Genomic DNA, 60,948 nt, shown 5'->3' with positions numbered 1-60,948 from the left:
ATTACATCTTGTGGGCTTGGGAACGCTTTTTCCATCTGTTACTTTTATTTGGTTCATCTCGGGCAGGTGCTCAGCGCCTGTCTGTCCGTAACACCTTACGCCAGTGGCTTTGTCTTACGCTAAACAAAAACCTTTAATTTCGAAGGAACCCTCGGAGGACCTGAAGAAGCCACCACTGACAGCACCCTTTCCGCTACTTTTAACCAGGAGCCCGGAGCCCCCCACCCAAAACGCGCCCCAGGTGCGCCAGGGGCTCCCTTCGTGCCCCCCCCTCCTCCCGCCCTGCCGCCCCCTCCCCTCAGCGCCTCAGGCCGGCGGGAACGCGCCGCGCAGGCGCAGTGGCGCCGCCCCGCCCCTCCCCTCCCCGCGCCGCGGCTGACCTGTAGTAACCCCAGCGCCGCCCCGCCCCGCAGCCCGGCCCCGCGCGCCACCGGGCGGCAGCCAATGGGGAGGCTCCGTGCCGCATACGGAATGAGCGCGCCCGGCGGCCGGGGCGCGGGGGCGCGCTGCGGGGCGGCGGCGGCGGCGCGGTGAGTGCGGGGCGGGCGGCGGGGCCGGGCCGGGCTCTGCCAGCGTGGCCGCGGCTCGGCCGTGCCGAGGGAGCGGCCCCGGGCAGGGGCAGGGGGCGGCCGGGAGGGTAGAGGGGGATTTTGGGGCTGCGGGGGTTTGGGGCTGCGCTTGGCGGTGCCCGTAACTCGCTGCGAAGAGCCCCGGGAGGAGCTCGGCGTGTGCGCGGTGGGGGTGGGTGGGTGGGTGGGTGAGGAGGGGGGGAGGTGAAATGCGGGGTGTTTGCGGCGCGTAGCGATGGGACGGCAAAAAAAAAAAAAAAAAGAAAAAAGAAAAAAAAAAGTATTTTTATTGTATGGTTTTCCTGGCCTGCGAAATGGTCTCGCTGGCACCGAGCGTGGAGTCCGCGTGTTGACACGCGTTCACTCTGCAGCTCCGGGGGTGTCGGCGGGGCTGCGGGGCCGCGGCTCGTGGACGGAGAGCACAGCCGGGGGCAGGCGGCCCGCAGGCACTGCGGGGGTCCCCGAGCCACATCGCGGCCCCGTGGGGCCAGCAGTGGTGGCCGGGCACGGTGGGGGCGCAGGGAGCTTCGTCCTGCCCTCGGGGTGCAGCCCGGCTGGGGCCACGGGCAACCCTGCGGGAGCCTCGTCGGGTTTCCTGGGCTCTGAAGCCACGGGAGGTGCGGGCAGGGTGGCAGCCCTCGGGGCTGGGGGATCTGTGGTGGAAGGGCTCATCCCTGCTGGGTGTCCTGGTGGTGGCCGGGCTCTGTGCCTTGCTGTGCTTGGTGTCGGCTGGCTGGCGAGCTTGAGTGGGTCTGGGGGATCTGCTGGTATCTGAGGCACCACAACCAAACCCTGTGCGGGTCCAGTCTCCATTAGGCAGCTGCTCACTGATGGGCACTGTCCCTCCGAGAGCAGCAGACCTACCAAATAAATCTGCGTTAAAGCAGCCCGCACGGGCCGCAGCGAGCTGTCACCTGGCTCTGAAGGCTGCGCTGGCTCCAGGCATCCCCTTCTGCCCAAAGTTACCACAAACAGAATAAACCCTCAGCCTCACCAGAACAAAGCCGGGAGCAGGCACTGGCGGCCTGACATCGTGTGCCTTTTGGGGCAGGGGGAGGCCTGCCGGGGCTCTGCCCGAGCGCTGCCCCCGTGCTGAGCGTGTGCCGATGAGCCGAGCTGCCAGGACAGCGGCCTCAGCCCTGGTTCCTCTTCCCTGCGGTGGTGCTGGGCGCTTCCCGTCTCCTTCCTCCGTCTGGAGGGTCCGAATTGCACAAAACCGCTTGAGAGGAGCGTGGCGGGATGAGCACGCTGCTGTGGGTAACTCCTCGACTTGCGACACTTTTACAGCCATGATGCCCTGAGGAGTAACTTCTCAAATCGAGGGGTCTGGCTCAGCCTGAATCCTAAAACAAAACAAAACAAAAAAAAACCATAATGGTCCTCACTGGAAAGCCAGTCGTCTTCAAAGGAGCACCTTCCTGCCCGGTGGGAAGCTCTGTGCGTGCACACATGTAGGGCTGGGCTAGGGCTTTTATTCCTCCTTTCAGCAGACCAGCGAATAATTTGGGCCGTAATCATATTAAAGTCCAAATTTTTATCAAAGAGTCGTCAAGATATCTGAAACAAAGCAACACATGTGGCTTAGGACAAAACGTGAGGGCTGCGGAGAAATAAAGCATCCTTGTTCAGGGAGATCCAGAGAAGGAATGAATTTCCAGGAGGGACCGCGAAGAATTAAATCCTGAATTGTTTGGAAGAATGACTCAAGCCCCCCTTTCCCAGTCAGTGGAGAAATGGAGGTGTTTTCGGAGAGCAATTCAGAGAATTTACGTAAGATGCTGAATGGGGAGCTGCCTGAAAGCCAGCTAATGAGAAATGGGAGGCAGAAGGATTTGTGTGGAATTTAGGCCATCTGAATATGGCCCTAAGATGCGACTTAGTACCACTAAGTAAGGTGTATTAACACTAAGAAGACTTGGCTTCGATTTCCATCCATTTCGTGTGCGGCAGGTTACCGAGCAAATTCTCCCCGTGGCCCCGTGTTAATGTCCATGAGATGGGCAGCGAGCGGCCCCCCCTGCTCAGCAGCTCCTTGGCTATGTCCAGAGCGCTGCTGCCCCCGGGGCAAGATGTGTGTTGGTACATTGGGGTGGTGGAAGGGTGCGGGGCCCTCTGCGGTGTAAGGAGAGGCGGCAGGACCCGGCCCCGCTGAGCCTGGAGGTGAGGGGGGCCTGCTGGTACCCGCGGGGAGGTTTTGGGGAGAGCAGAACCAGGCTCTTCTCAGCATTAAGTGATGGGAGGCTTCTGCCCGCGGGGGCATCCTTGTGGAAGTTTCTGAGCCAGCTTATTTAGGGCTTCGTGCAGGCTGGCAGTGCAGGTTTGCTTATCGTACACGGAGGAACAGAGCAAGCACTCCAGGCTATCTTAAGAAGCTCTCAAACGGCAAAGTTGTATTTGTTTAATTTTGCAGTTGGAGTTGAAAGAGCTGCTCTTTGTCCTGAGGTCCTGATCTACATCGTGGTTTGCACTGCAGTAAGGCCTGGAGGGCTCTTGAGGGTTTCAGTACTCTGCTTTGGGGAACCCTGTGGGATCTAACAACTTCGAGGCTGTTGAAGGAAACCACCTGGACAGGCCATATCTGTCATACCTCCCGAGTGACTGTTATTAAGTCCAGAACGACAGGCGAAACAGAAATCGAGATCTCTGAAGAAAGCTCAAGTCTCGTTCTGCGTTAGCTTCTAAATCAGTTAGGGAAAAAATGATCAAAATTCAGAACTGTTTTGCAGCACTCTTCATTGGTCCTTGGGAAGGAAGGGATCACCCTCACACGTGTCCTCTTGTTCCCTAAGCGAAGCTGTAGCTCGCGGGAAGTCCAAGTACTGCCTGGGTGTCTGTAATCCCACAGGAGGCAGCAATTTGTCAGCACGTGTGTGTGGGGAAGTCATGTTTCAGTGTTTGGGAGTGTTGTTTATTACAAAGACATGCTGTTAATTACAGCATCGCATGCGGGACAGACTGACTTGGCAGTTTTATCAGTTTCCTAAAAAGCAGGAAAGATAGCAAGGTTTGTCAAAAGTTATCGAATTGCAGATTTTCACTGTTTATAGTCAAAAGCAGCAGTAACAAACTGCAAGCGTTTTCCCATTTCACTTGAAAACTGGAAATTGAGTTATTTTGTTTTTTCTGGGCACGGTGTAAGTACCATGCTTCCCCTGAATGTGTCTATCTAATAGGTGAAACCAGGGTAAGACCTGGAAGGGGAAAAGAGAGAATAAAGAGTAGAGGCGACTTGATGGAGATGAATATAATATAACAGTAGCAACAGCTCTTCTGCATCCTTAAAGGAAAAAGTTTTCTGCCTTCCTGCTCCCGAGAACAGGGAGTAGAACTTGCTGTGTTTTGTTCATGTTGGGTGTTGAGAGACCTGCGAGAAACGTTGGTGTCCAGAGGGAGGTTTTGCTTGGCTTCTTTGCTTCTTGAGCAGACTTAAGAGCAGTTAGCACAGCATCATGCGTCTGAGTGCATGGTGGCATAAGGCTTGTTGGAGCAAACATATGGTGTGATTTCTACGAACCCTGGTTTTAAGAATATATTCTGTGAAGCGGCGCCGCATGGTCTGCAGTTGTTTCACCAAGCTGTTCCTAAAATCAAAATTTATGGGCTCAGAGAACCTACAAAAAAGTTGGAAAGTGGAGCATGCATGGTGAGTTCTTAAAAGCTAGATGTGTGTAATTCATATTTGGTGAAGAAGAAGTCTGTAATCTGTGTTTTCAGTATATCGGTGCACGAGAGAGGCAGAAGGGAACAGGGAGAAGCTGGAGGCTGTGAGGGCTTTGCGGGAGGGTTTAGGTGGTTATACTCCCAGATGTACAATGCGTCTGCTGCTTTTGTCTCCAGATTGTGTCAGGATTTGTATGGTGAGTGCTAAGGAGGAGACGGTACGGCAGCAGGCGTAGGAAGGAGGCAGAAGTCCCCGCAGTGCCGGGGCAGGGAGCTTGGCTGCAAGTTACGTCTGTTCTGCAGCCCCAAGTTCACAAGCTGCTTGGGAAGCTCTGTCGCCAGGGCTTGTTGTTTATTTCTAGCTTCATCTTTGATTGTTCTGATGAAGTATTGCTCCACTGTGTTGTTTTAGGGATGCTGCAACTAGAGAAATAATTTTCCTAATGGGCAGCTTTGAGATATCTAAAAATGTTTTGCAGTGGTGATAACTGTAGGTTTGTTTTTTTTTTCCTTGTAGAGAATGATGCTTATGGAGATTTTTTTCTAGTTCTCTTACAATCTGCATAAATAGCTTAACCTGATAACGTCGAAGACTTTTGCAAACAGCACAAATCTGCTTCCCAACCAAGTGCAGCAGTGTTGTGACCCAGGCTTTGAGCCTCCTGGCCACAGAGGTGTTGCCTGACCAAGGCTGGTAGTGGGAGGTGGAAGGTGGCCGCAGGCCTTTTGCTCAGGAGCTAAGGCAGACAGTCAGAGAGGCACTTGTGGCAGATTCTGTTTTAAAAAATCTGTCACTTACCAATTAAAAAAAAATTTTTTTTTTCAAAAAGGAAAAAAATTCTGCCCACATCCTGCGTTGTGCAGTCACAGGTCCAGTTCCTGAAAGGAGAGATCTTTCCAGCTGGACGTCTTCTGTGCATGTGCCTGTGATAAGAGTTTGATGGTTGAATTTGTATATATTTTAATTACATAATTAGCTTCATCTTTCACGATTCTTTTGGGGATTTTTTTTTTTTTTTTTTTAGTGAAAGATGTAATTATGTCTGTGTTTGAAGTGTATTTTAGCTGCTTCATGAGCCCCCAATTTTATTTCTGTTCTTATATTCTAGAAATGTTTAATAGTTTGTTCTGGACTTCCAATTGTCAACTTCTGTTGATCTAGTTTGACCATCTGCATAACGCAGGCAAAATGATTTTGGCTGAGCATATTCACAAAGTTCCTACAAGTGCTGTTGGTACACTGGCACTTTTCTTCTTAACAAGGTCAATGTTCTTGTTTTAAAAATAGTGGTGAAGACTCCGCACAGCCAGGTACTAGAGTATTTTGGTCTTGTTTGTGTAACCAGAGTCTGAGGGTGTGTTTGTTTTTCCCTGAATAGAAAAACAGGATTCCTTTCTGCCAAAAACTGTTTACCTACATAGCATTTGTATACCAATTCTGAACTAATGACTTAAATTATCTCCTGTGAGCAGGTAATTACCTCCTGCTCCTCTTTATCCCCTCCAGTCCGCATCACTGGGTGCTAGATGTTACCCTTGTTTTCAGCACCTGGGTTTTTAAGTTTTGCTTTTAAGAGTGACACATGAGGAGCTGGAGCTGAGGATCACACTCTTCATGTTCCTTTGTCTGGAATAAGACTCCCGATAGTGTAATGAGTCCCTGTTGTGCATTTGTTTCATGTTGAGGAATTGTCAAGCACGTTCATCCCGGATCCTGCCTGGCTTTGCTTACAAAAAAGCAAGAGGGGATTATAAAAAGAGAGGAAATGATATTCACTCTGATGCAGCCAAGAAGGGTTGTCCTGATGTCCTCTTAGTTCTAGGGTTAGAAAATAGGATGGTATCTCAAACGAGATGCCATCGCTGAAATGCGTCTGCAGCCTCCTGGTGTCTCGTAAGTCATGGCTTGGTTGAGTTTTAGCCTCTTGGAAATCTGGAGTTAAATAAGCCAAGTAATTTTTGAAGATGAGGTTATTAGGGGAAAAGTGTTTTCTGTACATTGCAGCACGACTGGAGTATATGTTCAAATATGATCCTGAAGTATTTCTCTAAAAACACAGCTTGGGAGCCAATCTGTAAGTGTGTTCTGGAGATGGGATTTCACAGATAGAAACGTGAGCAGTCTAGTAAACAGAAGGCTGGTGTTGAGACTTTTTTGACTTTTGTAACTTGGGATAGAAGACTGCAAAAAGTGTGCTTCAACTTTTCACGTTCACAGAATTTAGGATGAGTGAATTTCATTTTTGCCCTTTCTGTTCATGCTCAGAGAAAGCTCCATGGCTTATGCTCTGCATTTATACGCTCTGTTATGGATGCTGCTTCTGGTACACCTTGCCTGGCCCTTGCGGAGAGGCTCCCTTCATGAGGCATCAAGTCCCCACAGAGTCTTGTGCCAGTGTTGTCCTGCGGCTGTCATTTTCCAAATGACAGCTCAAAAATGTGCCGTTTGCCTGTCTGCCTAGTGGCTCAGGGCTCTGTGTTGAGAGGGACTGCTACAAAATGTAGTCTGGAACCTGAAGGTGAGAAGGTGGTGGACCCCTCTGGGGACCTGGGCCTCCCAGCGAGGCCTGCCGGCCGGGGAGAGGGATTCCTCCTGCCTGGGAGATGCAGACACTGCAGTGGGGGGAAGGAAAGCAGCTGTTGGTGGGAACAAATCCATTACATATTTTGGTAGCAAGTCCTTGTAGATGAATGGACCCCATGGTGTTACAAACAAGAAAATCCAGCAAGCAATCGGAGCCTTCCTGAGGAGAGGAAGTATATGGAAAAGTCAACAGCTCAGCCTTTTGAATGAAGTGGTGAAACGTGCCCCTTTATCAGTTGGATGGCTTTAATCATGCTGAGGATATCCTTATTGCTTTCAAGCGTGCTGTGGAATTCCTCTTGAAAGTGTTGTTCCACTGGCTGATATTTTTATTGTGAGGAGCTCCTTTAAAGGCTTGGAGTAAATCCTTCACTTTTTCTTCAGAAACCTGTAATGTCAATTTGGTGTCTCTATATTGCTTTGTTGCTTGAATTAAGGGTATTCATCTACTGCTTGTTCTCTGAAGAGATTCTGCGTTAAGGTTATCCCTAACAGAAGCCCATCAAAGAAAAGAAGTGTTAGAGAGAGAGAAAAATCTAACATAAATACATGTTCTTACCAGATTTTGGAGCTGGCCACTGATATTTTTTAAAAGGAATATAGGATAATGGGTAATAATTTTTACTGTCACACTATAGTAAAATAATTAATCTAAAAGTAAGTGAAAATGTTTTTGTGCATGCTAAAAATGGCTAAAAATTTCTGGTGTTGTTAGGTTAGATTTTTGTTCTGATCTGACAAATATGACTAGAATGCAGCATGCAGCCAGATTTTATATACAGCAACAGAACTTCTGTTTCTATTTTAATGTTTTAAATAACTGAGCCTGTTTCATACCTTGAGGTTTCAGATTTCCCATAAATAAGAGGACTGATCTGAGGCTGTATTTTGTAGTAGCAAATGGCACATCACACCATTCTGGTTGTTCCTTCCATTCGGAAGAAATGCAGTCTGCCTCCCAGTGGAAGTACTTAGGGCGATTGTTTTAAGTGACTGCAAAATGATGGAAATTTGGAGAATGATAAATCAGCAGTGATAACTGACTGGCTACTTATCCCCAACCTTTGGCTACTGGAGAATAATTAAGCTTCCATTTTATTTTTAGACAGAATTTTTCCTTACTATATGTGTAGTGATATCGGTGTCCTTGTTTAACTGCTCTTCCATATATAATTCATAGTGTTTTAAAAATCTAATAGTGGACTTGGGAAATGGGAATTTGTGTCTCTTTTTGGCAGCTAATGTGCAGATATCAAAGTTACTTTGAGATCTTCAGCAGTAGTAAGGTTCATTGCCCATTAAATTTTTCTTTGACACAGAAGTGAAAGCATTAGCTTTGTGTGGCATTAAATACATCTCTTAAATGCTGTATTAACTGCTTATGAGAAGGGATAAAACCAATATACTGACAATATCTGATGAATTAAAAGTGTCTGAAATAAGACACTTTTTTCCTATGAAGCAATACTATGTAGTGGGAGGAAAACAAGTCAAGGATGTAGTTGCAGCACTGGTTGTGTCCCTGGGCTAGCCATTACTTGGTTGAATGGCTTTGAGTAACTGTGTTTATTCCTCTGCTTTTTTCTCTGTGCTAGGGGTAGCAGTGTTGGCAACTTTCTGGGAAGTACTTTTGTGTTTGCTGACAACAGTTGCTACCTGTTTTTAATTTCTCTTCTTAGTAGAAGATATATTTGTCAATCCATGAAATCCTTGGCTTTAAAATGTTCCGAATAGGACCATTCCTAAGATACACAACTGCAGTGTAGTTGTTTTTATCAGCTGATTTTAATATCTTCAAAGGTTATAAATGCCTCTTAGCTAACAGTAGCTTTAGGAGTGCCTGTTCAAGTATTGCTCCCAAATTACCTTTTTCTGCAGTATTAATTTTCTGGTGACTTAGGTTCCTGCAGTGTCTCACCCTAGGCTCCAGTAAGCGTCAAAGTTGACAGAAAGGAAAATCCACCCTTCTGCATTGATGGGAAGGTTTAAAATTGGATCAGCAAGCTAATCTGACTCCTTCCTGGCCACACAGGCGCTAGTGTGTCGGTACAATGGGGGCAGAGAGCTGGATTTTGCAAACAAACGATCTGTTTTCATTAGCGGCCCAGCGTTAAATCTGCTTGAGCCGCATCAAAACCCTACCCTCATGAGCAACCCCGGCTGCCCCGGCGGCCTGTTGGATGCTTTTCCTGGGAGCTGCTTCATCCCAGGCCATGGCTGGTGTGTCTGCGGCCACTGTTTGGGCCCAAATGAGTCCTGTGTCCTGCCTGTGCTGCCAGCACGCCTTCCTGGGGGTGTCTAGGTGGCTTGGGGAATCTGCTTGTGTTTGTAGGGTGTTTAATCTGGGGAAGAGGAGGCTCAGGGGAGACCTCATGGGGAGCTCTCTACAGTTACCTAAAAGGAAGGTGTGGGGAGCTGGGGGTCGGCCTCTTCTCACGGGTAGCTAGTGATAGGACTAGAGGCAATGGCCTCAAGTTGTGTCAATGAGGTTTATGTTGGAAATGAGGAGACGTTTCTGCTCAGAAAGAGCTGTCGGGCACAGGGACGGGTTGCCCAGGGGGGTGGTGGAGTCACCGTCCTTGGGGGTGCTCAAGGGAAGGTTGGACCTGGTGTTTAGGGACATGGGTTAGTGGGTGACATTGGTGGTAGGGTAATGGTTGGACCGGATGATCTTGGAGGGCTTTTCCAACCCTCATGGTTCAATGAAAGGCCTTGGGCTTGGCAAGCCCTGTGGGGCCAGGTGGGGCTGCTCAGGAAGGGGCAGGAGTGCGGGGTCCCAGCTCTTCCCTTCCACCCTGCTCTGGGGCTCTCAGGGATTTCCATCCTCTCTGTTTCCTCTTAAGAAATACGCAAAAACACTCTTGCTGGAGCTGCGAGGAACATCTGTTTCAGATATCACTGTCTGAAACTCATCTTGCGGAATGGATATTGGTGTATGTTACAATTTTTTCTCCTGCCAACATTCATTACCTCAGGATACATCTCGCTTCATATCAAAGGGAATTTCCTGGTGAAACAGAGGCTGCTAGCTACTTCTGCGTATTTCATTTTCTTCTGTACAGACGAGTACATTAATATTTATAAATGAGTAATGGTAATTTCTTTTAGAGATCTTTGTAAAAATAAAAAGTGCACTTGCTGAATGCTAGCAATGAAATGTTTAAAGTCCAGATGGAAACTAGCAGAGGTTAACTTCTAATGCAGCTTAAGTGCTGTATTATGTGCTTTGTTACATTGTCGTGAGCTAGTTTTTTAACCAGGGTGTCAGACAATACATGCAGATGCTCCGATATTTTGTCCAGTAAAGCCAAACCCTGTCGCAAACCCTTTTTTATCGTTTCTGTGAATGTTAACAAATCAGTTCCTGTCTGTGAGATTCACTGATGTGAGAAATTTTGCGTGTGCTCCTGTGACATGAAAACATAGACTGAAGTGTTCATGAGTGGGGATGTTGGAGCCCTGGGGTGTGAGTTTGGTCATGGGAGATGGCTTAAGTTTGGTCATGGGAACTTGCAGGAGTTGGGTGGGAGCACCTTGGGAGCTCACCTCAAGGACCAACATTTCTGGGAGCCGGTTTGCTGGACGGACAAGATTATCTGCTTAAGAAATGAATAGCTTTGTAAATAATAAGTAATGGGAAGTGTTTACATTTGCTGTGTATTTAAATGTGAATTGCTGGCACAGGTTTTTAAGTGTGACTTGTTTCCACAAGGGGTGTTAAATAATAAAGCCTTGATGTATAGTAGAGCAAAGTCAATGCGTGTGATGATTACCGTTTTATGTAACCTTCCAGGAATATTTATTACTAATGCTGAAATGTATTTTATGCAAGGATAGGTATATTTTTTTTCCACCCAGAATGGTGGAATCAGCATTACAGTGAGAGACACCAGAGAGCTGGAGTTTGTCAGGGAGACAAGTGGCACAGGCTGCCAAATCTGATGGGTGTTGTAGCAGATTTTAACTTGGATATAGCTGAGATTTACTTATTTATTTATTACAAAAGCCCAGTGAAAGAGCAGAGGATGTGTTTTGCAATTGCCATGTTTAATTGGGATTTTCCATTTTTAGATTTTGCAGTTGCCTGTGACAGCACCTGTTGAGTAAACTGAGACGGGAGCACCTTGTATCAGCTGTTGTACCAGTACCTGCCACAATGAGAAGTTGCATAAGGTTTTCTTTTCTTGTTACTTTGTGATTTTATTGTAGTGTAATTACTGTAAGCAGGTCAATTAGTAAACACATTCCTGTAAGGATTTTATCTTTCATTTAACAAAAGTTTGCTTCTAAAACTAAAGGGTGTAACAGTATTAGTGTAAGAAGTATATCAGGCCAAATCACTGATTATGCATTAAGCAGGATCAGTCGTGAGCACTGCTGGTTTACTGCCCCAGACCCTTCAATGAGTGTGCAGGTTGCCTTTTCTCCTCGCTGTTGGGGAAAAAAAACACAACAACAACAGGAGAAAAACAAAGCAAAGCATGGCCTTACTCTGCTCTTTGGTGACGGCTTTGTGCAGTAGAATTACATAAAACCAGAACAGCTGTTCTGTGCAGAAACATTTGCATCAACACCTTTTCTGTAAAAGTGCTTTTGCATAAATTAGCAGCTCTTTTCCTGCAGGATTTAATCAGCCAGTCTTTCTTGCATCACTGGTCAGAGCTTGAAAACCGATTCCTCAAACCACCCAACACTGTTGCATGGAACCAGAATACATGCATGTTATTTAAGAACCTGAATGTTTACAGCTACTCTGCAGAGCGGACCACTAACTTCAAGATGTTTTCACGTGCATCGTGTATTTTTATTTGTCAGTGACTAAATGGGAGTTAACCAAGAACAAAACTCAGGTATTATAAAGGCAGTGGGCTTTGTTGCAATGAAATAAACTAGCCAATACTCTACTAAAACTATTTCGGATTCCATTCTTCTCTGCCTTCTATTCCCTGCCCCCGAATGTTGGGTTTACTTATCCTCCATCTCTTTATGATCAGAAATATGTGTATTAATAGATTGACTGCAAGTTGTAACTTCAAGGATATCTTCAAACAAATCTTAGAATATTATAAAGATAGGAAAATTGAGTCTTACTTGGCCCATAAGGCAAGAAACCATATTTGCAAAAGATACTCCCTATCTTAAAAAAAAAAAAAAAAAAAATATTTGAAGTGGAAAAATTCTTTTTCGTAAGGGTTAATTTTTAAAATAATCTGTTTGAAATAAGTTACTTGTAATAGCCTCAACTTAACAAAGGAGAAACTGCAATAACTAGCAACTTAGGGCAATGAAGGTTTATCAGAATTGAGTTCTAGAGCTGGTTTCTGTGCTGTATGCTTGATTTTTCTGAACCAGAGTGACATTCCCAAGTAGTTCATCTTCACCTGCCCTGTTGGAGCATTCCTTAGACATTTGGTTGCAGTGCAGCCATTGTGAAATAACAGGTTAGCACAATTTATGACTTGCAATTTAAAGAACTAATTTCCAAGTTTGTTTGTTGTGCAAGGCTCCAGTTAAGTCAGAGGAGAGATGTTAAGATCAAACCTTGGTGTATTTGTTTATTTTTTCCCCAGAAAGTGTGGAGAAGTTACCTTTCTCATTCTGAGGCAGGAATAAAGCTGTTGAAAGGCGTGCAAAATGAAATGGAAAGCTGTTATTCTAGAAGGTCTCGGTGCTTCCCTGAAAGTTATGAAACCTACTGGGAATGTTTTTGGGACAGGCCTGTTTATTTGTCAGGGAATTTTTTTGAAGAATTGTCCAAATGGTATTAAGTCAGTTGTTCTCGTCTTTTCTTGTCACGGTGGTTAAACTCTTTTTCTACTTCGTAGACACAAAGAACTTCTCCAGCTTTATAAGGAGAAAAGAAAAAACACGTCTTCTCTTCCTTTCCCTGAGCTGGGCCAGTCAAGTTTATAGTACAATGCATACCTTTACGTAAAACAGGTGAACGTTTGGTGAACTCTGGATCCTGCTTTAAAACATCACATTCTGTGCTGCCATCAACAGCAACATAATTTTTCTGGACTGCAGTAGCTTATTGGCTGGCACATGATTATTTCCATTAAGTATCCTTCAGTGACAGCCTAAGAACATAAGTCTCTTCAAACGATTACTGAATTTACCCTTTAGCCTACTTAAGTGTTTTGTTTATGTCATCACTTGTTTTGCCTTTGATCTGAAAATTAAAATGTATGCATTGTTCCATTTTTGGTTTTAAATCCCTTTGCCCTGCTGCTGCTTGATCCCTTAAGTCTCTGCTATGAAGAGCTCCCATGTTTTGTTTAAGTATATATGGTCTGGGGGCCGTACTGCCTACAGTCAGGAAGTGTTAGTGACGAGGTTACAGTAGCTTGTTAGGGAAGAAGTTGATACTGAAGTATTTTTGCTGGCATTCTAAGAAATTAATTTAGAGAAAGGTAGAATTAATCCCATCCTACGAATGGAGAATATTGGATTGATTCCTTTAAAAAAGGACCTATACATCTAAGATTCATAATGAAGCAAGTTTTCTTTCCATTACTGTGGAAGAATCATCTGTAAGCATTATTTTTTTTTTTAGCATTTTTTTTTAGCATTTTCAAACTCAGTGAATGTTGTAAGACATCACCAAAAATGAAACATTATTGGCATTGTATTTTATGAATGAAAACTTCATTTAGGGAAAAAAAAAACACTCAAATTTGTGCATCTTACATATATATCAGTATTAGTCTTTTGATTTATATTACTACTCTTAACGTAGTTCTGTCAATACCTTTGAACGGTTAACTAAATGAAATGTATTTATAGTCAGACTGTTTATTTTGCTTTTATGTGTAAAACAATGATTTTTGTAACTGGTAGCTCATTCACTGTTGCAGAAATTCATCTTCAGCTATTAAGACAATTGCCCCTGATTTCCCATAATGATTTGAATTATTTTTTTTGATTTTGTGGATCTTTTGTTTAGATAATTTCTTTCCTCCACAGTAGAACACAATAGGAAGTTGAATCGTGTTTGTTAGATGTGGTAAATGATACTAAAAAAAAAAAAAAAAAAAAAAAGTGTTGCAAGTCTCTAGGAATAGAAGATTCTTAGGTAGGTGTCCCAGTCTGTATGATGCTTGGAAAGCATTTGAACATACTTAGTGAGTAGGGTTCCCATTTTTAGAATAGTAGCATTATTTTTTTTTTTTTTTATTTTTTAGGGCTTGTATGGAGGTTGATTGTTTCCAGTTGAAGGACATGCAGATCACTAGGTAGAACAGGCATAGAGGACTTCTGGTGTGATTGGAGAGAATCTTTTGAATATGTGAATGGTCTATATTTATCTCAAAATGTTATGTGTAATTTAACTAAAACCCCAAGTCCCGACTTCCTTAACAATTCTGTATTTGTGTTGTACAGTATCAAAAGAAAAATACTAATCAGTACTGCAGTCTGTTAGATGGGAATGGAAATGTTTCCTCATGTATCAGTGCCTTGTGACGTTTGTGTTAAGGATTAAGACTTTTAGCCTAATTTCTGCATTAAAAAGGCCTACTTCTGAAGTAGATTGTAATAACATGTCTGAAAATACCCCCTTTTTCTCCAGTGTACATAGAGTTTACTGATTATTTTTTTTATTTTTTTTTCTCTCAGGTCTTTTTGGATCCCTGTCTGATTGATCCATGTTGTCAGACTCTCCCTTGTAACCTTCAGAGGCCGCCAAAATGAAGTTGAAGCATAACATCAACCCCATTCTTCTGCAGTTTATAAACTTTATAATCTTGGTGTACTCAGTTGTAACATACATTCCATGGTACATATTTTCAGGATCAAGGCAGGCTATAGCAAAAGCCAAGCAGGTGAAAGCTAAACCTGTGAATAACAAACCTGGGGGTGCGTACAGGTCTGTTAACAGTCTACATTGCCTAGCTTCAGTTTTATATCCTGGGTGTGACACACTCGACAAAGTTTTTAAGTATGCTAAAACGAAATTTAAGGACAAAAAGCTCTTGGGAACACGTGAAATCCTGAAAGAGGAAGATGAAATCCAACCGTCAGGAAAGGTTTTTAAAAAGGTAAGTTTTTGCTGTCTGTCTTCAAGATCTTTTTTCAAAGTGTTTGCTTTCTGTTGCAACAGTTCTAGCCCAGCGAAGCAAACTGTGTGAAAAAAGAAAGTTTGTCTCCTTAGATTATGTAGTTGTGGAAAAAATCAAGTTGTCTAATTCCCATAAAAGAAATCTAAAACTTCTTTTTGCATTCTTGAGTAGATATCCTTTGTTAGAGTTTCAGCCAAAAAAAAAAAGCACAAATGTGTTTATTTAAAAATAAAAAAAATAAAAAAAAATTAGCAGATGACGTAAGAGGCTTTAAAGTTTTTATTTTAGGTGAATAAAAAAGGTTTCCCTTTGTATTATTCTGAACTATGTTAGATATAATAGAGAAAATTAGTAGATGCTTTATACTCAGATGTGCCTTTTCAGTGAACTTAATTATAAATTAAGGATTAACAGGTTTACCCAACTACTCCTCTGCTAATCTGTAATCATAGTGTGGGGAGGGAGATGCAATTTCAGTATAAAACTTCGTTTGGAGGGAATGAGGTTTTTGTAGCCTTTTTAGTTCAAGCCTGTGTTGTTGGTTGCTGATTCATGTTTGTTCAGAGGCATTTAAAAATGTAGTTTTGCCTCAAGAAGCGAGTCAAGGTACCCTAAAGAGGATATACATATATGCGCAAATAAGTGTTCAGGTTCTTTGTTCCTGTATTAGAAGTTAACTACATGCTCTTAAGACAATTCTTGGTTAAGATCAGTTTTCCTATAGAAGAAAAAAAATCTTTATATAATAAAATTATATTGTTTAAAGAATCCTTTAATTCTGATATAGGAGCTTAATGCTTAAAGTCGAATTTGGTTTATACGTCAGTGCCTGGCAAAATTATGTTAAAATCTTTACAGAAGCTTTGTTAGTGAAGCTTCCTCTCGGACATTAGAGTTAATTTTAACTGAGGTAAATGCTGTTTAACCTACAATCTGGTTTGATGCATGTTTTCTTACTTCATTGTCCTGTAAAGAAACAGAAAGAAGTTCATGTTGTGCAAACTGGGCTTTGAGCACAGATAAGAATTTTGGCTGCGGATGATCTGTGCTCTGTTCTTCAAATATAATTAGTAGCATAAGACTTAAGAACTTAGGAGTTTTAGCCTTTCCCATTATGCAAGCAATTCATTCCGAATAGTGGAAAGTTGAAGAATGTTGATGTTGACCTACTTAAATTACTTGGTTTTAGGCTCAGAAATTACTTAAGCTTGGTAATTCTATCTAAGCTTGACACAGCAGTTCATTCTGGTCGGTTACCATGCTTGCCCTAGCAGTACTCTGTTCCAGGTTGTGGCGTTATCACGTAACTTTACTTTTTTATTTTATTTTTCCATTAGGAATACAGTGTTTCTTAATATCTCGTAGCATGTTTTAGCAAGTGAGTAAACGTGAAAATTTCACAAGGTGCCTTTGTTTCTGAATGGTAGGGTTCTCTTCCTTTGAATTTTTTCTTCCATACCGTATATCTTTGTTATTGCTTGCTTCCCTTTAGTGAAGGCAAAGACTAAGGTTTATTTGGTGCAAGTTTTTGAAAAGGTACATGACAGTTCTTAATTCTTATGTGTAATGCGTATAATTTGTATATATTATAGGAGTTGCAAAACTTGTTATTTTTTTTCCATTCCAGAAATCGAATGGAGTGGTGGGAATGATTGATACATTTTTCTGAGATCTTCTGCAAGTCAGTGGCAGATCTCAATGCAAATTGTGGATCTGTGTACTGAATTGCATAATCTGTTAGAAGGTGTCTTTCTGATGTGCAAATTGCACGGAGTTAGATTAGCCTAATTAATGAGAAATTATTTGGGTAAATAAATATCCCCTGAAAGCGAGCTTCTGATTCTTAGAAGAACTAAGTGTATTCACACTTAATAACTCGCGCTAGCAAAATTATTTAAAGCTAGATATTTAACATCTTTAAGATCACATACTACTGTAATATCTTCTGAGAGCAATGGTATCTGTGATAATCCGTAATTTCTTCAATTTTTGTGATACTGTTTGTAAGAGTTATTCCTTTTTACTGGCCAAAAAATCAGAAATTCATAGACATTAAAAACAACCAAAACATATTCTTCTGCTTGCTTTTGCATTCTATAAATTTTCCTACGTAGTCAATGTTCCTGTTTCCTTCTATGGTGTCCTTTAATACAAAGATTTGACAGCATACCTAATAAAAATTTCATAAAAAATGTTTTAATGTTGGGATGAAATAACCTCCTATCAATTTCATAAAGTATGTATTCAAGTCAGGATAAAATCCTTGAGTTAAGATGTAAGAACTTGAGGAAGAAGTGCAGAGTTTATAAGTTTTTAAACTTTATTTGGTGCCCATAAGGTGCACTTTATTCTGCTGGTTGATTATTTTGTATAACCTTAGCTATAGGTTTCGTTGTCATGTGCTTGATATCATATATGCTGGTATGTGGATTTTGTTGGCTTGTAGATTTCTGCTCTATTTTCATAATTTTCTGGAGGTGTCTTTTTTTTTTCATTTGTTTACTTTTGTTTGTTGCTTTAAAAAAAAAAAAAGATAAAGAATTGGTAATCAAGAGCAGCATTAGTGGAAGCATAGTGAACAAGACACAACTTTGAAAAGATGACATGATTTTGGTAGGGGAAAGGGATGCTTCTAAAACCTGTCAGGCTCTTTTGAACCAGTAAGCATGTGAGCAGGAGTGGTCCAGCTGAGGTGGTGTACTTTGATGGCCACAAAATGCTTGCAAAGAACGTCATCAAAGAGGCTAAAGAGCCTGCTGTTTCATAGCCTTGTCCTGGTCTGCTAAGTGCAAACAGAGGCAGGAAATGAAGCATGCAGGTAGTTATCTGGTGGCTATGGGGGCAGGGGTTTCATAATGTGAACTTTGTGCTCTCTAACACTGCCATAAAACAATCTGGAAAGAGGGAGATGAGCAGCAAGGTAGCAACCTGTTCCTTGTAAGAAATGATGCTCAGGTTAGCTGGTACTGAAACCTGCTGTGGGGCTGCAAGAAGGATCTTGCCATGACAAGTCGTTGAGCAGTACAAGGGTAGTTGATGATGATGAAAAACATAGGGTGCTCTTATGTAAGTAATACCTTAGGGTGTTTTTTTCCCCCCAGAAGTGTTGAGTAACAATCCATGTTTTCATGTAAAATAAGGCCAAAAGTAGACATTTCAAACACCCTCTTTTGCATTTTTAATACGTTTTTCTACCATGAAATATATTTAACTCATGATCAGTGGTTTTCAAGTTGTAGCTGAGATTCTTTGCACCTTATAAGCTACTTTTCAGAAGATTGTGGGTGGTGACTGAGGTCGGGTAGCTTTGTGGCTCTCCGTGCACCTGCTGTTTCTTTGAGATCGTTTTATGCCACTGTCACACTAAGGATGTGAATACAGTTGCCCTAAATCTCAGGTTAAAAAAAAAAAAAAAGTTAATCAAGTAGCAAATATTTATTCTTTAAAAGCTTGACAGCTTTCCAAATATTAACACAGTACTGATATTTAATAATATTGTCCAGTGCACCGAAGTACATAATTTAAATATTTTAATAACTTGCAGTTAAGTGTATTTAAAACTGAATGCACTAGAGGGCAGCATTTTTCTATTAATATGCTATTTCTAAGAAAACATTCAGATATCTGTTGCTTCTGATTTAATGCTTGGTTTTATATGTCTGTTTAATTGGTTACGAATAATTTTGGCTGCTTGGGCCCTTCTCCTGCAAACTCTTGGACCGTTACGTTCCTTACATGTGTAAGTAGTTACCAAGCAGGAAGAAGTTCCGAAAGCTGTAAAATAAAGCATGTGTGTGGACACTCAAAAGATGATGGTGCTTACCATCAGTCTTAATGGCTGTTTACAATACAAACTGTACAGGGAAAAAATATTTGTGAAAAGCTGCTGAGGGAAGGGCCAAGGAGAGAGATGCATTTGGAGACCAGGACTCAAACATAAGGGTGAGAGAAACCAAAACCTGCTCTATGTTCCCCAAAGGAAGCGTACAGGGATGCCCAGAAGAAGGAGGCATATGGACAGAGGCAGTCTATGAATACGTTATAGGGACGGTATAGAGGACATGAAAATTTCAATACATGGAAAGCAGCAGCAAAGGTAGACGTCAACATAGCCTGATTGGAAGAGGCCATACATCAGTGGTCTTCGGAAATGTGGCTTCCAGTGTGTTAGGCCCTGCCCTGTCTGTGGGTTGTTTAATGTCTGAAGAAGGGAAAGCAGCAGTGAGGCCTTCTGATACCATTCTGAAGTAGCGTAAGGTGGTGGAAACTGAGTTTTACCAAGAATTTGCGAGTCTGTCAAAAATACTGAGTATGGGGGAAGAACACCCCAAACTGAAATTAGAATTGGGAGTGACTGACGTTTTAATGGACTGGAAAATGTGCAGTCTTTTATTTGGAAAGATGAAAATATTTCCACACCAGAACTGCCGTAGTGTGTCAACCAGATGAAGTCTTAGGTCCTCCCTGGCATCCTACCAGCCGGTACCCAGGCACTGCCCGTGGTGTTGCGTGTGACCAGGTGGCATCACTGCTCTGGTTCTCTGCCAGGTACAGCAGAGGAATTGGCAGTCATCTTAAGGTTTTGGGCTCTTGAACAGCCTGCTTGCTGCTGAAGCAAACTCTGTAAATAAGACAGGAAATCCTGAGCAGATAATTCGTGTGAGATGTGCTTATTTTTTGTGGAATCGCTGAGTATTGCTGTTGATGGCAAATACTGCTTTCCTGTTTTGATAAATGATATTTTCTAATGAAAACACTTGTGAAATTTCTAAGCATCTTCTTCTGTGTCTATCCAGAGTTAAGAAAGCATTGCCTTGCCGAACGTGTACGTTAACGAACAGTATGCAACAAGGCTGTAGGGAGTACAACGCAGTTCTTCAGAGGTTAACATCTGCCATTATCGTGAGGAAGTGTTTTGATAAAAGAATTCTATTAGAATTTATTTTTCTGTTCTATTAAAATTTGAAAGAGATTTTCAAATCCATTTTGTTAGGAAGTTTGGAAATACAGCCTTAGAGATGTCAGAAAAGTTAGATTTTATAGCCTACAACATCAGAATTTAGTTAAATTTGAAGAATTAAGTCTGGAAAACAGAATGGGGTGATGAGGGAGACATTTTCTTTTTTTTTTTTTTTTTAATCTTTTTTTTGTTAATGCATTGTAGTGAAAGGAAAGGTCTGAAATAATTGGCCAATGAAAATATGTTCCAAAACTGTCAGGGTGCTTGTATAACTAGCCAGGTAAGGTATAATCATTTCGACTCTGAATTTTCAGTGCAAAACATTTGGTAGTGCATCTGTATGTGAAAATTTCTAGGATATCCTCAGAATAACCTGTTGCTCTTTGAGAAAATGGTACCACAAAGTGCAAGTGTACGCACAGAAACCTGTTAGGTAGTGAACTGTAAATTCAGATTCAATTTTCCTGTGCAACAGCTTTCCCATGATGAAGAAAAATGAGATTGCTTAACTTTTTCCACATGGCTTTTCAGTGCTGATATTTGCCAGTAATTTCCTGTCCAGTCTGCTGTCCCACTTTTGTTTTAGCAGTAAAAAATGGCAAGGAGATTACTCTTCCCCCGACATTAGTTTCAGAACAAACAAAGGGAAGAGAATTTCACAATTTCTGACCGAGAACCCATTGATAGTGCTTTCTGAATTACAGTTTTCTTGGTGTTTTTCGTCAGATTAACACCTAAGTATCATATCTGCGTAGGACACAGTGGGAATGGTGTGTTCTCCTGTTGTGAGAACAGCCACAGAGGTGGTAACGTGCACAGAGATGTCACAGTATTTGTGTTGGAGCTTCCACAGCCCCTGTAATCTTGGGGAAGAACATCATTCATTACATTGAATGAAGTGGTATTATAATTCAAACAGTTTTTACTTCAAAAATCTGTGGTTTATTCATGTGGCTAAAGATGAAGTAGGGCATATGCTAAGGCTTTTTGTTTTCTAAATTGAATTTATTGTCCTTATTAGGTCATCCTTGGCAAGTACACCTGGCTTTCGTATGAAGATGTATACGTTAAAGCTGTTAATTTTGGAAATGGCTTAGCAGTGTTGGGTCAGCAACCAAAGACCAACATTGCTATCTTCTGTGAGACTAGAGCTGAGTGGATGATTGCAGCACAAGCCTGCTTCATGTGCAACTACCAGCGTAAGTATGAGGCTTTCCTAGGATTTTAATGTCTTGTAACCTAACAGTGTAATCTGAAAATAAACCTTTTTCTTCACTTTACACACTAATAAAAGTTTATATGATGTTTATATAGAACACTTAAAAATTAAAAACAAACCCACAAAACTGCATGAGGTAGAAACTGTGTACTTGGTAGTTGCTTTACTAAATGGGGGAACCTGTATGTGTTTGCTGCTGGAGTATGGTTTCAGTAAATACATAGTGCTCAATGAATTTCTGAGAGAGGTTTGTTTTCTTCTAATCTCAAATCAGTACAGATTCCCAAGTTCCTAAAGACAAACAAACAAAAATCGCACATGAATGCGTTGACTCAATTTAAGGAGTTGACGTCAAACCTTCATCTGTGCCTAAGTTTTATTTTAACTGGGCATTTTGTCAGTTCTTCAATTTTGATTTTAGTTAATCACATTAAAAAGTGAAAAGGAATGAGTATGTCATGAACTTACTTTAGAGAGCTCTTTCTGATTAAAATTTGCTTAGTAACTCATGTACCGAGCTGTAAGACACTCCTTAATTCATGCCTTAAGCAGAGACTGATACTTTTTTTTTTTTTTTCATTTTGTCATCTCTTCTTTCTGCCTCTTGGCTTTCTCATAGCCCATTTTGTCATTTACCGAATTCTAATATTACTTGAATGCTAATCTGAGACTTTGAGAATGGCCCTGAGTCCTACTTGCTACTTCAGAAACTGCTGTCCTATGTTTAGTTTTGGTGAGCTATTTAAAGTCAGTCTCACTCTCATTGATAGTATCTGGTTTAATCGTACAGTAACTGGATCCTTAACCCTTGCAGGGGTCTGAGACTCAGCTCTCTGAGCTGGATGACGCCCCTTATTTTCTCACGCAGTGACTGTAAGAGAGATGTCTTCTGGGCTCTTCTGTCTGGTGACGGTCTAACTTCTGGTTACCGATCCTTTAGTCCTCTGGAATTTCATTGCTGACACCACTACGAGTGGGGCAGTGCAGATTCAGTTCAAGGAGATGGTGCTTTCCTGGCAGTTTGGTGCTGGCTGTGTACACGGGCTGGTTGCAGGCTGTGTTGGGGGGGCCTTCTGAAGGGCAGCAGACCAGGCTGGAGCTGTCCTCACACAGCTTCACTTCGCAGCGCCGCACAGAGACAGATGTGAGGCCAGGCTGCTCCCCTCTCCTCATAAAGGGGCCACGAGGTGTTGGAGATGAATCCCAGCCAAGGCAGAAAGCCTGCTGTGTGCCCTATCTTAGCCTGAGCATAGGCACAAGGATGTGTGCAGGAGCTCTAGGCCTAAGTGTCTTGCGAAGAAACCCATCAAGTGCTGATCTCGGGTTGGTATAGGCGTTATTTTCTGATGTCCATTTCATTGCTGTGCCTTAATATGCCACCCACATAACTGCAGGCCTGTGGTGGGGGCATTCTCCATGAAGCATCCCTTATTTTCACAAAGGACACCCTAAAAGCTGCTGTTCCTTGTGGGCTTTGGCCTCTCCTATCCCATACCATGTTTAATCCTCTTTACTAAGAACCAGGTCAGAAAAGCCAGATGTGCAGAAATTTGTGGTTTACCACTGACCTATACCGAAGATGTGTATCATGCAGATTTTGGAAGTAAGCCTAGCAGAATTGTATCTAAAATGATCCCTCTCTGCTCTAACCATTTGCTTGATAAGCCATAGAGTTACGACTATAAAGCAGTTTTCACGCAGTTCTGAATGGTTATTTTGTGTATTCCCTTATGCTGTATTATCCCCTCAGCTTTAAGGGTCAGGTTATTTACAGGATAAGCTACTGTAGCCCGTACCTTTTCCACATCTGCCTCTTTGCCTTTCATGATGAGATGACTGTCTCTCTGGGCAAGGGGGAAGAGTGCATGTTTTATACTGTGACTTCAGCAAGGTCTTTGGTAGGGTCTCCCATAGTATCTGCTCAGTTAACTAGTGAGATAAAGACTGGCTGAGTACATGATACAATGGATGGAAAATTCCTTGGGCCGTTAGCTGGAAAGCCTGTGATCAGCAGCACAGAGTTAGCTGCCGGCCTTTTGGGATTGATGGTGAGACCACTGTTGTTTAATGCCTTTACTGAGGAGGTACCTTGCTGGCTGGAGAAGTGGGCTGACAGGAACTTTAAGTTCAACACAGGCAGCTACAAATTCCTGCACCTGTACGAAAATAACAGCATGCTGTTATTTTACAGCTGTTATTGTACAGGCTGGGACAAAGCTGGGAGGAGAGCAGCTTGCAGAAAAGGACCTATAGGTCCCTGGGAACAGTGAGTTAAACACAAGCATGTTGTGAGTTGTCGCAGTGAAGGCCATCGGCATTCTGGGCAGTGGTAGCACAAGGGCAGCAAGTAGGTTCAGGGAAATGATCCTTCCCTTCTGTTTGAACACTGCTGAGACCAGATCCACAGTGCTGTGTCCAGTGTGGGGCTTCCCTGTAGAAGAAGGACAGTGATGTGCTGGAATGAGTCCAGTGGAGGGCTGCTGGGGTGATGAAGGGGTTGGAAAACATGACGTATGAGGAGAGGCTGAGGGAAAGGGTCTGCTCAGCATTAAGACAAGTGAGTTGAGATCTCAGTGCTGACTAAATAAATCTATGTAATGGGAATATGCAGGGGGCGAAGCCAGACTCTGCTCAAAGGTGTGTCCTGAGAAGACAGGAGGCAACAGACGTGAGTTAAAACACAGAAATGTTTGATTAGATAATAGGGAAAACTTGTTCCCTGTGAGGGTGCTTAAATACCAGAACAGGAGCCGAGCAGCATTGTGAAATCTCCATCCCTGGAGAAGCTCAAAACTGGAGTGGATACAGGCCTGAGCACCTCTTCTGAGCAAGTGGTTGGACTGTGTGATCTTCCCAGGTGCCCTCCTACCTACATTCGATATTTTTGGTCCTCTCTTCATTGAGTGACTGCTGCTATTTTTCCTTCCAGAGCAGAGATTTATCTGCACAGGCTGTTCTCAAATGTGTTGCTTTGTAACTACACTTCTAGTACACTGTGTCAGTTCCCTTTTAGCACTTTTGGGATATTAGATTCTCAGTGACTGTCCTGGGAATAAAATAAAAAGGCTTGCATCAGTTATTCTAACATTGGAAGTGAAGTAAGTTTATGAATACTAGGAAGATTTCATAATTTTGGGGGAAAAAAATAAGATAGCGAGTGGCTGGATGTCATGTGTGTAGAATAGTATGCATATGCTTTTGGTTTTGTTGTGCTAATGTTTTAAATTCCCTTGTTGAGATGTGCTTCAGCACACTGTCTGCTGTCTGACGTGGTGTTTAGCATGTGAGCTGTATGTCATCTTATGTGGAGTTGTGACTTCTGTGTTGGCAGGTGATAACATTACCCTGCAGCATTCATGCAGTCGTTTTGCTGAATGAATGGTAAAACTCAGCTTTTGTTGAAGTAGTCGTGTGGCAAGGCATTGCGAAATTGCCTGTATTAACATTTTTTAGTTTTCAGATATCGCAACAGCTAACTGCAACTGCCCTGGTAGTGTTGTGACACGTGCTGAATATGAAATGTTTTAAACCTGATGGTACGTGCACAGAATTCTTGCTAACAGAACAGGTTCACATGCTTTGTACCTGGTGCTGGAGAGAGTGTCTTTTGTATTTGAGAGTTAAAATGGAGAAAGTAATTCTTATGTTGTGTGTTACTCACACAGAAAAAGTGGTTTGATGATGAGAAATACTCTATGTTCTTGTTTGTTGTTTTTGCATCATTTGAAACTATGTAAGTCTTGCATTTGCCAGAGGTAGAATGGGATTGTTAGCTGAAAAACAGAAAAAAGAAAATATCTGTAGCAGAAATTGAAATTTGTTTTGAATTTAAGACTTGCTTTTACTATTGCATATGTAAAGATATGCACGAAAGATAATCCCTTAGGGGTTTGGTATATCTTCAAGACAAAAAGGAAGGGAGGGCTAATGCCTAAACAATTTTCAGATGTGCTGGAAAAAAATTTAGGTGCCATTACGGAGAAGTGAGAGTTTCACAGGTCAGTCACTGCTCAGTTTCTTCCTCTCCATGACATCATTCGTGGACAGACACCATTTTATAAATGGTTTATCTGTCTATTTCTTTCCTCTATCGCACAACTCGAGGTTGTTTTTGATGTATTTATTTTGTTGATGAGTAATTAACTACATAAATGGTTAGTTTGGAGATTCTACTTTTTCTTTAGAAGCAGTGTGGCGTTTCGGTTGTGCTTGTTGGCTTGGCGAAACTGAATTTCTGCTAGATGTTTATATAGCAGGGGTCACCGAAGTAAGTAGGGAGAGCTCGTGGGAACTAGTAGAGGCACTCTTCTGGACTTTGCTCCCACCAAATTAAAGAAAACACAGTGCATGTGCGTTTGCCCTGCAACAGTTCTGAACTATGATAGACTGTTTAAGGAGGAAAAAATAAGTAGAGGTCAGCTATTTACTTCTCTGTGTAAGAAATGTCTGCTTCTGAGTTCTTCTTGACTCTGCTAAACTGAGTTACTAACCCCATGGATTTCAAATCCTCAGGATACAATGGAGTTTGATCTGCTGCTGCAGTGCAGCCCTAATTTGTAACAGGGTGTCTTGTTCTAGTAAATATTGCTGTGTTGAAGTTTTTGGCTAAATTTAGTTAAATTCAGATACTTAATGTGATAGGACCTCCAGCACTGATGTTGTGATTCTCAGTAATTGTGATATCAGATCTTTCACATTTTTCAGGAGGTGAGCTGTAGTACAGTGCTATTCCCCTATTTAGCATTTTGCTTGGAAAACAGGAAATCACTTTTTTTTTTTTTTTTTTTTTTTGAGAGAGAGTAATATCTCTTTTCCTTTCTGAGCTGCCTTTCTTTCCCCCCCGGCCTCTGCCTTTCTTTTCTCATGCAGATTCCATAAAAATGTCAGGAGATGGAATCTGGTTTTAAAATCGTTAATCTGAAATAACTGTGGTTTAACACTATCATTAATGAGCTGCCCTTAAATACCAGAAATGTCGCTTTTCTAATAGTCCATCTCCTCAATATTTTCTTACCTTACTGTTCTGTATTCTCATGGTGTCAGTTCAATGCTGTGGTTGTGGTGATTAAACCTTAATTTTGTTGTTTTAAATAGATGGGAGAGTATGATAGTCACGGATTTATTGCCAAGTAAGGGAACTAATCTGCTGGTAAGACGTGCAACAATAGTCTAATAATTTCTTCTTAGCACTCTGTTGTACGAGGCTAGTGACAAGAGTATAGGAATTCTGAAAAGTCAAATTAATACTGTTTCTTGCCTGTGTACAAAAGGACTATAAAAGTGTATTTATTAAATTGAGAACAGATGTGTACTTTTAAAATGGTAAAAACCATGAAGATGAGAGAGTAGATCTAGAAGAGAATTACAAAGGGTAATATGGTTATATACTACAAACTAGAGCATGAAAAGTAGCAAACAGTCACGCATACAATATTTGTTTTTTGTTCCCCCTGTGAATAACTGAAAATTATGCTGTATTTAAATCCTCATAATGTGTATTTTTAAAGTACAAGACTACACCACCTTCCTATTAGTTGACAAATAGTTTTACTGTTTTGCCTAACTTAGAACAGGTTAATCTCAGCCCTTTGGTATAAAGCTGTACGTGACAGTGTAAAACAAAGATTCACCTTTTTCTTTTTCTTTGTTTCAGTTGTTACTCTGTACGCTACTCTAGGAGGCGCAGCGATAGTACATGGGCTCAACGAAACGGAGGTGACCACCATCATTACTAGTAAAGAACTGATGCAAACAAAATTGAAGGTCAGAAAACTTATTGTTGTTTGTGTGCCTTTCTCCAGGGTATCTCATCACTGGTAAAAGGCCTGGTAGCTGTATGGAACAGTGATTTATTGCCTTTCTGTAGTGCAGACAGTTCTTATAGAACATGAATTTTGTATCTATCTTCATATACAGAAAAAGTCAGCTTTGGGATTTAAGCTCCCAAATGACTTCTGAGAACACAATGAGCTATTCGCACTGCTGAAGATCTGTAATCCTGCCTGGAACAACACCTTTACCAGGAAATTCTGTGGTTTCTGGGTGGATTTAGTGCTTGTAAAATCAACAGTTTGAAGGAAATACGAAGAACAGAAAAACGTATAAACTATATATGAATAGCTAAAAGTGATCATACTCCTTGGATGTTTTCCCAGGAGAGAATGGCCCTTAAATCTAAAGATGAATGCTCAGAAAGTCAGAACTCTTTTCTAGCGCAGAGAAAGCTTAACAAACATTAGTATAGTCCAAAAAAAAATCCCCCCCCAAATGTATTTTGTATTTAATAGAATATTTTCTGTTAAATAAATCCCAGCAACATGGTAGGAGTAATTAAGGGTTTTAATTTCATGCCTTAACCACTTGTGATTCTGGGCAACTGGGAGACTGCAGAAACTTGGATGCCTTGCTTCAAACTCCAAAGTGCTGTAAATGACCAGTGAAGTTCCTTAACTGCTTTCATAAGGAGAACTTCTCAGACCCAGTTGCTCTTTTCTCCAGAGGTTTAGGTCTTTAAGAGTATGATTGAGTTAGTGTCAGCTGCTGATTATTGTGTATTAATTGTTCCATGGTTAACTGTCCAGGGCATCCACAGTCCTGCAGCACTTACAGTTCTTACAATTTATGTAACTTACCCCTGTGTTGTCACTGCCAGTCCAAGAGGTGTCTGAAACAAGTGATGTGTGGTAACTTTGTGGTGGTCTGTTCATTCAGCAAAGCTGGGAGTGCAGGATGCCCACTGGTTTCCAAGACCTTACTGACCCAGATAGAATACAGAGATGGAAAAACAAACCTGCATGAGGCTGGTCGTAGTGTGTTTTGGAGGAACTAGACCTTTCACATAGAGGAGCTGTTTAATTAAAAGCTCTGCAATATTGATGCATGTTGAGAGGGAATTTTGCAAGCCTTATGTTTTTCTCTCAAGTTACTAGAGCATATGTACTGCAAGCTGAAAGAAGTGTGCATTGTAAGAGAATGAACTGCATCTGCTAGAGATGATAACATCTTCTTTCTCTGCAACTTTGATAACTGTCTTAAAACTTGGGTTTTGTTTGAAATACTTAACTATTGCTTACATAATCATTTTATGTATATTTGCTTGCTATTGGTTATTTTAAATAGCATAGTAAACAAGGAGTAACCAAAGTATTGTTGTGATCTCGGTGTCGGCAGCTGCCCAGCACCTTTTCCTCTCAGTATGCTATGAGTGGAAAGTCTATGAGTTATCTCTTCTGATCTTCATAGTCTTATTTGCGGGCTTTTCTTGAAATAAGACCCAGATTAGTAAATGGATGGAAAATAATTTGGACTTCTAAGCGGAAAGTTCAATTAATCCTACATATCTAAATGTGGAAAGTTTCAAGCTTTGCAGCTGTTTGAGCTAGATAGGTTTATCCTCTGATACTGTAAATGTTCAAATATTTTGTCTTTTTTAATGTGTGTAATAGATAAACTTCTTTTTTTCTTGTTGGCACAAATTTCATGATTGATGTCTGAATTTCCACAGGAAATTGTTTCTCAAGTTCCACTGCTGCGACATATTATTACAGTGGATGGCAAACCAACAACATGGTCAGAGTTTCCCAAGGGTGTCATTGTTCACACCATGGCTTCCGTGCAAGCCATGGGTGCCAAGGCAGATACTGGTAGGTTATCTTTTCTTTCCATTTGGATCATGTAAATTATTGTCCTACTCTGACCCTGTTGAGTAAATTTGGGAAGATTGCACGTCAGAAAATTATGCAGTGGATAAAATGCTTTTAATAAAAACCATGTTCTCCACAAGCAAGTGTCATGTATGTCAAAGAATAATTTTTAGCATATCTATTTAGACCAGGATAGAAATCTAGCATGCATTCTTATGAATGATGAATTAAAAACAAGTTATTTGGAATACACAGAAGAAATACTTCTGCATTTATAAAAAGCAAAAGGCATCAGTAATACGATACTGTTAAATCCGCAAATAACAAAATGTAAAATAGCTATTTAAACCGGGTAGAACTTGGTCACAGCTATTGTAAGACTAATAGTCTCAATCTACTATGTAATTTTCTTGAAATTTATTTCCAAACGATGTAACATTCTTAGAATTAGAAATAAAGAATTTCAGAAGGTGTTTTAACTAACTTGTCATAACAAAGTCTTTTACTCTTAGCACTGAAGGGCTGCTAAATCTAGTATCTTAAGGTTTCATTATATTCAATTGTTGCTTTTGTTCTTGTTCTTTGTGATTTCAGTCTTCTAATCATTGAAGGCACGTGAATGTTGCAATGAATTTTGTTTTAGGAGTGGGCTGGGAGTTTAATCTGCCTGCTGTTGAAGTTTAGGGGAATAGCAATTGTGCTGCCAACATGATAACCTCTCAGTTTTTTTAAAAAAAGATTGCTTTCCCTTTTTGATGTACCGATTTTGTTTACTATTAAAATTGTTTAAGAAGGCATTGAATCATAGAATCAACAGCAATAGAATAAATTATGGCTACAACTCATTAGCTCCTTGAGGCTTTTTAATGGATTTGCTGGGTAACAAGGTGTCTAATCCTTCTTCCTCCGGTCTTTCAAGCATTGCATACAATAAAGGAACGTTACCTCTGTTGAGTTAACCGCTCATAAATTATGGAATACTACAAGAAATTTTTTATGGTCAAGCATGTTCTGCTTGTTACATTAAATCAATGAGGTTCTTGTTAAGTCGTTTCCTCTCTGCCGGTCATTGCACAGGATGGACAGGGTTCAGTGAGTGGGAAATATGCTTTCACTGTTCTCATTCAGTGTGTGCTTTGCCACATGTATTGTACATTATGTAGTTTTTCCTCTGAGTACACGCAATTGTTTTCATATTTTCTTGCTTTCGGTGCAAGTATTTAAAAATGCTTTAATCCTGTTAAAGCTATTGAACTTGAATATTTATAGAAATTGGAGGTCATGTTGGCCCAGCAGAGCCTTGCTGTGAGCGCTTTGATGAGGCAGCATGTGACTTCTGTGCTGCAAGTGCATGACAAAGTAGCTTTGCAAATACGGATTTGCCTTGTGCCAGCTTGGAACCACTGCAGCATAGCTTCATAAGCATATGGAGCTCTGGCGTTTTGGAGAAGTTGAGGATCTGCCCATTTTTCTGTCTTCGGCAGGAATACAGGAAACGTAACAGGAACCAAGTTGTTTCCTAGGCTAGGGCAATCGCTGGAAGTATTGCTCAGCTCACACAAAGAAATCCCTGCTCTTTTTGAAGGCACTTAAGCTTGCCCGCAGACTTTTCAAATGAAAGTAAAATGTAATGTCAATAGTCATGTTATATTAGAACAATTGCTATAATATGTTAGCGTGTAAGATCTCTCAATCTGATAGGCTTTCCGCATGTCATATATTCTGTTTTTAATGACAATTACAGGGAACAAACAGCAGGCCAGGCCTGTACCCTCAGATATTGCAGTGATCATGTACACAAGTGGATCCACAGGAATTCCCAAAGGAGTAATGATCTCCCATTGCAACATAATTGCTGGTATAACTGGAATGGCTGAAAGGATCCCAAATCTGGGGTACGTACCAACAATTACTTAACAAAAATAAAGAAGTTGGGTAGCTGCATATAATTTTAGATGAATTATTGTGAAAAATATTAACAGTTTTATGTTGCTTTGTCTTTGACGCATCACACTGTGCACTGATGTCTGAGCATCTTCCAGTACTGCATTAAATGACATGATTGCTCCATGTGCTGTCTCTCTCATCTTCTGTATGTGGGCAAGACCGGGACACAAAAGCCTGTGAGGCCGCCTTGCAGTAGAGTGGTTGAAAGCTACCTTAAGCAGTACTTCCTTTGGTTAGTGTTAAATTCTGTGGTTTCTTTCTGTTTGGTGCAGTTTTTAATCTTGTCCACAGAGCTGCCTTTGCAACCATAACACACGGTTAATTGTCTTGGGATGAGAAAACATCACACTTCATTCATGCCATAAACCTACAGTATGTAATAAAAGAGCTTTGAAACAAAGTCCATCGTATTTGAAATACGTTCATAAGCTCAAATGCATTCTTCCACTTTTCTAGTTCTTCAGTAAGCTTTGTATAAATTTAGCTTATTGACTCTAATGGTGTGGTATAAGCCTATTTCTTAACATTTTTTTACAGGGAAAAAGACATCTATATTGGCTATTTGCCTCTTGCCCATGTTCTGGAACTGAGTGCTGAGCTCGTGTGTCTGTCTCATGGATGCCGCATCGGTTACTCTTCACCACAGACATTAGCTGACCAGGTACAGTGTTGATATAAGCCCATGTATTAGAAAATTACTTGTGTCAGACCTTATTTGGGTGTGTGTGTGTGTGTATATATATATATATATATATGTATGTATATATATACGGTGTGTTTGTTTGATATTGCAATACATTTCCATTTCTACAACTTGTGAAACAGAGTATCAGTTATTTGTTTAAATTAGAATTCAAATAACAATGATTGGAAGATGTGCTATGTTGTTTCTTATGTCAAAAGTCTTGAATATGTCTGCTAGTAAACTTGTTCTTCATTTTAGTCCTCTAAAATAAAGAAAGGAAGCAAAGGTGATGTTACTACACTTAAACCAACACTAATGGCAGCTGTTCCTGTAAGTAACTAAAGAATGTTATAACCGGTTAAAAATAAAACTCATCATTCAAATTTTATCAGTAAAATAAATGCAATGATCATTTAAAATATTTTTTAAGCTGGCTTAAAATAATATATTTGGTACTTATTTATATGTTGAAGATAAACATACATCACGTGAGTGTCAAACTTGGAAGAAATTTAATTAGGATTTAAATAGGATAGAGGATTAGACTGGCACTTCAGTAATCTGTTCATCATAATAAAAAGTGTGTGTGGTTATGTACATACATGCTGTGTATTTATATGTTTATGATATGTACTCTCTTCCTGATCGCTGTTTTTAAATCACATGTATGCAAAAAGATATAAACCTTATGGAATAATATGTACATGATGTGAAAACAGTCACAATGTAATAAAAACAGTCCTTGACACAGGCTTCTCTTTACCTTATTAGACCTTATCTGGGAAGAGAAAATAGGTTTCCACCTTGTAATATGTTAAAGATCGTGTTTGCCTGTTTAGCAAGCAATGTGCTGGCTTTCACACTAATTTTTGAAGTGAGCATCCAGTGGTAGTGAAGAGAAATGGACTCATACCCGTGTAATACTTCATTGAACAAGGATAGTTAGCAGTAGGGAGCTTGGGGTTGAATAGTGCTTCTGCTCAGATTTCTGCTTTCCTCCTTTATATGAGCATCTTGCTATTTTTTAGTAGTGGAAGCGAATGCAACTGGGAGTGGTCGGTCATCTGACCTACATTAGGTTTTCTAGATTGTTTCCTTTTTATTGTACTGAATTTAAGATTTCTCTTGCTTTGAGTTTAAGTTTTTCTTTTTATAACCAGGAAATTATGGATCGGATCTACAAAAATGTCATGAATAAAGTGAATGAAATGACAAGTTTCCAGCGGAATCTATTTATATTGGCCTACAATTACAAAATGGAGCAGATTTCCAAAGGTTACACTACCCCGCTTTGCGATAGGTAATTTCAACTTTTTTCTTAATGGTATCAGAAAATACTTATCAAAATCTTACTACATGACCAGTATCTAATTTTTATGCTTTTCTTTGTTTTAACGTTCATCCTTGGAATAAAACATGAACAGGCCTGTAATGAATTGTAAATTGAAACTACAAATCTGTAGTTTGTGAGATGGCTTTAAATATTTACTGATATAATTTAAAAGACTTATGTAACTTGAAGCTGATTTACATTCATTGCATTATGTTCATCAGGGCTTTAGTGATGAGTTTACACAGTTCTTGGGTAAGATAGGAAAGCTATAGATATTTGCAGTCTTTACATTTTCACAGAAGTCAGACTAAAGGGTAATTACAAAATCTATAGTTCATGTGAAATATTTTTGAAGAAAAAATCACAACTTTACCATCTTACTGAGACTGTGCTTTCAAAATATTTAATCCATCTTCAAGTCAGAATGTAGAAATAATTTTTTGAAATGTTGTTTTTTATGGAAAATCTTTAAATGTGCTCCTGCAAGGTTTTCTGAAGTTTATATGAAGATGGATGAAACTTAAAGCTTAAATACAAGATCAGGTGCTCTTTTGTTTTTAAGCAACAAATTCATATTCTCATCTTTGTATTTTAGCCTTATTTTCCGGAAAGTACGAATGCTGCTAGGTGGAAAAATTCGCATCCTGCTTTGTGGAGGAGCTCCACTCTCTGCAGCAACCCAGCGATTTATGAACATTTGTTTCTGTTGCCCTGTAGGACAGGGGTATGGACTAACTGAATCAGCTGGAGCTGGAACCATCACTGAAGGTTGGTGTAGCTGCATCCTTGCTGAGTGCTCTGTGGGGATAATCTTTGACAGTCCCTTCATTTGGTTTTTGCCTTAAAACATAATTAGGAAATGCTGTTAATCAAAAAATTTATGAAACAGTAGGAGTACTAGGTTTCACTTGTTGTGCTAAAGCTCATGGGGTACATATAAAATCAATGTTCTCATTTGTAATTGAGAAACTATTAAGAGCGTGAATGAGATCTTGGCAGTATTGTGCTTACTAGTTGAACTGAATAAAGCATTAATTTTGGTGAGCATATTGAGACGTTAGGAAAAAAAAAAAAAAAAAGAATGAATACAAAAACCTGTGCTGAATTTTAGCTTTATATAACATGGAACTTCATGGTTACAGTTGCTTTTTAATCCTAAAATTCCACTCGTATTCAGTGGCAAAAACAGAGCTGCTGGTTTTTGTCAGTGGTGCGATACAGCTAGGAGTCATATGAAAAATATCTGATGTTCATTGCGATTATGCTAGATTGTAGAACATGTATCGTTCCTTAGTCATCCGCAGACTATTGGGATGTGGCTTTTATTCCAGGAGGTCTTTGGTAACGGCTTCTTCAGTAGTTTTGGAGGCGGAAAAAAATCACTCTAGTAATTTGGGAAGGTGCCTGGATGCAGAAGCACTGGGGATTGAAACCAGGAAAGTGAATCAAAATGCTGAATCTCTGAATTGCTATGAAATACTGTTGCTTATTTCAAAGTCGAGCAAGCACTATTAAAAGTTGTGCTGTTTCTACAGTGTGATCCATGTGGACACAGAGTCAGAGCTGTGTTGATGTGGCTGGAGCTATCTGTAAATATAGCCATCTACTTTAGTGCAGGATGAGGAATTCATCTGTATTACATTGATACATCCACTGGTATTTTTGGAAGTTCTATTGTGTACATTAACGTTAAACTTCAGAAATAAGTAGTTAATTTTCACTAAATGAAGTGCATGATGACAAAGATTTTTCTTGTCAGTTTTGGTGATTTTATTTATTTATTTATTGAAAAATACTTTTTATTTTAATTTTAGTTTGGGATTACACTACAGGAAGAGTGGGAGCACCTTTGGTCTGCTGTGAAATCAAATTAATGAACTGGGAAGAAGGTAAGAATTTATATGATTAAATTATAGTGCATTTGCAAGACATATGGCTAGTTTTATGTAGGGTTTTGCTTAGTAGTACTAATTAGAAGACTGTTTCTTGCCTTTTTATTTTTTTAAATCCTACTTTTACCTATATACATTTGAGCCTATATACATTTGATCTTGGAGGGGGAAAAAGTAAAATAAATGCCTCTGATTTTTATATGTAAATGTATCTAGACAGAAGCTATCAACACATCAATAGTGTTTTGATTAGGTTATATTATGGCTTTTTTTGCCAATACTTTTTTGTTTATTTCAGTCACTTCAAATGCCTATTGTTTAAGTGTATACAGCATTGCACCTTTTTCAAGTTTGGAGTAGTAGTCTTGCAGGAGAGGTTGTAAGTCTTGTATGATGCATCTTGGAGTTGGTTTCAGTAGACTTTAACTGAAATCTATGCACAATACCTTCTGTTGTCATTAAGAAATTTTTTAATAGACTTCATAATATTAATAAAATAAGACTGACATATGGAAAGGTAGCTTAATGGATGCTGTATAAAATACAATTAATAAAATGTGAAGTGTGTTTAGACTATTTCTTCTAAGGTAGGCTTTTATGTATTGCAGAGTAGAACCACATAATACTTGAGGGAGTTCTGGGGCTAATATGAGACCTTAGATTTTGGTAGTTTTTCTTTCTAAAACACAAGATGATTTTTTTCTTTTTGAGCCTGTGTGAAGCTTATAAAGCATGTTACTCCTGACAAAAATAAATAAAAAATGCATAGGTGTGGCATCTGCCCTCCACATGCTTGTGAATTTCATTGTTTGCAAACACATATCTTAAGCAGCTGCTTATATGCTGAAAAGAAATGGAACCAGCTCTTCTCTTACTTTATTATTCAGGCAGTATTTTCAAGTGGTGACTAAGTGTTTTTTCAAGTGATGGCTAAGGGCTTATTAATTTTTTTGTATTTAAATAGTAACAGTGATAGGAATTCTTGCTTTGGAATGTATTTTTAATTCCTTCTAACTTAAGAAAAACTATTTTCAGGTGGATATTACAACACTGATAAACCATATCCTAGAGGTGAGATTCTTATTGGGGGTCAAAATGTGACTGTGGGCTACTATAAAAATGAAGGACGAACCAAAAAGGATTTCACTATTGATGAGAATGGGCAGAGGTGGCTTCATACTGGAGACATTGGAGAGTTTCATCAAGATGGATGTCTAAAAATAATTGGTGAGTTCACAGATTCAGGTAAACACATAAAAACAGATTATTTTCAGGGCTGCTAAATACTGTAGTTAACAAAAAAATAAAAATAAAAATCTACATATCTTGCCATGCAGTCCAAAATCCTGTGATTTATCCTAAGAAAGTTCTTATCTTAATATATAAACATAATCATGTGCTCTTTAAAGCTATTTTTTAAACATTTGGTTCCTTTCAAAACGGTCTGAACATTGACTCCAGTCTGCTAGCGAGTAGTAAGTAGTTATATGTAGGCTAACTTGAGCTAGAAAAGTGGTCTTAGATTTAATAACTTTGTAAGTGTGAAGTTTGATAAATGTGTTCTCAGGAATTATTATTATTTTTAAATCTTACCGTTTTTTACAATACAAGTATTCCTTCATCATAAAGTAACTAAGGGAAGGATATTCTAAGGTAAAGATGTTACTCATAAGACTGTGATAGTCTCCTAATGCTTTGACATCAGTAGGCACAAAAATAGGTGCTTTATAGACTGCCAAGTGTCTCTCTTGAAGTCAGTGGATGATTCAGCATGCTCTTTAATTCTGAAAACTAAGCTTACTTGTTTTATTAAATGAGTAAAATCTTAGGTCCCATTGCAGCTGCCTTTCCCTGGTCAAACAGGTAAAATCCAAAAAACAACTTTGCGTGTTTGAACACTTACACAGGCATATAGCAAAGGAGAGGTATTTCTGGCTGCTGTCACAGCTGAGTGGTACAGTGCTATAGTCACCTTGACTTTGTGTCTACATACAATAAGCTCAAGTAATTTGGGCTGAATTTTCAGTTTCAATTGTTGTGTTTCAAATAACAGATGGACAGTTGCACTTCAAATATGGATTTAGCCTAGGAATAAATAGCAAAATGTCACCAAATGCTGCATCTGCTGCCTCAGGCATCTGGACCAGACAGCACAAAACGCGTGCTTCTAGCCAAACTCTGTTTTTTACATAACCCTAGTTGTCTTCCGTTCACTTGCTAGTGCTACAATATAGGAGATACTGTTTAAAGGCAGGAAATGCATAGAATTGAAGTGCGGCTCGTGTTTAAGCGAAGGACAGGTTGATGAGATTGAAGTCTGGAAATCTGCTATTAACTGTTTCTGGTACATTTACCAAACATGAGTCAGCATTCCTTTTGACATTTAAACATTTCAGAAAAGTATAAATTCAATGCCTAAACTTTTGTGTTGCATAATTAACATTTATTTTTCTTTTCTCGATAGATCGTAAAAAAGACCTTGTAAAACTTCAGGCAGGAGAATACGTCTCTCTTGGCAAAGTAGAAGCAGCTCTAAAGAATCTTCCACTGGTAGATAATATTTGTGCATATGCAAGCAGGTAAGAGGCAGCTGATGTTTTGATGTTGCTATATTCTTTGCCTATCCTGCTGAAGTCACATGCAAAATGTTTTTCTTCAAAGTATGGATTTTTTTAACTCATTGGAAAAGGATTTTATTTAATATACAAAGGAATAGCTTTCTTTATCAAAACTAAACATCTGAACTATATCCACTGTTTCTTGGAAATGCCAAGAATGAGTCTTTCACTCCCTTTTTCCCAACCTGAAAAGCAGCTGAGCTTTGAAGGCTAACTGCATTCATAACAGACATCACTCAAGCACTTTAGAGATATTACCTATAGAAGCCCTAGTGGACCTTGCTCCTCGCTGTATTCAGCTGTGAGCTGTTCTTCAGAGGAAGGAGGGGATTGAAAACAAAACCCCAACACCTCAGAAGCTGCTTTGTGTCCATGCAGAACACCAGCAGAAGCCTTGAAACTGGAGAGAAAACACAGTCATTTTGAAGTTTGGAAGGTCATTCTGGAGCATCTGAGTGATCAGAAATATTCTATTCAATATAATATACATTCAAAATAAGTCCCACTTAACTTTGAAGGAAGCCAGAACAAACACACCAGAGAATTGCTCACTAGTAATAGTAAATTAACTTTCGGTCTATTCACCTGGTTCTTTGTGTTTTTCTTAACTAACAGTATTCATCACAACTTTAGTTTTGACAGTTTCATAAAAATAGGCTAAGACATATTGAACATACTGCTGCTGAGAAGCTTTCATGGTATTAGGCTTTTATTATGGTTTTCACCTAATGAGCAAGTCTCTCATATTTGCTTACTCTGCCTGAGGTTACATGCATGTTCTGAACACTCCCTGTAATCAATGGAGAAAGAAGCCCCTACAGATGCTGATTGCTGCCATGCTATGATTGAAATACATTCTAGAACTGTACTGTCAAATTTTTTGTTAATTTTGCCAGGTCAACGTAGCATTTACAGTGTACTAGAATACTTAAAGGACCTGTAAATTTCAGTAATTCTACTATCAATTCTTATACAGTTGATACCTTTATATACTATAATTCAAATACAATGAAGTTTTAAAATTACTAAGACTGGAATATCTGAAATATCTAACTGGAATATCTTCTGTGGTCAGTCTGTAGCATAACTTCAGTAGGGGAGCCATCCATTTTACTGAGCAATCTTGCAAAAAAAAAAAAATATATATATATATATATTGCTTTTCCTAATAATAGCTTCTTAACTGATGCACTTTTTATTGTGTCATAAGATCATTGTCGCAAAAGCATACTGTTATTTTTTGTGTGCTTTTGTTCAGCATAATTTAGAGAGAGAATTTGGCACTAGAAGAGCTGTATAGGAGTGTAGGTAGAGTAAACAAGAGAGTTCAACTTTAACAGATCAGCTTTCTAGATATACTTGTTCTTTAATGGTGTTACGTTTGCCTTTAACATTTATGAAAGTTTTGAGATTTTATTTTTTTTAAATATTACAGTGTTTGTACAGTCAACTCCATATATTTGGAATATACACCTGACTGGAGTTTGAAAAAATAAAATGTTAGTTACCTCTACTAGTTGCAAAGTTATTTGTGAATTACCAAGATAAGGAATTTGTGGCCAAATCTGGTTACATGTTGCTGCAAACATTTTTTTTTCTTTACATCTCACAAGTTTCCACCATGTTTGGTATGCTGACTGTAAAGAAATGAATTGGGACAGGAGAGCTGATCAACCTTCCATTAGAAATTAGGACAGATAGCATGTTCAGTGAATCTCAAGCATCATATCAAGAAACAGAGTAGTTCAGTCACCTGAGGAACAGGCAAACTTGGTGAAAAAAATGAGTTCTCAGCAGGAGGCTCTGGGATACAAGGACCAGACTTTACAGAATTGGTGGTACAGACGTGCAGTACCACTGCAGATATCTTCTGGGGAAGTCTGAGGGCTGTATTCAAATAGGATCTTAAGTACAGAAAGGTAGGAAAGATGTCTAGTGTAGGAGAGACTTTGGCAAAAATCTCTTTTATAAAATGAAAAAAATAAAGTGAAGAACTACAGAGAGGCTGTGAGCTCCAAGTGGCTTTTTCCAGGAGAAAAAAAAAAAAAAAGTATTTGGATGAACTCATTTGTCCATAGGAATTTTCAGATGAACTGAAAGTTTGAGGCTTACCCAGCCAAGTGATTACTTCTGTTTGCTGCTTTTCCCTGGAGATGCTGAAGTATTGCTGAACATGGCCTTAAACGTGTCAGAAGAGCATAGGAGCCAGGGATGGAAGTGCCAGAGTCCTCTGTGTTCTGCATAGAGGTTAGTCAGGAACAGCCGTGTCTGAGGTAAATACATGGCTGCAGAGTAAGCGATGGAAAGACATCCTAGGCAGAAGTATCCAAACACAAGAAGGGAGCAGGATCTGGATGTGTTTGGATATATAATATACACACATTACAGAGCAGATGCCAAGTGGAGTCACAAAGGGTTTGGTGCAGCATATGGGAGAGAGGCAAAGACAGAAGGGGAGATGTAAGTAGTAAGTGATACTGAGGCGAATGTGAAGTCTTTCTGTAAATATATTAGAAAACTAAGATTAGTTTGGAGCCAGCCAACAGACAAAGCTTGTCAGCAGGTGATGCCAGAGGAGCCTACGTTTGTGATGGACTTTAATGCAGTCTTCACAACTGCTGTCATATGTAATTCAGATCAGTGACAAAAGAAAAAAAAACAGCTTATATTGACCAAAAGAGTTTTTAGAATTAGTATGTTAAAATTATCTTACAGTCCTTGAAAGATAAACTAAAGTAATCTCCATACTAGGGGTATGGTTCAGTATTTTTTGCGTGAACTGTGTGGTGGAAGAGAGAGCTGAAATGACTTTATAAGTCTGTAGATGGGTTAGGTAGGTACAGTGGAGGACAGAATTAGAATTCAGAGTGAGCTTGACTGGATGGAGATACTGCTTAAAAAAAAGTCAGTTTAAGGGAGAAGATATGTAAATTGTACACCTAAATGTACAGGATAAAGAACCACCAGATGGTAGCAGTTGAGTAGGAACTGATACGGGTCTGCAAGTGCTGTGCTGTTTTATGCAGATAAATTGGATAATATGGCGTAATCAGATGCACAATGATCTTTTTTCTCTAATAAACATTAAAGGGTTTCGGTTCCATACACAACGCTTCAGAAAAGGTGAACCTCTTGAAAAGAGTCCCAGAGGAAACGGAAACATCTGGTCCCAGCTCTATGAGGCATGACTTGCAAGGAAGGGGCATTACTTAAAATCCTAAAGAAAATTAAGAAAGGCAGGAAGACTAGAAAGCTAAGAAGGGGGAAAAATTAGTAACAGTATGTGAAAGAATACCTAACTTCTGTGGAAAGGAGAAGAACATCTGAGTGCTGGCTGTATGGCAATACAACTGATGTAAACTGCAGAAAGGAAAAGCCAGGATAGCCATGAGAAACAGCTTTCCAATGGTGAGAGCAGTGATGTGTTTGTAATGCTCAAGAATGGGTTAAACATCTTTTAGATGGGGCTGATCTTGCTTCAAAGCAGGTGAATGAATTAGATCTACTTTACTCCATCTCAAAAGCCTTGGTTACTCATTTCAGGGCAGATTGTGCTTCAAATCTGTGTATTCCAAATATTTAGAGGTCACAGCTTCATCCATTCCAGGTATATCAGAAGTAGGCAAAGAGTGCCAGCAGTAGCGTGAGCGTATGGACAATCACTTGAAAGAGAAAGAGAAGTCACTTCCCTTACAGACGCAGGCGTTCTTTGAGATGTGTTGTGCATATGCTTATTCCACAACCTGCTCTCCAACCCCTCTTCACTGCAGTCCTCTACTCCTCTACAGTAACTGGATTCTGCAGTTGAGAGGAAACTGAGGTAGGGAAGCCGCACTCCAGTCTTCATACCGGGATGCAAAACATGAGGAGAGGCAGGGCACATTGACATCGTGTGGGTACTGCTTCCCCAAAGCCTTGAGCATGAGGCACAGTGGAATATGCATATAGACAGCACACCTTGAAGCAATCCAGTTGCTGTAAGGTAAGTAGCTTCTCTTTCTACTTATTTTGAAGCAGGCAAAGGTAATTTGTGTGCTACTTCAGAAAGATTACCAGGTGAACAAAAATCAGCTCTTAAGAGTAACAACTGTGTGAACTGTACCCCCCCTCAACATGAAACATTGTTTATAAAGAGTTGTTAACGTTACAAAATTCATACTAAAATACATGTACTTCTCAGTTTCCATTCTTATGTCATTGGATTTGTTGTGCCAAATCAAAAGGAGCTTGTAGAACTGGCTCGAAAGAAAGGATTTAAAGGAACCTGGGAAGAGATCTGTAACAGTCCTGAGATGGAGAAGGAGGTACTGAAGGTGCTAGCGGAGGCTGCCATGGCAGGTGAGTGGCTGGGTGGTAAATATTAGCCTTGTGGACAGTGATGTCTGTGAAATGGATAAGCATGTGCCCTGAAAATACGTCCTGGTGCATGTGTATTTTACTATGTTGCATGAGAACATAAATGAAGAGAAGTTCTCATACAAAACCCAACAACAGCAACAACAAAAAGAAGAAATGTGGGTAGGTCACAGAACGGGGTCAGTTCTTTTGGTTGGTGTAGTCTTGTAACTTCTCTGTCTTACTGTGGCCAATACCTAAGCAAAGAATGTAAGTACCGGGCAAATACATCAAGCATAGCTCAGTTCCCTCTCTATGTGTGTCTGATGCTGCTCAGGATTTCCTGTAGTATCTTCTCGATACGTCTGTGGTGGGTATCGGGCAGCCTTACATGCTACATATCTCTGGGTAGGTGATTGGGGAAAAAAGTCCACCGTGAAGTGGGCTCTCCTAGCCTCCAGTGATTTGTCTGAGGGATTTCCTAAACAGAAAGCAGAGTCCTTGTAGCTAATGGTTTTCAGTAGGCTTCTCTTCATTAACTCCTCAGCCCTATTTTAAAGTTACGTCCGTATCTGTGCTATCTCGTGGCAGAGTTGCACAGCTCAGCTATGTTAAAGGTGAAGAAATGCCTTTTGTGTATTTTAGCCCAGCCATCTGCTAGTTTAATTTGATTCGGCTGAGCTCTTGGCTTGGAAGAGCCAGCGAACAGTCACAAACGCAGTCAGGGCTTTTCTCTGTCTATTATACTTCCCCTCAGCTGTATCTTTTTCATGCTAATTGGCTGTGGTCTATTTAGCTATTCTGGAGCTGAATTATTCAGTGACACTGTGATGCTTTTTCTTATGTAATAATTCTGCCTTGGTTTTTTTTGCACTTGCCTATTACCAAGAACTGAGCTTTTTACAAATAGCTGTCAGTTACAATGACAGAATGTTTCTTAAAATGGTCACGGAGTTTAAACTTGTTTTTCATCTGCATTCTCTTTTATATCTTTCTGCAATGAGTGTTTTCTGCTGTTTTGTTTTGCAGTCGCACAGTATCGTGATGTCCTTCTGCAGCTCTTTGCAATTTGCCTTTATCTTTTCTATCCTCGATAACTTCATACCTCCAACAGTCTTTGTCCTGTTAATCTTCACCTCTCCTCCATATTGCTTGTGAATATTTTAAACCTCTGAGTAGTATATCTGCAGAATTCTGTTACTGGAACATCATCTTACAAAGAATGCAGTCTCAGTACTGCAACAGGGCTTTTTTCTTGCCCTGTGTCTCTGATAGATTTTCGTTCAAGGCATAGAACGTACAGGCAAAATCTTTCTAAGCAGCTGCTGTGGTGGAGCTCATGTACAACATCCCCTTATTTTTCTTTGTTGTGCAACACTAAGTATTTTAAAGAGAATTGTATTGTTGCAAATAGATTGGTAAAATCAATGAAATTGAATATTTGATCTAATCCTGAGGCATTTCTACATATATTGTGTCGATTTATATTTTTGTCTTTCCCTTTAGTATCAGGCTTTAAAGTAAGCACTGAGGCTTTTCTGAAGTTAGGGAGCAGCAGAGATACTCAAACGTTGGGGGTTATTTCAGTGTTTCTGGGGAACTGGAGAATAATCAGTGCTAGATCCTGTAACTCTGCTTGTGACCATGCTGGGGTTTTTAGAGCCTGACCATGGGGAATTTGTGGAGCACTTCTTCAGTCATATCATATGCTTTTGTGGGTGAGAATATGGTGATGTTTGTTTTTTTTTTTTTTTTTGGTTAATTGTAGAGAAATGGTTATGTTTACATTTTGCATTAGAAATGGTTGTGTGATTTATTTTTATTTTTATTTTTGCAGCCAATCTGGAGAAGTTTGAAATCCCAGTAAAAATCCGCTTGAGCCCTGATCCTTGGACACCTGAGACTGGCCTAGTGACAGACGCGTTCAAACTAAAACGCAAAGAGCTTACGGCGTACTATCAACAGGACATTGATCGAATGTATGGAAAAAATGTAAAATAATTCTTTTTTCTGCACCACTTTGCTACGGTGAGCTTGGATCAAATAGGAAATACTTGAATTGCCTGTCTCAGCACTTGAGATCAACACACAAAACCACCATTCCTCATTTGCAGCATAAACTACTATTTCTGATAACATCACCCTGATGACTGGCAAGTTTAGTAAAATGTTACGGCAGCAAACTTGTGTCTGTCTCCTTTTTTTTCCCAGTTTTCTCTGCTACCTTGTCAGTCTGTGGATTTTCCTGACTCTTTTTGGGAAACCATGATTCTGAAGCCTCAAGTTTTTAAACATTTATAAATCCTGTATAATGTTTTATTTGTATCTTTAACATTTGGATGTATATAGAGAGAACTTGGCTATATAAGAAATGGTAATACTGGGGGCCTTTTTTACCTAATTATTTAAAGATAAGGAGGTATTCATGTTGTGACATTATGTAAATTAAAAATGCTTATAATGAGATCACTGTTGAACAGGGGACCAGGTTCTTTGCTGCTGTGCTATTTTTCTGTGTAAATCTGAGGGAGAAAATGTTTGACACTATAGCTTGTGTAATACACCTTTAACACGTGCCTAATGGTTACTTTTATTTTTACCTGTAAATGAGAAGATGGTCATGGCACAGCTCTGTATAAAGGCGGGTACTCCTGCAGGTGTTAGCTAAATCTCTGTTAATACAGAAGATGATATTAACACAGCAGGAATTACACCTAAGAATCTCTCAAGTACAGAAACTCCTTTTTGAACTAGCGCATGACCATTCCATCCAGTAGCTGAATCGCGTAGAGCTAGTAAGAATTCAGAGTTAATTTCACTTAGCGCTTTGTAACTTTGACTTTTTAGCAGAGGGACTGTAACAAATTCTGTTCTGTGATCTTGTTAGATTTGGGCGACGCACTGGGTTTGCTCTTCTGTTGTTTGTGAAACTCTGATAAGACCCCTCTTCTGTGCTAGCTGCAACCCAATCTTACTGGGGGGGATTTTTAAAGTCATAATGACAGTTACGTCCTCAGCTCACACAGTGCCTAGCTGCCCTTTGTGCCATTAAAAATCTCCCTTCTCATTTTGTGTTTTTATTTAGTGTTTCTGTTTTACTTTAAAAAAAAAAAAAAAAAAAAAAAAAAAAAAACAAAAACAAAAACGAACATTTGAAGTATTTGTCAGCCAGAGTCGTGTTTGTTACTTGTTTGATCATTACACCCAACTTCTTACTCTGGGAAGGTCACAATTCTGTTTTACTGCAGATACGTGAATATTGTTTGAAGAGTTATAGGGGATCTTTCTGTCTTAATTGAGAACGTTTTAGATTTGTTTCAGATGTGAATTTTATTTTCAAAATACTTCTAGAAAGAATATTTTAGTCAGGGTTACATGAGAATGTGATAAAGCATACATCTATCAACTTTGTGATGGGGCAAATATTAAAACAGTTTAGTAATAGTTAATTCTCATGTTTTATCTTTACTTAAAGGTCTTGATGCTTACTACTGCTTTGTGGTAGCATACAGCAATTCTGAACAGCACAAGCTTTATCTGGCAGAGGGAGTTCCTGCTGCTAGCATTTGTGAAGCTTTGATGTAGCAATTGTGGAAAATGTTTGATTTGCAAATTCTTACTGAAAAGCATTCTGAAATACATTATTTAAAGTAACACTTTCCGTTGGTTATAGAAAACAGTTTCATAGCAGTTCAGTGTTACTAAGTAGTTACTCCAGTTCTGGTAAAATGATGAGGCTTGTGCTGTATTTCATGTTATGTCGTCGTCATGGATTTCCTCTGCTGCTGTCTATGAAAAATTGTTACATTTGGTAAATTCTGGTGTAACAGGTCAAATGGAAATACAGTTACATGTATAATTTATTTTTGTATTTAGAGCATTAATGCCTTCAGCTGGAAATGTTGGAAAAGGAAGCATCAGAATGTGGAAATTGCCAGGTCTGTAGGGAAGCGTCACATCGTGTATTAGGTTCTAATACGGATCTGTGCTCCATCAGCAGGTTCTTGAATTGTTTGCACTCAGCGCAGGATGGATGTTGATCAAATGGTTTTTGTTTCATTGAAAACTAATAGATTGCTGAGGTACTGTGTATGTCACTTGGTGCATTGTGCAGCGGATTTAAGAAAAAACAAATCTGCCTTCGGCAAATACAGAAGGAATTAGAAAGTAGTATTTCATTCTGCTAAGGGTCTAAATGCACTTTTGAGTAAATAGTAAATGAAACTCAAATGGTTTGGAAATAGTTTTTTGTTGTTTGCTTGTTTTTGTTTTTTCTAATCCAATCTCAAGATTGGGTTGCAGTCTAACAGTGCATTTGATCTTTCAGTCCATTTTATATTTAAAATTGATGTCAGTGTATGTAGTTCCTTAGACATCAGATTTGATGTGAACCTTTATTTCTTCTACAGAATGTGAAAATAAAGCGGTTCATTCATTTTAGCTTCAGCGTAGAAGATTAGAAAGACTTTTTAAAATACTTGTGTGGGCTTAAAATCTTTGTGATGAGCGTGTTTTCCTTTCAAGTTAGAACGAAACAGGGAATTGAATACTTCTATGTTCTGCATTCCTCCAGGTCCCACTGAGGCCACCTGTCCTGTGGGTGTCCGTGCTTCTCAGAGTTATCTGGCCAGGGCTGTGGTGGGACTGGACTGTAAGTCACAGCTGATTTTCAGGTGCTGGGCTTCCTTGCTCCTGCAGTCTTAGTCCTGTAGCCTACTGTGGCAGACAAAATCCCCAGCAGGCCCCACGTTCTTACCCTGTGCTCTTACATTGCAGAGCACAGAGGCAGCTTCAGGGGAACTGGAAATCCTGGTGGTACCAGCATAGACCCACTACTCACCAGCCAGCAGTTTGCCTGGTCATCTTTCCTTTTTCTTGTTGTTTTTGTCTTCCCATGCCCAGTGTAACAAGAACAAGGTCAAAGCCACCTGGTGGAACGTGTTGCACGTGTCCCCTTGCACATGTAGACAGCTGTAGAGTAATTCTGAGAAGTGCATGGTTAGAAGTAGTGGTCTCCATCACACGGGGGATTTTGTAGTGAGAAGAGCTGTAACTTTCGAACAATCTTTTTGAGCTCAAAATAAGAACAAGGGTTATATACCTCATCCGAGGGACCCCCAAAGGGGGTGGGGGGGATTTCTACTAAAGCTTTTGTAAATATAGGACTTGCAGGATTCTGAATTGGGAACTGTAACTACTTTTCCTGTTGTGAAAATTTATGTAGTATAAAAACACATTTCATTGTAACGACCAACCAAGAAATTCCAAGGATGCTGTGAATTCCAAGGATCTCCTTTGAATTCCTACAGTTATTTAAAAAAAAATAAATGTTTCAGGCCTTTAGACTAAATTCAATCTAGGTGTCATAAATGTTCTTTGCAGAGAATAGTATTTGTGGGGTAGGTTGGAGAATTAAAAAATTACGTATCAGAAAAAGACCTTGCAAATTAACTGATGCTGCTGTTACTGCTGATTACACACAGCTTGCCACTGAGCTGTGGTCCTTGTAGCTTAGCAGTAACATATTTTGCTGGAATGAAAGCAAAGAACAATGTGCAACTGGAGCTGAGAACATAATGCCTATCCTCATGCTGCTGGTCCTTTAGATAGGATGTGGACAATGTTGTGGGATTGAAACCATACGTAACAACATCCTGTAAAGCTTGTAAATTCATGCAGAGATTGCTCTAGGACATCCGACTCCTTTGCAATTACCTTTTTCCTGCTAGAATTCACAAGCTTTTATTCTGTACTAAAACCACATCTAGGCCATGCAACACAGCATTTTTCATTTCTTTAATGTGGTGCATTAACTACTTCAGGCTTTCTATCAGTGTGTGTCCATCTGTTTCCTTACCGGTGAGAGGAACAATCGTCAACTTGCATACACCTTGGGCCAGGCGGAGAAATTAATCGAATGACCAGTTGTATATTACTGTAATTGGTTATTTAATGTAAACTCATTTTCAGTGTGATCTTGGTTGTTACTATGACCTGCCTGAACATTGTATATCCTAATTGAGTTATATTGTATGAATTATTTATTTGTAATTGGATATCGTGTTTCAAAAATAAAATTAATTTCACAAATTAGGCCCCATATGTCCATTTTTTTTTAAGTGGTGTCTCATTTTTATCAGGCTGAGCCTAGATAACGTACAGCTGTAAATGAGTGAATTGACTAACAAATTAGTTGGGAATGTGGCTGTTCGGGAATGGATCAAAATGTTGTGTTACGAAGGAGGTCTGTTGCGTGGTGATGTCCTGTGTTTTGCTTCCTGCCTCCCAGTGCTGGTACTCCTGTTTAATACCCTGACAGTTGTCGGTGTTAATAGCCACGCTCCTGTGCTTTGCAGGTGGTGAATATTCAGCTTGACTGCTTGTCCGTTAGTGCTGTACACACATTGTTGATTTATTTATCTCGATGTTGTTGATAACCTTATGTATCTGCACAAGGTAACAGCACACCCTTTATGTGTAGGGCTTGCCAACTCACATGTAAAGAAAATGACCTGCCACTTGTGCTTTCTGAGCGCCAGCCGTGGTAATACCTCATGTGAAGCTGTAAGGTACTGGTAGCTCTTACTGTGCTGGTGCATAGCTTAGAGCTGCTGCTAGATTTTTAAGTTTGTGGGCTGAAGGGTCAGGTCCCAAAGTGATGCTAGTGCTCGCAATTGGACTTCTTGAGATCTTGGGCAGTTAGACTGTGATCACAAGCTCACAAACTGTTGATGAGATTTTTTTTTTTCTTCTGTTTTTTACTTACAGGTTCCTTAGATGTACAAGGTCCTAGTGCTGGCTGAATGTGAAGCCTTCCCTGCTGAATAGATCTTTATCCCTTTAGTCAGCCATGAGAATCTCCAGTTTCCTTCTGGTTTTAAGCAATATTCAAAGTAGTTTTTTTTTTTTTTCCCTTCAAAGGACTGACTTTTTTTTTTATTTAAAAATCATTTAAGATAATGTGACTTGATTGATTATCCCCCCCCCCCCTTCCCCTGGGCACCTATAGCTGCTAAAATGATTTTAGGAGGCTCTTTAATAACATACACAGTTCTAAACTCTTATAGTAGGCAATTTATTATAGCAAATAATTTCAGCAAGGATAAATACGTAACCATGTTAGGAGTTTTACTTCTCAGGAAAAAAAATAATTCTGTTAAGGAACCCATTGAGAAAGTGTAGATTCAAAATACCGAATACAATAAAATTATAGCTAAAGTATCCTGAAGTTCTGAGTTGCTATTGTGGTCCACACCAGAAAAGTCTAGGGGAGGTAGCAGGGAAGGGGAATACCAACATGGTTGAAAAACTGAATCAACTGTCCTGATGTGTGAATGCAATAGAATCCTCTTTGAACACTTAGGAATACTTCTGTATATGTTATTCCTGTGCGTATTCATTTTCTGTTTGGGGCATAAAAGTTAACCCAAGAACACCACCGGGGCTCTGTGCATACCTGTGGCCGTGCTGGTGTAGCATGGCCTCTGAACAGCCGAGGCATCACCTCGCTGCGTGCAGCTGGGCATCTGGTGGTGCTCACCAGGTGGATGAGGTCTTCCTGCTGCCCGAGTTACAGGGTCTCCTGTGGCCAAGAGCAGATGAAAGGCAAATGGTGTGGGAAATTGCCACTGCGTTTTCCCTTATCTCACACGCAAAGTGGATTTGCCTGCACTCTGCAAGCTAGGGGAGCAGATGATGTGTGTGCCTTTGCTTTGTGCTGGGGGATTAATTAGTAGAAATATTTCTTGCCTAGGAGAAAAGGGCTGAGTAGTTCTCATATGCCTTCTGGGGTACAAAGGAGAATTGGGAAAATGTCAAATGCTACCAGGAAAATACCTCTTGCCTTTGGATAGTTCAAATGACATCAGGCTGGGACAGCTGCAAGCACCCCCGTGCCTGTGCCTGCGGTGGTGGCACCCCAGCACTGCGCTGCTTCGGGCACGTGGCCACAGGTGAGAAGTGGCTGGCAGAAGAGAAAGCACCGTTTCCCTATGAGTATATGTAGGCTGTGTTTGCTGTGACTGTACGTACCTTCAGGAGTGACACAGCCACCTACAATGAAATATTTAATGCAAGGAAAACTAAAAACAAAACAAAAAACTCACAGCCTTTATTTTTAACTTTGGGGTTATGCAGTGCTGCCAAGCACAAGAGCAGGAAAATAGCCACGTGCCATGTTTCAATCTCTAGCCCATGAGTATAGTCTCCAAATATAAACTCAACTGAATGAATTAAAATAGCTCTACCCTTTAAAAAAAAAAAAAAAGTGGAAAAACAAAACAAAATGACACAAGATATGGACAACCATTTAGGGTGCAAAAAGACACAATGAATAGAAAGGAACAGGGATAAAAGAAAAAATATATATATATATTTTTTTTCCCAAATGTTTCTGATACAATCTTTCATTCTCACTTTATTTGAACAACCTGCGTTAGTTTTTCTCTATAACATTTTCTATTAGCAGTGGGTGGTAAGGGTTGGTAATTATTTCCAGGTAATTGAGGTACAACTTTACTAATGTAAATGCTTTCCATGGAAAAGTTTGTAGTTTTCCTTCAGTACGTGATGGCAGTGACTGTTTTGCACAGGCCATGCAGATACTGTCTTTAATACCTCTGGAACAGAAAAATCTTGGTGTGGATCCTTACAGATATCCTTACAGATATCCTTACAGATATCCTTACAGATATCCTTACAGATATCCTTACAGATATGTAGAGTTCCTGCTACTGAAGGCACCTAGAGAGGGTGGAGGAAAAAGTGGCATCATCCTGAAGTATGAAAATACTAGTAACAAAAAAGAGTGGCTATTGTATCCAGCAACCATACAACTCACTCTATCCCAATCTGGGAGAAAGTTCTGGATGGTTACCTAGTTAACGCAGACATTGTTTTAAGATTTCCCTTAGTGGCACTGATAGATACGGTTCAGTCTTTTCTAAATTAGATTTGTATCAGATTTTGCTGCCAAGACACTATTTCATTACCATTCCTAGTACCGTATGTATCTGTTGTAGGCTATAAAACTTAATTGTGTAATGCATTAGAGTTAAGAATGACTGGGAGAGAGTCATCCGGCATATTTTCCATTATTTGTTGTAGTCAGAAGGTATGCTGTGGATGCCTTACAGGCTGTAAGGAAGCTAATTGTTAAAGATTAAGAACTTTCTGTCTGATCAGTTCACTGCTCTGGAATCTCACCCACGTTTACTGGCAGCACTACTGCCAGTGTTCTTGGAAATGAAATGTTTTTGCTCGATTTGTTGCAAGCCACGACTTAGTCTGTTCATGCTGAAGTTGTGTAACAAAGCTATCGGGAAGGCTGAGCGCCGATGGGAAGGCCAGCGAGCAACCTGGCCTGTTCAGCGGCTGCCTCCTTGTTCTTCCCCCACTGGCCAAAGTTGTGCAAGAGTCATACGGCAATAGAAAAAGGTCAGTTTTCATAAGTGATTTCCACATCAAAAGGGACTGATTGAATTTGGGATGTATCGTGACTCCACTAGGATATCTGCTTGTGCATGCACACACCCAGAGACATCCAAGCTCACGCCGTGCAGGTCTGGAAGGGGGGCAGGTACTGACTGCGTTTAGGGCCAGAAGATTTCTGTCTCTGCATGGTGCAAACCAGCGTGGGGCTGCTGGGGCACGGGGGTTGAGAGGCCACCCGTGGCCTGCCCGTTCCTCCTCTGCTCTGCATCTCTCGGGTTTGAGCTGGGTTTGTTCAAATTTAATTATCCTTCTAATGACAATTATGGCATTTCTACTGAGTATGCAGGCAAGTTCCTGTGCCTTTGCGTGCTCTCCAGTTGCCCAGATCTGCTTGTTGTGTATTTTCTTGGTTTTATCCATGGCCCATGGATAATGTTTGGCAATAGTTTTCCCAATGTTTTCATAAATAGATGTGATTCAGGACTTTCTCTGGGATTTTTTCCCAGTGTTGCACAGGGATACTTACTTTTAAATTTCCCCAGGCTGCTTTCCTTTGATGTATTTTTTGCAAAATTTCTTTTGCAGAAAGCAATGGCTTTCTGGTTGCAGGATCCAGGCAGGTGGCTGCTGCTGCAGCAAATCTGTTGCAGTCGCTGTTCCCTGCTCAAACTCCCACTGCATTTTGCTGTGGAATATGCAAGTAGGGGTACAGCAAGCAGAGGGCAGTCTTTATCACTTTATCATTTTGTCTGCTGAAGTTGGGCAATGAGCAGAAATCCTGAGCAGCAGGCTGCAAAGGGCCAGCACTGCTCCTGCTGTGCAGAGGTGCTCCCGGCTCCCCAGCACTTGCCTCCAGCCCTGCAGTTCCTGGACCATCCCCCCAGCACACCATACAGCTGGATTAAATTCTTCAGTTCAATTAAGTACAGCCTGCCTTGTGCTCTTACAGCCTTCTACATGGGGTGTGTGATGAGCAGTGCTGGCATTGTCGCTCCTTTGAGCCCATGGACACCCTCTGTGCCGATGGCCGGTGCAGAGGGCAACGAGTCAATCCTCCTCCATCGGGCACATGCACGGGGAAGCAAGAATTGCTGAGATATGCCCGATGAGCTGCTGCTACCACCTCTCCATAAAGATCTTCCTTCTTCGACTACCTCTACTAGAGAATGTATACGCCTTCCATGCCTATGTTAATGGTGTATACAGGGAAATGCTACGGTACAAGCTTCTGGTCCAGTGGTCAGGACATGGAGTTGGTTGGAATAGCTGTAGCATGACAGGCTCCATCACAAGAGTGATGTGGGCAAATTGGAGTACGTCAGACAGGCAAAAAACTTTATATGATGAAATTGCTGCAAATATTCAGTGTGCAGGGGTGATTCGGCCCCTGACTGAGCTTTGCCAGGGCTCACACACAGGCTTTGTGCTGCTCAAAGCTGCTGCGGGGAGCTGCAGGGCTGGGGACCCGGCTGGCTGTAGCAAAGACCCACGAGCAGAATCGTGGTGGGATAACTTGGTGGTCCTGCCCCAGGCAGCTGTTGGGAGCTCTCACAGCCCTGGCACCGCTGCCTGCCCTTGCCTCGTGTCTGAGCCACAGCTCCCTGGCCCTGGGGTGTGCTGGGGCTGGGTGTCCCCCACCACCACCCAGACCCCTGTCACCTGCCTGTCCCCAGCCCCACGCACATCCCAGCCACCGTGCTCCTACCAAAAACACCTCGGTGCAGGGGATGGGTCCTGCTGCTCTGGAGCAGGGATACAGCTGGTGCTCCTGCGGCTCTGGGGACCCGCACCTGCCTGCGCCAGCTGGGATTTTCCTCCCCTTTTGTAGCTTTAGATGTTTGGAGCAGCTTTTAAAGCCCAAGCCAATCCGGGGTAATTGAAAACTGCACTCCTACGATTTCAATCATTCATATTCTAATTATTTCCATCCGCCTTGATTTGTTTATTTACTTTTTCTGGAAAGCTCTAGTAGTGCTTAGAACAGCTTTATAGTGCTGGAAGCTCCTAGCCCCCTGCGATTTGTGGATTGCTGTGCGGACGAGGCGCAGCAAAGGCTCAGTGAGCCTCTGGAGAGCCCCGGCTGACACCGCCGAACGTTTCCTTTCCCAGCTCCGGCTGAGGCTGCGGAGCGCTCCCGGGCTTTGAATTTTTGTGTAATTAAGACTCATCTTTAAGTGCTTGGCTGCTTCTCTCCCATGCTCTTATTTTTGCTTTTGCGTCTGGCCGCGTCTTCAGGTTCCATGTCGTATTCCCCGTGCGCTTCAGGTCCGACCCGAGGTTTTGATGACAACCCCACTGAGACGCCAGCGCTGAGCAAACTCTTCAGATGATCTCGTTTTAGGAAATCTGGCCACACACTTCAGCTTCTCCGTCACTGAGCAGACCGGCCGCACGCGGTGACGCTGATCTCTGGGCTGGGAGCACGGGGCTGCCGCGTGCTTTCCCATAAGAAGTGCCACAGTGCTCATCACCACATGCAGCCAGCTGCTGAGCAAGGACTTGAGCCAGAGCCCATTAAGGCAAAGGGGACTTTGTCTCCTGACATCAGGAGACTTCGGATGGAGCTCCGTAAGGGCCCGTTATGCATAAACAATGACTTTATTCAGTGAAGGACGCTGTTTTGGCTTGTAATCCTTAGAAGAGGCGTCAGAAAATTATACCCAGCTTCCCCTGTTGAATGTTCCCACTTGGATTTTCATTGCAGTCTCATTTAAGAAACCTATAATTATTATTGTTACTGTCTTGTTTGCCCTATTTTTTTAATGTGATTATTTTTTTGCCTTTGTTGCCAAGACCTTTGCCATAGTTTTCAGAGAAAAAAAAATCTCTGGAGAGCGCAAACACTTGTAGAATCTCTGTCTCTGATTAATTACTCACAATTTATGTCTTTTGAAACTAGGAAGCACATGTGGAGTGAAGTGCAACTGACCTGTACTAACCGAGGAGTCAGAACTCTTTTCAATGTTTTCCACAAATTTAGCAAGTGCTGGCCTACAGTGGTGCTGCTCAGCACCCTGCTTCTCCTCAGCTCCCTCTGGATGTGGGTTCTGTGGTCCTTGTGGATCCCTTCCAACTCAGGATGTTCTGTGACTCCATGAAAAGGTAGACCAAGGGTAGAAGATGCTCCGAGTTCAGTGGCCATCACAGCACTTCCTCTTGGCAGTGCCAGAGCCTCCATATCCCTCCTTTGCTTTATTCAAGCTTTTTCTTCATATTTTACTGTTTCCTCCTGCCCTTCAGTATGATATTATGGGTTCTCTCTGCCCTGGCATGGAGCTGCTCGGCCACATTCCTGTGCAGCTGTCCATGGGTCCCTGCAGGGAGAGCTGTCTGCTGCAGCCCACAGTTCCCACACAGCTTCCTCTCCTAAGGACACACGTTGAGCCACCAGGTATAATTAAGCAATGATAGGCTGTCTGTTATTTACTAAATAAAAATATTTTTCTGCATTCATGTGAAAGAAGCGTAACTATGCCACACTCCTCAAGTGGCTGAGGATATGGGGAACAGATGGGGTGAGAAACTGCAGAGGAAAACGTCTAGGAGTAATTAGAGCAGTCCTTTAAGGAATCTAATTGTACAAGGCCTTGTTCCACATCAACTCTTCTGGATGAATTCTCTTCCCCCCTCTCTTTATTTGTAGGCCCATTTTGTTCCAGTGCTGGCTCCCAGAGCCTACTTGAGGAGCTGTGCAACGGGGTCAGACATTGCTCCCAGCGGTGGTCCCACATCCCCTGCCCTGCGAGTGCTGCCCACCTCCACCGACAGGGTTCCTGGTGCGCGTGCGGTGCTCACCGGCTTAGGGCATGCATCTTGTGCGGCCTGTGCAGCTCCTCTGGCAGCTGGTCACTGCTTCAGCAGTGCAGGGAATCAATAACGCAGTCCATCCGAGGCTAGGATAATTAACTTGTGCTTTTTTTATTTCCTAGGTTAATAAACTGAAGTGTTGGTAATTTCAAAGCATGCCACCTCTACCGATTTCTTCCACTGGTCTGTGTGATGATCTTAAAAGGGAGTTGTATGGCCATCCAAAGGCACAATCTGGGCGTGTTCATACCCTGAAAACAAAGTTTAAGAAAATATGGATGACGGTAAGTATGATGGATGGCAACAAGTATTTATACAATTTAAATACCATCTAAGCAATACTTAACATGTCATTCAGGGATAATTTTCATGCTGCTTTCCTCACAGCTCGGCCTGTTCCAGCCTTGGCCGTGCGAGCAGAGGTGTGTGCATGGGTAGCACGGTCCTGCGGTGTCCCTGCGTGGGGCTGACACAGGTTGGCAGCCCTGAGGAGCTGCTGGTGGTGATGCACGGGCTCAGTTCAATCTGCTCCTGTGCACCGCACTCGGTGTTTATCTTCTGGTTGGCTTGTTCTGTGTGTGTGTGTGTGTGTGTGCGCACAGGGGAGGTATTTTAAATATATGTTTAAGGTTTCTTGTGTGTGCACAGCCAGCCATTGCACAGCAGAAGTGCTGCTCCCCCCTCGACATGTGCCTCTTCTTCCAGCTGAATAACCTATCGTAAGAGCTTTAGAGCTCCTGGTACTGTGAGTGCTGCAGTCTGACATATTTACCCTTAGCTCGTCTTGGACGCTAGTGAAGCTGGGCTGCAGACACTTGCAGACAGAGCCGAGGCACAGGATGCACTTTCCAACCCTACTGCTGAGCACATAGATTTCTACTCTTGTTGTTGACACGCTCAACCAGTATTTGCATTTCTTCTTCTGAGGATCTGTTTGCTAATGTCACTTTGGGGTAGGGCTTTTGCAAATGATCTGTTCATTTACTAATACATAAGCACACACTGCTTAGGATCCTGAACAACTATTCTGTGTCTTGAGGCTGAGGAGGGCTTATACATACGCGAATGGGCTTTGTATTCCACAGCAGTGTAAAGCTTCTGTAGCTTTAATGTTCCAATACCTGCAAGCTGTTCGTGAGGCAGAGCCTCCAGGGCTTGGCCATTGTCTGAGAAAAGCTGGGCTAATTTCTTCTGATAAGATGTTTGTAAGAAATTCCCTTCCAGATAATCATCTGTGGTTTGCTTTTTCAAGGTTTCTTCTATCTCAGCCACCTGATATTTTTGCTCTTTCTTTGAACTACAGGAGCATTTCTGCCTGTAAAGGGGAAAAACAAATTTATGGGGCTAACAAGTTGTGATGAGTGTTTGTAATTTGCCAGTGAATCGGTTATAATTGCAGTCGTGTGCAACAGGTGACTCGGTGAACAGCAACGACTTCCATTTTCCCATTAATTTGAGAAGCTTGAAGGTCAAAGAGCAGTGGTTCTGACATGAATCCTTTTTGCTTTGGATGTAGGGAGGCTTCACACCTCTTCCATTTTGTGTGTGATACTGCTTTTGTCGATATAAATTCTTTTTAAAAAAATGTAACAGAGCACTGCTTTGAAGGCTACATCAGGTTACCTGAGGGTGAGGATAGCCTTGTTGGGCCTCCGTTCTCTGGTCCCGCATCCTGTTGGCCTTGGTGCACATCTCCACCATGCTGCCAAACCAAGGGTGAGCTCGTGCCCTGCCTGCAGCCTGAGCGGTGCCGGGCCTGGGCAGGCCGCACCGCACAGATGAGGGTGAGGCTGGCCAGGACGTTTCTGTTCCTCCACACTAAGCCGTGTACGGAGCCCGGCTGCCCAGGGTGAGCCATTTCTGTGCTCCCCGTGAGCCTTGGTCAAAGCACCCCCACTCAGCGCAGCCGGGGAAGGTGGCTGAGAAATGCAGGGCTCTGCTGCGGGTCCCCGGGGAGCCAGGCGCGGGTGTGAGCGGGGACAGACCTGCTGCTCCTCGAGGGAGAGCGGGGTGGAAACTCGTGGTCGTGTCCGCATTGCTCACGCGAACTCCAAGCACTCACAACTCACATTCCCGGACGATTAGGGTTAAGGAAGTAAGGGCTTTGGGGTTGCATTTTTTGGTTATCCGGGACTCCCAGAGCCATAGGCTGAACTCTGAATGCAGAGCAAGCCGCTTCTCTCCTCTGCCTGGTTCTCTCAGCAGCCTGACTCCTTCTGGAGCCCTCTGGAAAGCAGCCAGCAGACAGTCATTAGCCACAGCTAACGGGGAAGTGGGAATGGTGCCCTGACAGTGTCTGAGCAGCACAAGGAGCAGGAGTATCGCCACAGCACCCTGCTCCTCCTGAAATGGCTGAGGCCGGGAGCGTGGCTCCTGCTTGGTAGTGCTGGTGCAGCCCAGCACAGCCCCAGCCATGGACGGGTCTCTGGGGGCTTGGATGGCACTTGGCTTGTTGCTTGGTGCCCTGTGCATCACAACTACCCCCTGACAAGCCCTTTGTCTCTAGAAAAGCAGTGACAGGTAGTTAATATGGATGCAAGAGGTTCTCATTTGGTTTTCACTTGTAATTAGTGCATATGATTTGTTTTCTTTTTACTGTTATAAAAACGCAAATCTATTCTAGTTGTCCTTACTTTGGTTTGTTAACAAGATCTTTCATTTTGCTGTTCATTTTTTAAAGACAGATGAACCCCCCCCCCAGTTTAACGATGCTAGCGGATGCTACCAAAGCGGCACTTCTCTGCCTGTAAGAGACCACGGTTGGTTCCCTGATTAATTAAAATGCTGTCCAGCATTCAGAGTGCGTTACCTGCCCAGCGCGGCATCCCGCTTGCCTTGGTGCCATGGCAATGTCATTTCCGCAGCAGCCTTTGCTGCCGAGCCTCGCTCGTAGCCACAGCAACATTCATGGATGGGTGACGCCACGCCGGGATGGGTGACACCGTGCCGGGCAGCCTGGGGACAGGGTGGCTGCTCCCGCAGCAACTGCTGCTTTTCGGGCTCCGTTGCAGTCCAGCACATGGCTTTTTCCATGTGCTACTGAACCTACTTGCTTTAAAATTGACCAGTTCTGAAATGAAGGGCTGAGTCAGATAACGGAAATGAAATGAAAGCCCTAATAAATTAGAGGGAAAAGCCTCGGTTCACTGTACTAACAAGACTTCTGGAAATTTAATTTAGTTAATTTGGCTCAGGAAAGCAGATGATTATTGAGAGGAGCTGGGCAATTTATTTGATGTTTCTGAGAGCTGGATAACTGAGTCAATGCTTCTATCTTATTTTATTTTTTTCCCTTTTGAGATTCATCATACCCTGAAACCATTCATTAGAAAAAAAATACCCCAAAACTACACGGGTATCTCGGTATTTTGGCAATGACCTAGGCTTCCCCCAGGGGACTTTTCATCTGTGAGGAGGCTCTACTACCTGTAGGAAGTATTGCAGACAGAAGGTGGGCTGTGCGTGAGATGGAGGGAACGACAGGGCTATACCAGAAACTGGCAGTAGCAGTAGACCCTGAGACCTGGAGGTGCTACAGCAACATCTGCAGTGAGACGGATGACAGATTTGTAGTCAAACAGTCGTGTTGTTTTGGAGTGCTATGTAGAGCTGATCGATCGTCATGCCTATAGACATCAATGGGATATGATGTTATTAGGCTGGCAACTTGCAGAGCTAGTAGGGTTGGTAGGAATTTTATCTACGAAGGGATTTAGGTATTAAGCCTAAAGGGCAGAATATGATTCACCTTATAAAACAAACAAACAAACCCAGCAACTTCAGTGGAAATGACCCCTGGGAGGATTTGCCGTATCTAACGGAAATGAGAAGTTCACAGGCTAAGCCTGTGCTTCTTGACCGCCTGTAATATAGCAGATATTTTCTGTCCTTAGAAATGGAGCTCAGTGGGAGCTGGAGAGAGAGAACTCCTGGGGCCATGGGCTTCCTACAGGGGCTCAGCATCCCGTGATACGCAGTCTGCTGAGTGCCACAGGGACGGGGCTCCTGGTTGTGAATGATTTTGCAGTTGCTTTTTATCCTTCTCATAGTTGAAAGATAAGAGTTTTGTTTTATTCTGGTCTGGTTCTTTGCAACCGTGTCCCACAGGAGAGGAGAATAAGGTTTTTCTCCCCTCGCTGCCTCCAGCCTGCATCCCGGCACAGCTCATCATGCAATGCCTCAGTGACCGTATGCTTTCTGCTCTTTTGTTCTCTTTTGCATGCTCTTCCCAGAGAGCTAGATTGGTATTTAAAAGAAGACTTTATGATAGACCAAAACTTTGATGGGAATTTGGGCTTATCTTGTTAATTCTTGGGTTTTGGAAAATAACAAAGGGCCATTTTTATTTGAGATGCATTGGTTGGTTCAGCAGAAAATCAAAAAGCTTAATCACCAAGGCTCCTTAATCCCAGAAAGCTGATGTTTTTCTTGTTTTCTTCTTTCCTCACTTATGCTGGTAGCTAGTCCTAATGCCAAGATATGTCCACAGCAACTAAATCTGCAGACATTTTTTTCATTTGAAGCTGTTGCTTACAAACAATTGATTTAGGTTGCATGTTCTCTATGTCTGGGCTCCAGTCCCAGTACGATGTACCAGGCAGCAAGGACTGGAACCTTCCAGATAGATATACCCATTTCTGCTCAAGAATGAGCAACCATTTAAAGAATTTTTTTTCTAAAGGCCTGGCCAAAACATGTCCCAGCCTTTGGGAGAGACAGGGGAGAGCAAGACGTGGGCGCTCCAGCTGGAAGCATTCCTGGAATGTGCCTTGCGCCAGCGCCGCTGCCGACGGGGGCAAGGAGTGGGGCTGGCCCCCCAGGGACATGCGGCAACCAAAGTTTATCGTTTGGGAGCAGGAGGGAGCCTTTTCTGGCAGTTTTCTCATAGAGGGCAATATTTAGAGAGCGCTCAGAGCTTTGCTAGGCTGCCCCAGCTGAATGCGCTTGGCAGATGCTTGGTGCTGTTCTGGGGCTCGGAGGACGCGAGGTGTCTCGCTCACGGCAGAGCCAACCCCATCCCACAGCAGCTTCACTGTGATCCGATGTGGCACAGTAAGTATGCTGATGAGCAGAAATGCCACAGAAAAGCTACAGGGGACATGGGAAAGCAATGCGAATGCGTGGTGCTGAGGAACATATCTGCATGTGGCTGGGTATTTATTGTCTTATGGTGTTATTTAGACTGTCCTTAAAATCTTTCCCACATCCCTTCCCCCTTACAACTACAGGCAAGCAGGTGGTTTTTAGAGGGCTTTGAAGAAGCAACTTTGGCGGGCTGGTTTGTGAAGGACGTCAGTGTTGAAAATGGGATAATGTGGGAGAAACCAAAGGAGAGGGACCAGAGGTGCAGATGCAGAAGGTGGCGAGAAGCAGGAGTAGCTGTGACCCCACCACGTACCTACAGACTGCATGAGTGCTGGTTTTCAAAGCAGTGGCATCTAGTTTGCAATTTCAGTTGATGGTTGAAGGACTTGGGATGAGAATGGGCTGTGTCCCCTTGCCTGTACAATGCACGTAGCCTGAGGGTGAGCCCATGGGGCAGAAGGAGCCTGCAAAGTAGATGGCTTGAGTGCATCCCCAACTGTGGGGGAGGCTGGCAGGGAACGTGGGGGCTGAGTGAGCACATGATGGGCAAGACAAGCAACGTGGCCTTTTCCCTCTCTGTATTCATCTGGGAATGGGTAGCAGCATATCAAAAAGTCGTCGTCATTCAGGATCCTTGCTGCAAACAGACCCCTTGTCTGCAGTGCAACAGCAAAAGGAACAAAGCCCGCTGTGCTGCGCCCTTCTGCTGCACGCTGCTGCTGCTTCCCAGGCTGAGCAACCACTGCATACCATGAACTGGGTTTGCTACACACCATACACAGTTACGGTGCCTTCAGGAACTCTTCTAACGTTTCAGTTTCAGGCTTGATTAGCACTCCACTGATATGTGAATATTCAAGTGTGTGTTTGTGAAAGTCAGGAAATTCTGTGACTATGGCCACAGCAGGATTCTTTAGTTATGTAACTCAGAGGAGTATTAATTAATTCTGTGTGTCTAGAGATGTTTTTCTTGTATTTCCCCTCTGGAATAGCACTTTTTTTTTTTTTTTTTTTTTTTTTTTTTTCCAAAACATGTTGCTTTTCTAGAGCTTGCTAGGAAAGTGCAGGATCATCAGTATCTGTGCAGAATTCTCAACTTCCTGTCACTTCCTAGATTTG

General features: G+C 41.5%; 1 protein-coding gene across 1 annotated transcript; it reads left to right on the top strand.

The window, feature by feature from the left end:
- Positions 1-513: 513 nt before the first annotated feature.
- ACSL3 (acyl-CoA synthetase long chain family member 3) lies at positions 514-44,608 on the top strand. The gene is made up of 16 exons (XM_032192991.1): positions 514-530; positions 10,885-10,986; positions 14,431-14,852; positions 20,855-21,032; positions 26,706-26,815; positions 28,557-28,695; positions 30,440-30,590; positions 31,180-31,303; positions 31,586-31,657; positions 32,488-32,627; positions 33,256-33,428; positions 34,475-34,549; positions 35,588-35,779; positions 37,017-37,131; positions 41,351-41,508; positions 43,343-44,608. Exons 3-16 carry the CDS (start codon positions 14,502-14,504, stop codon positions 43,504-43,506), a joined length of 2,142 nt encoding a protein of 713 aa, XP_032048882.1. The 5' UTR covers positions 514-530; positions 10,885-10,986; positions 14,431-14,501; the 3' UTR covers positions 43,507-44,608.
- The last annotated feature ends 16,340 nt before the right edge of the window (positions 44,609-60,948 follow it).

The sequence above is a fragment of the Aythya fuligula genome, chromosome 9, assembly GCF_009819795.1.
Source record: "Aythya fuligula isolate bAytFul2 chromosome 9, bAytFul2.pri, whole genome shotgun sequence".
Taxonomy (NCBI): Eukaryota; Metazoa; Chordata; class Aves; order Anseriformes; family Anatidae; genus Aythya; species Aythya fuligula.
Note: the sequence above shows the minus strand (reverse complement) of the source record. Positions and strands in the feature narration are given on the sequence as shown.

Excerpts from the sequence above, each read along its gene's own strand:
- ACSL3 (XM_032192991.1), top strand. The coding sequence starts at position 14,502 with ATGAAGTTGAAGCATAACATCAACCCCATTCTTCTGCAGTTTATAAAC. Across the intron at positions 32,628-33,255 it reads ACTACCCCGCTTTGCGATAG|CCTTATTTTCCGGAAAGTAC; the intron begins GTAATTTCAACT and ends TTTGTATTTTAG. Across the intron at positions 34,550-35,587 it reads ATTAATGAACTGGGAAGAAG|GTGGATATTACAACACTGAT; the intron begins GTAAGAATTTAT and ends AACTATTTTCAG.